Below are 72,089 nucleotides of genomic sequence, written 5' to 3'. Positions count from 1 at the left end.
CGTAAAATGTATGGCAACACAGCTGGTTTTTACATTGTAACTATGATTATGCCTAGTTATCGATCCTATGATGCAATAATGATATACTGAACATATAGCTATATTGAAAAAGAATACACTTGTCTTAGCAATCTAATTTAAATTTGTTCTCCGCACTTGCTCCTTATTTCGGTCGGTTGTTTATATGTCGCGCGTTGGTAGATTGTAGGATTAGCAGTTTAAAATCATTAGTAACACGAAAGATCGCGACACATTAATGCATTTTAACAAACACAATTTTGAATTTTATTTTAAACACGTGTCAATTTTCTCAAAGTATGTAATATAGTTTACTATTAATTATGACAGATATGCAACTATTATTGTAGGTCATCTATGCTGGCACATAAAGTAATCTGTGAATTTCTTTTTAGGTTACTTGTGGTTATATAGCTCTGCAAGAATTTATACTCCCTTGACTTTCAAAATTTGGTTTTGAATGTTGCTGATGAAGGTAAATCCTGAAAAGCGCTTCTGACGCACTAAATTTATAAAGTGTTATTTTTTCGTATTTTAAGAGATATTCAATAAAATCGTTTATCGTGAACCTGTGAACATTTCAATCAATTTTTTTGGGCAAATAATTATGATTGTGTCGGAAAATATCATACCAGTATTATACTAGTAAAGTCCTAGGGGACAAATCTGTTTAAAATTCAAAAATTTAAAATAACAACCAATCAGATAATTGTGCGAGTATGTACATTTACATCCAAATATCAGAATTTATATTTCAACTTTCACAGACGTCATCATCATTTGGTTGACCTTTATGGATAACTGTGTCACATATGACAACGAATATGTTCCATTTGTGGGATCCACAATTCCTTTCCTTGTTTATGTGACTTATCAGATCTGGGCTTTTTATAACTAACAAGATGGTTCCACAAGGAACTACTTGAAAGAAGAACTTCAGGTTACTGGTGGATGCAGATGTGGACTTGGCCAAGATTTGGGTTAAGCGGAAGCTGTGATTTTATATGAATAGATCAAAACTGTTAGGTCATGCATTCAAAAGCTACTATGAACTATGACCACATGGGTTTCTATCCCTTCAAAGAAGTCGCAGATTATGTATAATCTATTATCTCTGCATGACAAATAAACAAAGTTGTTCCAGCAGCACGCAAATCAGTAAACAATATTGTTTTATATCAAAATCTGGATAAAGCTAATACTAACAATGAACTCTGCCCTTTCCTGGATCTTCAACGGGAAGCTTAATACCAAAATTTATGATAAAAGAGATGATTTTTCATTTCCTATTGTTAATTATCCATTTTTAGATGGTGACGTTCCCTTGTCACCATCTTATGGTGTTTATATATCTCAACTTGTTCGATTCGCTCGTGTATGTAACAACGTATTTGATTTCAACGAAAGAAATCTCTGTATTACTGAAAAATTATTACACCAGGGTTTTCGATATCACAAACTAGTCAAAACATTTACTAAATTTTATCATCGGTACAAGGACATCATTCGTAAATATAAATCAACATGCAGACATCTTATATGTTCAGGTATTTCACATCCAATATTTTATAGTAATATTCTTTACAAAGCACAAAAATGTCGGCATTCACCTAATAAGCTAACCAAACCTTTAAACAATCTTATTCGGAAGGGATATAGTTACGATACTGTTGTCAGATCATTAAGGATTGCATATTTTGGTATTAATATTGATTCACTCATAGGGTCTTTGCATCGGAAATAAACACATTTATTCTAAAACCAGTTGTTGGCATGATACGGGTTATGTTCTTCTCATATATTTTATGATGGTATGATACTAAACCCCTAACGGGAGGGATTGTACCTGATTTTCATATGATGAAGACATAATCTTTCAATCAGTTTAATTGAGGTCTGGAGCTGGCATGTCAGTAACTGCTAGTAGTCCTTTGTTAATTTATGTATCATTGTCATTTTGCTTAGTTTCTTTTGTTACTTATTCTGACACCGGCCTCGGATTTCTTTTAATCTGAGTTTTACTGTTCGTATTGCTGTGTGTTTCTTTATTCTACATTGGCTAGAGGTGTAGGGGAGGGTTGAGATCTCACAAAACATGTTTAACCCCGTCGCATTTTTACGCCTGTCCCAAGTCAGGAGCCTCTGGCCTTTGTTAGTCTTGTATGTTTTTTTTTATTTTAGTTCCTTTATATGTTTTGGAGTTTAGTGTGACGTCCATTTTCACTGAACCAGTACACAATTTTATTAAGGGGCCAGCTGAGGATCACTTCCGGGTGCGTGATTTTCTCGCTGCGTTGAAGACCCATTGGTGGCCTTCGGCTGTTATCTGCTCTTTGGTCGGGTTGTTGTCTCTTTGACATATTCCCCATCTCCATTCTCAATTTTAACTAACGAAAGAATTTAAAATTCACACTTACAGCAAATCTTGGTACTCAATGTATACACTATAATCATTCACGAACATTACATATCTAATACTGTACATTTAGTTAGAAAACTAAATTATATGATTAATCTCCCCTTTAAGCAATTTTTTTTAATCAATCAGAATCCCCACTACCTTAAATGGGTTAAATATAGATTCCACCACTGCAACAAGTGCGTTACGATATTTCTCCACTCGAGACAGTTAAATTTTAATATTTAAATCGCGAGGCTTGCCGAGCTTTTTAAATAACTAAAATTTAACTGTTGAGAGTGGAGAAATATCGTAATGCACGAGTTATAGTGGTGGAATCTGTTTCTCTAATGATTTTTATCCTTCCTTTTCAAAGATTTGCAGAAAGTTGTGTTCTTTATATGTGATGTCATCAGACATGGTCGCCTTTTTTAATGACTTCACAATGGGAAATTCGGAGGAAACCAAGACAAATTTGACGTCATCATGAAATTTTGACCAATCATTTGAACAGATATTTCACTAGTGAGGAGAAATATTTTTCTCACACCGATCAATTGTGGTAGAAAAGTTTCAAGAACACTAAAAATGTTTTTTTAATATTGTCAAAATACTCCCTCGCTCCGTATAAGCTTCCTTTTAAAGGAACACAAAGGATTAATCCAAGTTTTATTTATTATGTAGAAGTATAGGTAATGTCTAATATGTCAAATTAAAAAGAAAGTATATAAACTCTCTATTTACACATCAAATCAAATAGTCTATATAATTATAATTTTCTTCATTTACTTTGACCCAAAAACTGTTTGTTTCAGAACGTTATATTTAACCACTCATTGCCTCAGGTATTTTTAAGCGATTTATATACAGTTTGTAACACAGTTACCTAGTATGTGCATCAACGCGGTTCGTCACACTTCATTGTCCAGAAATGGATAAGCAAAGTTCCTGTAGCCAATGATTAGTCTGGTCATGCTCAGTTTGCAATGGAATACTACCTGCCAGTTTATATCTTTGGTATACTGTACCACTCTCTTGTTAATAGGTTCGAAATGAACTACATGGATTTTAACTTAGAAAGGAATCCAATGTGTAATATCCTCGTCAGATAAACGACATAACTGATATAACGATGACGGAGACTTATTAAATTTAGCACTGTCAGAGTTGGGCATACAGGTTCCTAATTAGGTTCTGGCTTTGGTAAAGGATTTGTGGACTTCAACTTTTGTTTTATCATGTATATTCAAAACTAGTGTAATTTCTCTCAATGATAAGGTGTTTGGTTTTCTTGTATTTTAAAGTTATTTTGAATTTTACTTTATTCACTATGGTATTGTACCAGTATTTTTTTAGTTTCGTTGTTACTAGAATTTCCGGGATATTTTTGTAGGTGTATTCTCTCGTAGATTTTGAATTGGAGGCAGCCTGTATTTAGCCAAAAAACTTCTCTTATTGGTTAAAATAAACTGTTCTAAATGTCGTAATTAACAGACCGTCTTTTATTGATATCTTGTACTTTCTTATTTTTGCAAGCTAACAACTTATTGAGAAAAGATATCTGCTTTCTATGTAGTTTAGCTTCATTTGGTAGTCCGCCAATCATACGATATATGGTAGCTATAGTTGTTTGTTGAGATAAAGATTAAATATGTCTTAGAATTTTCCTATGAAATGTTTTAAGTTGTGAGGTGTTTGTTTTATTTAAGAGAATGACTTCAAGTCGATACAAATGTCATGGCAGAACAAAGGTATTATAGATTACTGTTACTGGATCTCATCGATTGGTCCCATGCACCCGGATTCTCATCAATACAACGTTTTTTCTTGTATACATTGATGGGAACCAGGGTGCATGGAATACAAAATTTAGCAAAGTAACACAAAAACGATTTTGGGGTTTTGAATGACAGGATTAACATTACATGTTAAAACACAGATGCATTACTAGTACTATTTTATTCGATTAAAATATTCAATCCGTTTAATAGTATCGTCAGTTTGATCATGTTTTGTCGTAAGAACTGTTTTCATTAAGTCTATGATTACGCTATTATGGTGGTTAACAGAAGAGTGTGTCTGATGAAATAAAATACAAAATGTTGCAATTATATCAGAATCTGTAAAAACAAAACCTCAAAAATATAACCCTTATAATTTTGTACGCTAGACGCACGCTTCGTCTACAAAAAGACTTATTAGTGACGCTCAGATAAAAAAAGTTAAAAGACCCAATAAAATACGAAGTTGAAGAGGATTAAGAGAATATATTCCTGGGATAGAAAATCCTAAGTATTTCTTACAATTCAAAGTTTTGCAAACAGTTTATTTATAAATATGACCATATCAATGATATTTCATGTAAACACAGACGTGCTGGCTAATAGACTAATCTGGTATTCTTTGCTTGAGTTGGCTTCAATCGCAGTTAATTTTCTTCGTTCTGTATGTCGTTTTGAGTATTATGGCTTACAATTTAGTATCTTATCTTTTAAATTAATTCAATCAACAAAACACACGTTGTTAAAAACGTAAAATATTCATTTCATGTTAATAAATTAAAGAAATGGCTCAACAAAAATTACCGCTACTGGAAATACAAAAAAAAAATATGTCCAATAATTATAGTTTAGTTCATCTGGAATAATTATTCACACATGGAATGATCATAATTTTGTAAAAAGTTCATCGGCTGGTTAAGTGGAATAAATAACATGAGGGATTTTGACAAGGTTCCAATTTCATTATATCTGTAAATAAATTGGTTACATATTGGATAGCATTGGTGATTTTAGTTTGAATATGATAGTGGTAATTGATCATCAAGTTTACTGGGCAGTGCACTGCTTCACTCTTCATTGTTCGTACAGCATAGATTATCGTGACGATAAATGGGAAAGTCAAAAATCAAATTAGGGAAATTACCGAAGTTTCTGAAAACAACTTCGATATCAATCATTTAGGGAATTAAATACTTTGACAAAATGTAGTATCACCAGTATCGTGCCAGAATAAGCTAACATGATGTATAAAAGATATAAGATTTAGTGTACAATTGCGTTTATAAGTTACATTAAACCATGGAGTAACAGGGGCACAGCCATTGACATTAAGATAACATTTTAAAATTGTTTTTCTATATCTTTAAACAGAACTCATGAAGAAACCTGTCATGTGATAATAAAATATCTATAAGATCATTTGAAATTTAATATTCAAACTAAATTGCAAATAAGGACAAATAAATCAGAAAAAATCATTGAAATGTTTACGTTTCTGTTGATTTTATTAAAGTAAATAATAATTATTTAGTTGAGCTGTTTTTAATACAAATACTTAGGTATACAGTCAAAATAAGATACAAGATATTGAAACACTGATAACATGTACAATTACTGTTCGATTTTTTAGTCAGTTGTGTTGGTATGTCTGTGATGTATGTTTACACAGTTTTGGCTGCTGGATCCAAATTATTGTCACATTAACCTATTACGTCTGTTTGGGTTGCTCACCCAATTCTGTCAAAGAACGGAACTATGAAAAACTATCATACATGTACAAGTGGGGATTTAGCTAGATATAAAACCTGGTGTAACACACCATTTTTGTTTCGAAAAATACCTATATTATACCAAGTCAAGAATATGACAGTTGTTTTTCACTTGTTCCGTTGATTGATAGGGTTTGATTTTGTCAGTTTTTGTGGACTTCCCCGTTTTGAATTTGCCTTGGAGTTCGGTATTTTAGTTATATTTTTTACTATGTTTGTTGTAGTTTTCCAGGTTTTAATGTATGCGAATGTAATTCCATCGGCCGACAAGTATTACTCATGCAAACTCATGTTTTGGCCTTTTATAGCTGACTTTGCGGTATTGGTTTTGCTCATTGTTGAAGGCCGTACGGTGACCTATAGTTGCTTAAATCCACTTATAAATTTGAAATCTGCTGGATATTTGTTTCATTGGCAATCATACATCATTGTTAACTTAATTAAATAAAAGTAGTTGCAGCAAATCAAACAAATAATGCTATGAACAGTTTCACCAAATATACTATTATTTGTTTTCGTGTTCAATATAGATGAAACATATAATCTTGGAAAATATTATCAACATGGCAGGAACGCTCCGATCTTCAAGATTCTCCTTTGCATTATTTTTATATATGTCTTAAACATATTTGATAAAGGTTTATTTTTTATCAGAAATATTTTTCGTGCATTCAAAATAGTGCCATAAATTTATATTTATTTATCAACAAGTACATGTACATGTAGAACCGTTCATAGAAATATATATTTCCTGTTATTACTGTGGCTTGAATATTAGTGTTTCTCTACATCTATTGCAGTTCATTCAAAATTCTAACCCAATTGCAGTTTGTTTCATCAAATCAAACTGTTTATTTGTACAGTTTGATTTGATGAATCAAATTGCAATTGGGTCAGAATTTTGAATGAACTGCATGCGCGCGCAATAGGTGGAGAGAACCATTAATAATCAAGTCACCTCTGTTTCGTTGTTCCTCATCTCCAGTGCAACAGAGTACACAATAAAAGGAGATATTATTTTGTTCTAGCACATGTCTTCGTAAACTATATTTTGACGAAAACTCTTTGCTACACTGTACTATAAGATATCAGCCGTCGTTAAAACAAAAGTGTGCATTAGGGTGAAGGTTGGCGCCAGATAAAACGTTCAAACCCGCGGCATATGTTTGCAGCTGTTCTAAGTCAGGAACCTGATGTTCAGTGGTTGTCGTTTGTTGATGTGGTTCATAAGTTTTTTCTCGTTTCTCGTTTTTTATACAGATTAGACAGTTAGTTTTCCTATTTGAATGGTTTTACACTAGTCATTTTGGGGCCCTTTATAGCTTGCTGTTCGATGTGAGCCAATGCTCCGTGTTGAAGGCCGTACTTTGACCTATAATGGTTTACTTTTACAAATTGTGGCTTGGATGGAGAGTTGTCTCATTTGCACTCATACCACATCTTTTTATATCTATATACTAGTATTAAGTTAATTTATACAAATCAAAATGACATGCTACACGACACCGGTTCTTAATGATTAACTTTTTGGATATTCGCCCGTCAAAGTCATCATAGGATAGTTCTAGCTCATAAGAACATGATTTACAAGAAATGGTCCATTGGTAGGCGACGCTACTTACCTCAACCAAAAAACGTTAAATCCAGTTGAAATCTCTCCTTTGCCAGTAGTGGGGGGGGGGGGGTGTAGTTTCATAGGTTCATGTCAGCTGTAACACTCGTTTGTGTGTTTGTGTTTATAACGTGAAGGAAACCCAGTTTATATTTATAAGTAGTTATTACTGATATGACACAAAGTACAAAAGTGGCCCGTGAAGCAAAGATGAGCCCCAACCGTGCTGAGGGCCACGAACTAGGAAAGGATAGTAAAAACCAAAAACTTATCTACTAGAATAACGCATATACTTTCATTCAGAAATATAAGCATGCCTCTAATGATTAGAATTACTTTGTTTAAGTACATTTAGTAGTCCATTGCTATCCTAGACGTCCTTGTCACCTAATGTACAGTAGCTTAAATCGATGCTTTAAATTACCCGAGTACCACTTAAAAAAATTTCACGTTACATATACATTATTGTGTACTTAAATGTAATCCAAACGGAGACGTCGACCCTTATTTCTATATTGTATAATAAAGATAATTTTTAAGTCCAGATTTATTACAAATACATATCTACTAACAATATATTATATGTAAGCGATCAAGTGACCAGAGCCTTTTGTATCTCATTTCACATTTTATGTGATGACTGGTAATATGTATTATAAGTAGTCGTAAAGAATTCAGATGCATTGTTGGTTATATACGCAATTTAGGGTTCTTAAAAAATTAAATCATGAATATGAAAATAAGAAGATGTAGTATGATAGCTAACGTAACCATTATTCACCAGAGTCCTTATGATGTGCATGGTAGCAACTATAGATCATCGTACGGCCTTTAATCAGCTATAAACGGCTCCGACATGACGAAATGTGAAGCAATTCAAACGAGAAAACCAACGGCCTCATTTATGACAAAACAATAAACGGAAAACAAATATGACAGACTACAACCAATGACAACCACTGAATTACAGGCCCCTGACTTGGGACAGGCAAACAAAGAACGTCATTGAAAGTGGCAAAACATTGTCGATTATGTTATTATAGAATTTACTTTGCAAAAACATTAACAACCGCTTTAATCGACAATGCTCCATAACTACATTGTAGTTCCAGCTTGTACCAGTCATTAACACCAATTGTTATATCAGCAACACCAATGGCCAAAGTAATACATTTCTATGACATTATTTCATGTTGGGTGAATTCGTGTGATTTTAATGAATCTTGATCAAACGCTTAAAATAGGATTAATGAATGTAAAAATCGATTGTAGATTTCGGTCATTTGTAGGTATAATATCACTCTTTTAAACTTGTGTAACATTAGCATTAAGTTTCCAAAACCGTTCATTTATTTGTATATTGATATCTTATTCATAAACAAGAATGGTCGTTTACGTTTCTTCACGTTTTTAAATAAATGTCGATGTTTGCTCTTCTCTTTGTGTACAACAGGAAAGGGTAACGAACAGATGTTTTATTTAGGAATTTAGTTCCATGGAACCGGAATGTCATATAGCAATATCAACTGACTTTTTTCCTTTTTTGAAATTTTGTAGAGTTAGTGGTTCTAAAAGTTTGTAGCATATTCGGGCGACAAAATCATTATTTCTATTTCTTTTTCTATTTTCAATTAAAATCTAATCAAGAATTTACCTTTAATGCTCGGTTATCTGGCTATACTGAAAATCTAAATGACACGGATGAGAGTTTATCCCTCAAAAAAACATATTTATAGCACTATAAAAATAAGATGATAACTTTTCACCACTAGTCATCATTATTGCCAAGTCGTAACAGAACCCTTTGTTCAGTTCAACGCAAAATGTGAGCTTGAAATAAAGCTTATCAATTGGCTTTGTTTCCAAATTGTATTTGGCTGTATTTGCTTCTTCATAACGGAGAAGAGTTCACTCTAAATTCACCCTCAACTTTAATCTAATAGGGACAGGGTATGAAGCAAACGAAAAAAAGAAGAAGAAAAAAGAAAAGAAAACTGATTTTAACAATTTGTTATATTTCTTGATTACGGGTTTTATTTAAAAGTGATGGAAGATGTAGAACAGCCATCAACAGTATTCCAACAGAATAAGACTGATATGATTTTCGGAAATTAACTGGGACTTCATTCGATATAAAAGTTATATGGAATAGAAGGTCTGTACTCTGTATCCTTCAGGAATATCTTGCATATCATTTCTTTTTTTTTTCAAATTCGAATGAATTAATCCAATATTCAGATTTACTTTAACACAACACATGTATGTGCAGTCCACGAAAGTTCCTTCATATTGTTTGTAAAGGGTCTTGTATACAGGGGGAAATGAACCGTTTACATAAAGTTTAAATTCAGAAAATACAAGTCATGGAAATTCAAGACGAATTTTAGTTTCACAAAGCACTGTAACAATATCACAACATAAATCAATGTTCGTTGTGTTCATTTTTTAAACAAAATATATTTGTGAATAGTATAACAAATAGTATACAACATAACAACAAAAGGAGTAGGTCCGGTAAGGGCCGATTTTGGCCTCAAATTTCAGGTTCATCTGATGAAAGATTTTGGTCACTTTTTAAACACTTAAGTGTCTACTTTTGTCGATTCAATTAGTTTATGTGACAGATTTGAACTGATTTTATCATTAAAGACGCTCAGATTCAAGCTTAAATATGAAAAATCTATCAAATATGCCATAATATGTCACTTTTCAGATGGTTTTTGCCAAAAATGAAAGTGGCCGCATCCGTGTTCACTCTCAACCTTTATATATGTTATGTATTATCATCAAATATAACTTGCATTTAAATATCAAGAATGAACACAAATGAGGCCACTTCCATTTAAGACGGAAACCGTCTAAAATTTAACTCAAATGCTAAAATTGTGAAGATTTCAGTAATTTAGCATGACTTAATGATGCTAGTACCCGATATATATGCATTGTATTGTCAAAAACTGCCCATATTTATGTAGCAGACGTATTCTAGTTTCCAATAAATAGCTAAAAGTTTACATTTTAACAATTTTGTAAAACTGCTATATTTTGGGGCCAAAAAGGGGTCTTACTGGACCTACTCCTTTAACAATAAAGAAATCACATTTAAAGAATGAAAACCTCATTGATACGTGTACATATACAAGACATATACAGTGGAATTCTTCACAGAAGAAAAAAAGCCTTGCAGACACTCTTGAAGTCAAAAGTATTCGTTCATTGTCCGTACTAGTACTAACTTGCTTGCCTCGAGTTCGTAGTTGAAAAAGAGCACTGGTCGGGCAGTTTGTCCAGATACGGTGCCAACTTGTGTGCTAACACTTGTCAAATATAACTCAATCTAATACAAAAAAGGGTACTATATTGATATGAAAATAACACGTTATTGGCCTGAATATATGTATTACATGTATGTATCCGGGTTGACGTTTAACTCCTTTCAATCAATCATTGCACTCAACATACCCATCCTCATGCTTTGTTGTTCACAATAATCATATTACATGTAAATATATCAATTATATGTCTTTCGTGTTGAATGCGATGGATATTGCCCTCTGACCAAACAAATTGTGTGTTTAAGTCCCGGTAGAAACTTAAATCTAAATAAAAGGATGTATTGGATATACGTCAATGAAACAACAACCCGGCGCCACCTAAAAGCTAAAAAGACATCGTATTTTAAAGGTTAACATAGTTACGGTCTTCCTTGTATGTGACAGATGCCTATAAAGCCTGTCTAGTTCTTAATAGCCCAATATTTAAAAAAATATGATTTTGTTTTACAGAGATCATAAAAAATCTGCTTTCAATACCAAATGTTTAACCCCGCCACACTCTATATATGTCTGTCCAAAGTTAGGAGTCGTTAATTGCTGTGTGTCATATTTGTTTTTTCATTTATTGGTTTGTCATAAATCAAGCTGTTTGTTTTTTATGAATTGTTTCCCATTTTGTCAGTCATTTTGGGGCCTTTTATATAACTATATAGTATGGGTTTTTCTCACTGTTGTAGGCCGTACGGTGACCTAGGTGTCTAATTGGAAATCATACAACATCTATATATATACCTATTTTATATGCACATGTGGAGAAGTAAAACCTTTTCGAATTACCCTGTTTGTTCGTTAACAACATTGGAATTTGAATTTCTACATCTTAATTTTGTTAAATATGATTGTGTCTGTATATACTTTTTACGTTTTCTTTTTACGTTTTGTCATGAATTTAATATTTTACCTTAACTGTTAATCCTATACTAAAAGATAAAAACGCCGATCCCATAGTCTTATAATTAGAAGGTTGCTGCTTCTTCACTAATTATGTGTCATTTAAGAGCAAATACTGACCGACTCGGAGTCAGAATAATGTGTCCGAGTAGGATGACATGTCGTCATGTGGATAGTTACCCTGTGAACTAGCGTGTCTGTTTAGTACAATGTAAGGTTCATACAGTCATGCTCTCATGCTGAATCAATACATAATATACGTGTATGAAAAAGAGGTGGAAGATATTAAGAGTACATTCAAAACTCGCAAGTCGAGGAAAAACTGACAACGCACTGGCAAAAAAACAAACACTACATAGAAAACTAAAGTTTGAACAATACGAATCCTACAAAAAACCGAGGTGAACTCAGATTCTCCGAAAGGGCAAGCAGTTCCTGTTCCACACGTGGCACCCATGATGTAGCTCATGTAAGTACAAACCTGGTGATAAGTCTCATCGGTGATGTCATAATTGAGGAAACGCGGACGGGATTGTGGTTAAGACAATTGGAACATACCTAATTAAGGGAGTAGGGTATTTGAAAAAAAAAAGTAACTGATATAAAATCATAATCTCCCACAATTTCCTATGAAATAACAAATAAATCAAAGAAATAACGTTAATAAAAGTAAATGGATTTTTAGCAACTAGAACTTAACATAATACATGCAGTATTACTCTAACAGCTAATGTCGGAGCTACGTTTTCATATATTTGTCTATCAATTATTGTAAACACCACGCATGGTTTTGAAAGAACTACTATCATTCTTTGCCTGACAGCACTATGTATTATAGCAGCTACAAACAAAACAGAAGTATATTTGATTGTATCACGTTTGCATTTTTCTACGCTCATTCTTTTACATTCACATTCGACATTTTAACTTTTAATTATGACACACCATAAAATGTATATACTTACGTAAAGAATAGGCGCCATACCAAAATTAATATATACACTGTTATTAATTTTCTTCGCTCATTCTTTTACATTCACAGTCGAAATTTTTACTTTTTAATACACCATATATATTTAAGCAAAGAACAGGCGCCATACCCAAATAAATATATAAACTGTCATTAACATTATTGGCATTTCCACACAAGGAAAAAGATGAATTCAGTACATAAATCAAACGCTGATCTTCATAGAATTTACGAAACAATGCGACATGAAAATCACTCTATGTTTAAAGAAGCAGTTACAATACAGTTGTACTTCTACTTCTACTAAGCATTGCCATGTGTGGGCTGGAACTACTCTCTCTCTGTCAAAATTTAATTTCATATTTTGAGTATTATTTGAGTTGTTTCTATATTTTACTTGTCCGGAATTTTTAAAAATACTTCGAATCATCTTTCTATACTTTGAATGTAATAACGTGTAGATAATCGGGTTAAATAATGAAGACATTTAAGCAAATAGTCCAGATAAAGCAGACGATAGCGGCGTAATGCATGACGTATCGCTAAACTGACCAATCAAAGCAATGATAGCATAAGGCGTCCAAGAAATACAAAATACCACAACAAGAATCATCGCAGCTTTTGTAGCACGCCATTCGACTTTTTGCCTTTCTTTACTTGATGAAATCCGTAAGCACACCGCTTTAGAATTTGATTTCGAGTGTGAAATCTCGCGTTGACGGGAAAATACCACTGTCACAATTTTCAGATATGATACAGATATTATTATCAACTGCAATACAAAACAAAACACAATTTAACATATCACATAAGTTCTGTTGTTCATAGTTTTTGTGAAGTAATCAAATGTACACGATGTCCTTGATCCCTCCATAAATATATAAACTGTCATTAACATTATTGGCATTTCCACACAAGGAAAAAGATGAATTCAGTACATAAATCAAACGCTGATCTTCATAGAATTTACGAAACAATGCGACATGAAAATCACTCTATGTTTAAAGAAGCAGTTACAATACAGTTGTACTTCTACTTCTACTAAGCATTGCCATGTGTGGGCTGGAACTACTCTCTCTGTCAAAATTTAATTTCATATTTTGAGTATTATTTGAGTTGTTTCTATATTTTTCTTCTCCGGAATTTTTAAAAATACTTCGAATCATCTTTCTATACTTTGAATGTAATAACGTGTAGATAATCGGGTTAAATAATGAAGACATTTAAGCAAATAGTCCAGATAAAGCAGACGATAGCGGCGTAATGCATGACGTATCGCTAAACTGACCAATCAAAGCAATGATAGCATAAGGCGTCCAAGAAATACAAAATACCACAACAAGAATCATCGCAGCTTTTGTAGCACGCCATTCGACTTTTTGCCTTTCTTTACTTGATGAAATCCGTAAGCACACCGCTTTAGAATTTGATTTCGAGTGTGAAATCTCGCGTTGACGGGAAAATACCACTGTCACAATTTTCAGATATGATACAGATATTATTATCAACTGCAATACAAAACAAAACACAATTTAACATATCACATAAGTTCTGTTGTTCATAGTTTTTGTGAAGTAATCAAATGTACACGATGTCCTTGATCCCTCCATAAATATATAAACTGTCATTAACATTATTGGCATTTCCACACAAGTTGAAAAAAATGAATTCAGTACATAAATCAAACGCTGATCTTCATAGAATTTACGAATCAATGCGACATGAAAATCACTCTATGTTTAAAGAAGCAGTTACAATACAGTTGTACTTCTACTTCTACTAAGCATTGCCATGTGTGGGCTGGAACTACTCTCTCTGTCAAAATTTAATTTCATATTTTGAGTATTATTTGAGTTGTTTCTATATTTTACTTCTCCCGAATTTTTAAAAATACTTCGAATCATCTTTCTATACTTTGAATGTAATAACGTGTAGATAATCGGGTTAAATAATGAAGACATTTTAGCAAATAGTCCAGGAAAAGCAGACGATAGCGGCGTAATGAATGACGTATCGCTAAACTGACCAATCAAAGCAATGATAGCATAAGGCGTCCAAGAAATACAAAATACCACAACAAGAATCATCGCAGCTTTTGTAGCACGCCATTCGACTTTTAGCCTTTCTTTACTTGATGAAATCCGTAAGCACACCGCTTTAGAATTTGATTTCGAGTGCGAAATCTCGCGTTGACGGGAAAATACCACTGTCACAATTTTCAGATATGATACAGATATTATTATCAACTGCAATACAAAACAAAACACAATTAAACATATCACATAAGTTCTGTTGTTCATAGTTTTTGTGAAGTAATCAAATGTACACGATGTCCTTGATCCCTCCATCATGTGTCCTCCCCAACCCAAATACGGTAGAACAGACCATCCAATTGAATATATCCATACAGTGACACATAATAAAACAACTCCGGGATTCGATAGTCTGTTGTTATAAGTTAGATGACATGTAATAACTACACAACGCTCAATGGCAAGTACAGTAAGTGTATTTATACACACGAAACCGGAAAGTCCACCAAAGAAAGCAAAAAGGTGACAACCTGAAAAGAAATAATTGACTTTGTGTGAGTATTACTGTTTTATTTTGGTGTTTTATTAAAGATGAAAAGAAAACTATTATGAAATATCGGTATAATATTCAATACATATGGAAACTTTCTCTTTGGCTTTATAAACTTATTAATGATGGTTATACGTATACTGTTGTTGTTCAAATATTGATTCTAGTATGCTTTTGAAGGGAAATCAATTTGTTAATTTTTATTTGAAGCAATACTTAAATGTTTCATCATTTAAATTCTGTACATTTTGTTCTGGGCATTAGACAACTCTTCCTGTAGTATTTATGACATTGATGATGACCCAGTATGAATTCTACTATGAAGTACAGTAACCGATATTAGAGGGAAGCAATGCATAACCTCAAATGCGAGCATTCTTTGATTGGTATGTTATTGTTTTATTTCGTTTTTTTTGTTTATATTGATGGTTTTGTTTTTTTATTATCTATTTTATTTCAAGTGTTACTTCTGTACATTTCTGTGCCTTTTTGTTAGGCCACTGATTTTTAAAAAGAGGGGGTTTGGGATTTCAAAAGCTAGTTGACCGCGCCACATATTCATTAGTCTGTTCAAAATGAGGAACCCCGTCAGTGTTTGTCTTATATTATTAAGTATAAGAAATAGGACTTTTCGAAATAAAATGATTGAAAGAATTTAATAGGGCTTTTATTTGTTGACATTGGCCATTAAGAGTACCTGAGGTCACCACCGATGTTTAAGGGTTTCGTGTTGCTTAGTTTTCTGTGTAGTATTGTGTTATTGTTTGTTACTGTTGTTTGTATTTTCGTCGTTTTCTTTTTGGCATAGTGTTTTAATGGTTTTTTGATCGTCCCCTAGTTACCTCTCTCCTTATAACTAGCTTTCAGTTACTACCTGCAAGTACTGTTAGATCGATATTTTGTGTCTCTATTGTAAGTGTTTTGTGTTGTTATGCTTAGTATCTATCTGATGAGTCGAGCCCTTCCCAACTATATCTTCTATTCCTGTAATGCTACTTGACCGTCTCAGATAAGTGGTTGAACGCTAATAAACATGTGTGACACCGCCAAATTCTTTATGTTCATGTCTCAAGCCACGTTCTTGTAATCAAGTTTGGTCCGTAGCCAGAACGTCTCTGAGGCGTGTTATTTTGAAGGCACGAGGCTGTGACTTTAATAATCTTTGATAGTTTTTTGCTTGTTAAAGGGGATTTTGACCGAGTCTTCCGTCTTCGCCCACGGCTACGGGCATGCTAGTGGTTATTGTTGGTTGTCTGTCATAAAAGAGGGACGAAAGATACCAGATGGACAGTCAAACTCATAGATCGAAAACAAACTGACAACGCCATGGCCAACAATAAAAAGACAAACAGACAAATAATAGTACAGATGACACAACATAGAAAACCAAAGAATAAGCAACACGAACCCCACCAAAAACTGGGGGTGATCTCAGGTGCTCCGGAAGGGTAAGCAGATCCTGCTCCACATGTGGCACCCGTCGTGTTGCTTATGTTATTACAAATCCGGTAAATAGTCTAATTCGGTAAGTCGAGTCACATTCGTGAAAAGGGAGGGTATTGTAGTTACGACATAAGGAACATATCCGATATCATCTGTGAAACGGTTATTCCATAACGGTCAACCAACTCGTGATGGCGTCCGTAAAATTTACGAAGGGATGACTTCAACTTCACCATTTGGAACTCTTGGTTTAATAGCTTCCTTGTGAGCAGCAATCTTCTATCAAGGAAATCATGATAGGAAACACAAGCCCGGGAATATCGTATCAATTGGAAGATATATACTCCGTATGCAGGCGCTGCTGGAATGTTGCTACATAGAAATGGAAAGTTCACAATTGGGAAGCTGAAATCATCTCTTTTGTCGTAAAGTTTTGTTTTCAACCGACCCTCATTGTCAATTTCTAGATGTAAGTCAAGATATGAGGCAGACTTAACTGTATCTGTAGTATCTTTTATCTCTAGTTCGATGGGATAGATTCGTTCAACATAGTCACCAAATTTTGTATTATTTAGTGAGAGAACATCATCTATATAGCGGAACGTAGAGTTAAAGAATATTGCTAACTTCTTATATTTCTTCCTAAGAAGTTCCTGTATGAAGTCAGCCTCATAATAATAAAAAAACAAGTCGGCAAGAAGAGGGGCACAATTGGTTCCCATTGGAATTCCGACAGTCTGTTGAAAAATGCGTCCTCCAAACGTAACAAATATGTTGTCAATCAAGAAATCAAGCATCTTGATAATGTCAGTTTCAGAGAAATTTTTGTTTGAATCAGAGTGATTCTTTACAAAGAAGGATTTATCCCTCCCCAAGACAAGATACTTGTATCTACGTTCGCCATTCTTTTTAATGAAACAAAGTAATACCAACTCTTCCAATTTGTCTTTTAGTTTGGAATGGGGAATACTTGTGTAAAGTGTAGAAAAGTCAAATGTTTTAATACTATTGCAAGATGAGAGAGTCTTAGATTGTATGTACTCTAAAAGATCTTTGGAAATTTTTAGTATCCACATCTGATTCACGCCACCTCTAGAATAGGCAGTTTCACAATAACTTTGGAGCCCGGCTTTAATTGCTGATAAAATAGATGTTAATAATTTAGAAAGAGGTTTCGTGGAGCAATTGGAAGACCCAGCAATATACCGTTGTTTGTAAGGACACTTATGTAGTTTAGGTATCCAATACAGTAATGGAAGATCCAGTTCTTCATCTTTGGTTGAAATTCCAAAGGAACATAGAACAGACCTATGATTATCCAGGATTACCTCTTTGGTAAGTGTCGTGAGGGTATATGTTGAGTTTCCAAGTGAATTGTCAATGCCTAATTCATTTATCAAGCAGTCTATGTAATGATATTTACACACACAAACGATGTTGTTTGGGGCTTTATCTGCGGGCGGGGACAACAACATATTTGTCATGGAGGTAGGACAAGTGTTTTGCAACATTTGGGTCTTTAAAAATTGACGTAGCGTGGGTATTGATATGCCCATTTAGTTTCTTAATTCGGATTTGTATCAACGACCTCACAGCCTTAATCCATTCGGAAAGAGTATCGGCGTCTTCTTTCTCGCGTTTAGCCCAGTGCCTGGCATAATCCTCGATTGAATCCATAGGTATTTTGAAGTTGTATTTCCAATTGATGGATTTAGGCTCACGATATTTCGGACCTTTGGATAACAAATTTCGCAGGGAAGTGTTATTAACAATGTTGAGGTCTCCGGTAATAACGTGGCCAGCCGGATTATATGTGAATTGGGAACAAGCACAGGTGCAATCAGGAGGTTTAGACTTGAAGTCGTCAATGTTGAGATCCTACAAAACGTGTTTGTAATTGAAAATTTTAGTTGCAATTGGTTTGGTATAGGTATAAGAAATTATTGGTACAGACTGATCTTTAAAATAAGGTGGTATTTTCGACTGAACTAATTTATGATGAAGGATATTGCCTAAGTTGACGCCATCGAGACCTTTGTTGGCAAAAGAAAGGTTAAGAAAAGATCTTTTATTTTTTCATCTTTTCCAATTCGAACTGTTTTTTAACCCGTTGGTTTTCTCTTAGCAATCATTTCACATTTTGTCCTCCAGTGATCTTTTTTATAGTTTAATATACGTTCAGTTTTAGATTTGTTGACTGTTTCCCACACTTTTTCTTAAGATAAAGAATCATGACGTCTCTTTATATGTGACCTTGTGAGAGGATTTATTTTAAATTTCTTGATTCTAAATTCCTTGTAAATGATTATTTGTTTCATTGTTTCAAAAGGATATTCGAAGTGAAAAATAAAGCTTCTGGTTCCTGTTTGTGATTGAAAAATATAGTTTGTTTTAACTAGTGTCGGGAAAAATACATGCCCCCTACACACACACACACACAAACACTAATGATAAATGGTCGATGCCAAAGTATTTCATCAAACCTCTGTGATTAAACTACGTATGTGTATATTGATATTTCCGGAAACCTACAGATCTACTTTTTATTTTTGTTTTCTCTTACCTATTACTCCGCCTATCCATTGTGCATGGAAACTTGAAATCACTAACAATGGAACATTTGCAACTATAAGTAATGTATCACCTACTGCTAAATTCAGAACAAAAAGGTTTGCAGATCGTCGTAAACTTTTATACCTGGAATAAAAAAGAAGTATATCTATTTACAAACAAAAAACCAAATGTTTGCCAAGAAACAAAATCCATGCTTTAATACAAATGAGTCCAAGACAATTAATTACATCATAATGAGTCTAAGTAATGCGTGATAAGATAATAACATGTTTTCTCTCGTACTTGTTATGGATCATCATTGAAATTAGGCAACATTGAATTTTATGTTTTCAGATGTCTTCGGTACATTTACTCATCTAATAACAACGGTTATGTATCCACAAAAACAGTCAAATAGATTGATTGATAAAAAACAATGAGTGTTGGATCGTTTACTGTTATCTATATGAAAATAAGGATATGTGGTATGATTGTAAATGAGACAACTGTCGGCCAAAGTTCAAAGGAAAGTAGCAATTATAGGCAACCGTACGGCCTTCAACAATGACAAAACCCCATACCGTATAGTCAGCTGTAAAAGGTCCCGAAATGGGGAAAAAAGTGTCCAGCCTTGCAGTCCATAAACAGAGTGAAAGGGGAAATAACAGTATTGTATATTTTATCTGAGTCGTATCATTACTTACAAAAGGGGATAAGATACCAAAAATGGGTATTCAAAAATCGTAAGTTGAACAAAAACATAAAACACCGAGTGGCAAATAAATAAAAAACGAAACGAGAAACAACTGTCCACAAAACACTACACAGAAAACTAGATTTTAAGCCACTCGAACCCCAACAAACACAATGGGGATGACCTCAGGTGCTCCGGGGAGGTCATCATCTCCTGCTCTACGATTTTAACCCACCGTGTTGTTCATGGCAAGTTAACGTTCAGTGATGAGTCGCATTTAGTGATGACACAATCGAGGAAAGAGGATGGGATGGTGGCAACGAAAAGCTTTTTTGTTTTGTTATTCATTCTTAATTAATATTCTAAATTTCATAATTTCATTATCATTCTTATTAATAAGGTTGTGAAATTATATTTCAAAAGCAAAATTTATTATACAATCTATTAATTTTTCACTGTTATACGTTGCCATTGTAAATATATAAACATTTATATGATCATGGGATATTTTCTTTAGATACTAATGCAATATTTTCGATATTGATCAATAACTTTCTACAGTACATCAAAAGAAGAATAAGTACAAAATATTTTCCTTATTATTCCGATATTAAAGCACGATTATTGAAATTGCGTAATAGTTTTGTTTTATCAAATTCAAGACTTTTCCAGATGTTAACAACGTCGTAAATTTCTCAGAATATCCTTTGCCATCGATAGAAAAAGATAAATGCAATAGAAGAAAATATTTGTATCGTATCGCTCATCGATTAGACTGATAATTATAGCAATTGCATTTACACTGAAAACGAGTATTTAAAAAAATGAATGTAAAGATAAGAAGATTTGGTATGATTGCCAATGAGACAACTCTCTACCAGAGATCAAATGACGTAGACTTCAAGGTTAACAACTGTAAGTCACTATAGATGCTTGTTTACTGAGATACTTGAATTATTCCCCAACGGATATTACAAATGGATTGTTTGCATTATTGTTCTGTTTTTCATATCTTAAATGGGGAAGAAGAATATCACATCAAAGTAATTTTAAAAAACATTCAACAAAAAGATGGAAAAAAAATTGACACATCACATTAAAGGTGTAGAGTTCTCGTTATATTAGTACGATAAAGTAATAAAAATACAAAATGTATGTTTCCAACAGAAATTAATGTTAACAGACAATACGCCCTGAGGTTTTTGACCTTTTTAAATCAACAGTATCAACCACTAATTAATGAATTGTGTGATAACAATCTTCCACATTTTCTGCCAGATTTATTTCTATGGACTCAAAGAATTCTTATGTTTATGCAACTCTGTAACTATGTAAATCGCATGAGGATGATTACCCTGTAATCAGTCAAAGACCTATACATGTACTTTATTGTTAAAAGACAACACCAAACCTTTAACCTCCATCAAGATAAGTATATTTATAATTTATTCTTAATACAATAAGGTAGACGACCTGACATATACGATATTTACATTTTGAAGAGCAATCCATATTGATGGACAGTATCAGTTTTCAATTTGTTTATCCCTTTTGTTGCAACAGTATAAAACTTTCATCTATATTCAATAATCCAGGGATGGTTTTGTTTACAAACTTTCCTTATTGTTCACCATTGCATATTATGGACAGACACTTATCTTTCTTTTTTTGAATTATCCAAGGACACTTTATCAATGAATATAGATTATTTATAATTCTATGCAAGTATTCCCCCATGAAAGTAAATTACAAAGCCATTAAAAAAACTTTGTCGATGTTAATTCAATATGCCCATACTTTTTATATCCAGTTAAAACTATCTGTTTCTTCCATTCTATCGCTAGGAGAATTTCGCACACAGAAGTGCATACAAAATGAATTTGTAAATTTTAAGAAACGCGTGTATCCCTGTTAAATAAAATTTTCTCAAACGCGAGAACAACCTATACCATCTTAAGCATGTCTCTTTTCCTGACAAATCGTCAAATTTGTTCCTTTAGTATGATTATATATGTAATTTTTAAATGTTTTTAATTGTGTTAATGGTACATTTTTATTCAAATGTGATTTAACATGAGGGTGTGGATGGGGTTAACAGAATAGAAAATAATGAGGTGCTGAAATATAAAGAAAAGAGTAATGGGCAAAAGGTATAGAGAATGGAGAAAAATGGCATAAAAAATTAAAGAATACAGAAATAAAGGACCCCATCCAGACCCTTACGTTCACGTATTGTGTGGTTTTAATCATATTTCTGTATAAAGATATAACGTGCTACAATAAGAACTAAAGGAAATTTAGGGTATACGCCAATGAGACAGCAACTTAACGAGAGAACAACCAAGACATCTAGAGGGCAACATACATAGTCTTCATCACTTAGACTGGTGTCTGTACGATATGCCGATCTCTAAATTGTCCCGAGTATATGAATATTATGAAAAAATTAACCAGAAACAAACAAAGAACTGCCTTTAAAATTAAATTCTCTAGCGATTTTTTTTTATAGATATCATGGTAAACGACAACAACTAACGAGGTCATTATTTGGGACAGGCACATGTTAATGTTGTGGGGTTAAACTTTAAAAAAGACTTAAATTCTCCCTTTTTCAATCTAGATCAGTAGATTAACAAAACGTACATAAAAGAATGTATAAATAAAGGCAAATACTGAAACAGCACTAATCTCTAAAATAACGGTATAATAGGTAACACAAAAACAAAAGAAATAACAAACTATATCTTATCAAAGTATGCTTCCAGTTACTGAAAGCCAGATCAAAGTACTTAAACCTGCTGATAAGAAATCATGCCGTCCTACACTTAATACAGGATCGTGTACTTAAAAGATTTCATTTAGCAACAACATGGACAGTACAGTACAATGAAAAAAAATAAAATAAATAAAATAAATCAGTAATGCTACTAATTAGCGAATTGATATCACAAAAAATACAAGACGCAGTGATTCAACATCAACCAGTATAATTATAATCTTTACTAAAAAGTATATTAAGCCAAGGAGACAGATTTGAAGGACAAACTCCTAAGTTTGTTAGCTTTATAAACAATGTTACCGTAAAAAGCTAATAGGTAATACTAAAGCTAATAAAAATACGATAAGAGACACTCTTAAAAAAAGAAAAAAACATAAGGTATGAGTATCAGAATAAAAAAAAAATAAACATTACATAGACGTAGATATTCAAGCCTTAAAAGTGATTTGATATTGATTACAGAAAAGAAGCCATTATAAAGTGGCAAATTAATTTCTTTCTTCACACTGTTTTCCAAGTAATATATAAACAAACACAAATAACTCATACTCAGAAAAACTTTCATTCATTGTTGTTGCTATATCATGTCATTTTTTTAAATTAAAGGTTTTTTTCTCTTTCGATTTACATGTTTATAAGAGAATTTTAATAATATGGAGACTCTACCTGGAAATGCAGCAATGCGTCATTTGTGAAATGACCTTCACTCAATAAGTTGGTTAATTGGCTATAGACCTGATTAAGAGTTTGATGTCTTTTTAATACATATCGTAACACTAATTTGATCTATGATAAAGTGTTAAAGCCTATGAGTAATTGCAGGTTATTCATTGATGTTGATCCCTGACTTGCAATGTTCTAAGCCATACAAAACTGCATGGAAAAAAAGTGAGAAAAGTCATTGTGACCATATTTCGACCTATTTTGCAGAACTGAACCATTGTATCAATTGTTTAATTTTCTTGTCTTGTATACGCACGAAGATGTTGCCAGTTGGCATGAATTACACACCAATCAATCAATCAATCAATCAATCATCAATTATAGTGAATCAATCAATCAATTAATTGATTGAAAAATCAAACAATCAATCAGTAAAATAATCTGCGAGAATTCAAAGAAAAGATCGTTTTCAAACTTCTACAATTTTCAATAAGCGTGGGTGTGAAATAACGGCAATTTTCGAGTCGAAAAATAAAATAGCTCTATTCGATTCTACATGTTCTTCTATGTTTAAGTTTTTGAGCCTAGACTTAAAGATAATGTGGGTGGACGATTATCTGGTATTATCTGGAATTAGAAAGAAGAATAGAACCGTATCTGGGTAATTTAATACTGGTATAGGATGAGTGTGCTTTGTTAAGTTCAAAGTCATTATCATTACGTAAATTATTACAATAATTGTCTTAGTAGACAGTCCATGGTTAATTATATAAACATCTCTTATGGAGAGGAAAAATGAGTTGATCGCATTTCAATATCAATATCAATGACATGATCTTTCGATTTGTCAGTCTGTACTTTTTTCTTAAGAGCAAGAACGTTTTAATTCTTAATCAAGAAATTAGAGACAGAATCTAAAATATGAACACATATATTTGTCATACCAATGTTTGGCGAAAATCAATAGGATGTTTCTGATAAATTTTAACAAACAGTTTGGTTATCATTTTATTTCTTAATACATTTTAGGGTTGAGATTCAGACGCTTTTTTATATGCAGTTTCTGGAATGAATAAGAGTAATGCAGAATGCATACGAATGAGAAAAAAGAGAATCAATTAAAATAGTTGAAGTAAGTTATGAAAGACGGAGAAAATGTACATATTTTTATGGAAGGTGAATCAAAGGAATTACATATAGAATAATGGTTTTGATGTATATCTGTTTATCCCCTGACACCACTGCAAACTTCTTTTGCATAATAACATCTTATTTTATCATATAAACCGTGATGATTAATTGATATAAAATATCTGATTTTGCTACATTTATCAAACATTGGTACATTTTCACGGAATACATCTCATTCATAAGATACATTCAGCACTTTCTGGAAAGGGGGGGGGGGGGGGGGGGTGTTCGTAGAAAGGGAGAAGGATAAATGAGTGACTGTTAGAAACCCCAGATGATTCTTACTAATTCATAATCAGCAAAATCATGGCTAAAACTGATAAATTGTATGAAAATGTTATTTGGTGGAGAGACACGATCAAATACCGCAATGGTGCAAACATATTACAGATCCGGCTACGTTATTGATATGACTTGTGGTCAAACATTGACGAATACAAGTTTTTTATAGCATAACACAGTAAACATGGATGAACTTCACTACAAGTGTATTAATTAAAAGCTATTTTTGATAAAACAATCGATAGTGATATGTTTTTCAACCTTGCATATAATCCTCTATTATCAATTTTTATAAGCAAGATATAATCTACAAATCAGCAACAAATGTCTTTGTTGTTTTATCCCAATCTAAAGTCATAAAACCATAATTATACAGTTCTTTATGTTCAAAGCTGGATAAAATTCCATATGCATATCTAATTATAGTTCAGCAAAGAATCAAATGTTTTATCTGACGTATGATGTGGAAAAACACATATTCGTATTGTTGTGAAATACTTGAATCAGATGAAGTCCCTTTAACGTCTATTGTACAAGTACAAATTGTTAACTTAGGGAAACTGGCAGAGATAGATATTAAATATATTCCTAACAAATTCTTAGGTGGTCAAATATATCTAACGGAGGAGGTGTGATAAGCAACATTGTTATCCCCTCGGATTCAGAAATAGAGAAAAAAGATTCATAAATCCATCATACAAAATCCATCAATGTTCATGAGAGTTAAGTCTGTAAGAAATAAGTATTTATATTTTGTAAAACACATTTATCCTGTTAACATTTTGCATTTTAAAAGACTAAACTGCAAAAGCTGTCGAAACCGCATCATTTTTTCTCAACAATTTTAAACATGGTCAACCGCCTTTGCAACACAAAATAATTAAGCTGCAAGATATATCATACAAATATATTGAGGACAATTGTTGTAATAGATGGTTTTGTTTTTGTTTCTTTCCTTTTTTTTTGAGGGGGGGGGGGGATTAAGCTGTATCTCGTATTTTAACAACCATTTAAGGAAAAATACACTTTGAATTCAAGCTACCGAAATGTGAAAAATCCTGCATCATTTATTATAGACGTTGCACTGCAGCACTCTTTTTAAACCCTAATCATATTTATATGAAAACTAACAACAAGTATGTTGATCAATATCTAAGATGTAAGAAGGTAAGAAGGGATGGTTTTCTTTTCAAGATGATGACGATGGATGGCTGTTCCATGTCAAGCGCGGCAAATTAAATCCATATTCACGACAAGAACATGTCAATGTTATATGAATAATAACCCTAGTCCGAAACACTGAGCCGGATTTTTAACGTGTTAGTTCACAAAGCAACGGTCCTGGGAAGACATGACACCCTACCCAGGCACATTATTCTGACTCTGAGCCGACCAGTCGTTGCCCTTACTCCTTTAATGCCGCTTTCTTGGTGAAAAAGCAGCAAATACCTATTGAAAAGTCTTCGGTTTGGCTCAGCTGCTGTTCATGCCCAAGAATTTCTGCTGGTTTTTTATATCAAGATTTAGTACTTTATTTAGCATTCCGTAACTGTTAACATTGTTTTATGCGGTATAATATAGTATTGTTTTACTTATTGCATTTTGTTCTGGTTTGAATTTTTTTCATTAGTTGTCATGCCACGCCTACGATAATAGGAAAACAAAATGTTTTCCGGTCTGTGTGTTTATCCGTTCGTATATCCATCCGTCTGTCCGTCCGTCTGTCCGTCCGTCTGTCCGTCCCGTTTCAGGTTAAAGTGTTGCTTTAATATACTATGTTAAAGTTTTGGTTTAAGATAGTTTATTAATAAGTTGTGATCACATCAACTTTGAAAATAGTGCACATGTTCATTGTGATGCGAACCTTTCAAAATATAAGCCATAATACAGTTTTTGAAAAAAAAATTCATAGTTTACCGATAAGGTTTCAGATATGTTAACTTTTCGTTGTAATTAATTACAATGAATCTAGGATCACATCAACTTGCAATTAAGTGCGCAAGTTCATCATGATGTGACATGTCTACAAAGCCAGAATAGGGTTTGACAAAGACTTCGCGGTTCACGGAACATGGTATGGTAATAGTTCGGGCGGAGCATGTTATTTTTATGGATACACATTAACTGCGCTGATCGGGACAACAGAAGGAGGAATGAGTATTAATAAAACTAGTTTAAACCCTGTGCTTGTATATGTGGCTGTCCGAAGTTAGGAATTTTGTCAGTAACCAACACAATCCTTTAATGTTTATGTGTATAGGAAAGTCTAAGTAAAATAATTGTCAGATGAACGGTATTTGTAAAAAGTATGCAAAAAAAAAAATGCCATACGAAGGCTGTTAGATGGCTATGCCGTTGCACGTATATCCCCGCCGACTTTTAGATGAACATGTCGTTGCACTTATGTTGTCGTTGTCTCATTAACGGTTTACATGTGATTTATCATGATGTGTATAGATCATTCATGTTAACATCTATCTGGTATATAAAACAAAATCACAATATATGTTATCGACTAAAGGGCTGTCATAGCTAATTGACATCAACAATAGTATGGATCTTCCCTAAACATTAAACAGAAGCATCTATCATTCGATTTTCTTTCCTTGTAAATATGATATAGAGAGAAAGTTCTATCATGAACTTTGTTCAAGTAAATCGTTAACATTGCTGTGTCCAGTGTAATGAGTAAATTTCAAGTATGATAAATATAGATTCTACCACTGCATCGAGTGTGATACGATATTTATCCACTCGAGACAGTTAAATTTTCAAATTTAAAACGTGAGGCTCGCCGAGTGTTTTAAATATTTAGAATTTAACTGTCGAGAGTGGATAAATATCGTATTACACGAGATTTGGTGGTGGAATCTGTTTCTCTAATGATTTTCAAACAATACGCAGGCAAATTTATTCCTTCTTTTCGAATGATCTGCAAAAAGATGCGTTCTTTCTATGTGACGTCATCAGGCATGGTCGCCTTTTTTCATGCCGTCACAATAGGAAATTTAGAGGAAAGCAAGAAAATTCGACGTCATAATCGGATTTCAACCAATGAAGAACTGAGATCAAACAAACCACACGTTGATTAAATTTTTTTTATACAATGGGTGCAGAAAGGGATAAATTGACGAAGAATTAGAGAATAGTATTTATAAGTAAAAAGAGAAAACACAGTAGGTTAGGAAGGGCGACACCATAACTCATTTTGCAAACCTGTGAACTTTATACTTAAAAAGTTCTACTATTAACCGAATTTACGACTTTATATATATGTTTAAAGCATAAATCTCTGAATCACTTTACCTTAGATGTAACAACGAATCCTCAAAATTGCTGTAGTTTGTTCTCTTCAACTTGAATAATTTATTCATTATGTTACATCATTTTGATTTGTCCAGTATATACAATGAGTAAAATTCGAGTATGACAATAGTATAATAGTAATAGTAAAAAGAGAAAAAATAAAACGTACTTCCGGAAGGTCGACATCATAACTTATTTTGCAAACCTTTGAACTTTATACTAAAAGTTTATGTACTACAATTTTACTACAATTGACTGATTTTACACCTATATTTGTTTTAAAAACCTAAATATCTGCGTCTCTTTTATCAATGGATTGGTGTAACAAAGAATCCTCAACTTTGATGTTATTTATCCTCTTCATCTTTCATTATAATTTATTCATTTTATAACAGCATTTTGATTTATATATTTCATCTGCTGTATTTAATTCATTTTATGATACTGAATAGTTAATCAATCTCGTGACACGATATTTGACGTTATCACGTATTTGACTATTTATAATTATTTGATCGTGGTATTTGATTATGAAAGAACTAACAATCTCAGTTTCTATACCTAAAGATTAGCTTGATTTAGTGCATGACAAGATTATAATCCTAGAGACTTGTTGTTCAGATAAAGCGAGAACAATCAGACTTTATTATCTGTTGGTCGATAAAAATTAATACCATATTGACAGATTTTTCTTTTCTTTCATAAAACTAGAGAAGCCAATTGAGGAACTTGTGTCGGTCACCAACTATATGAGTTAAGGTTTGTTGTGTGGCACAGCCAATCTCATATTCTTCTCAACAATCACAAATTTTGACGATTAAGTACGGGTGAGTGTGCTATTCGATGACACAAAATTCCTTCACGCACTGAATGAAAAGGAACAGCGTTTTTATTGCGGTTCCTCATCTTAAAATCATAATAAAGCTTCAATGCGAAAAACTCACACCTTTCTGCAGGTTCGAGAAGGCATATTTTAATTAATAATTTGCGCATATTTAAATATTTACTAGAACAGTCGTTTGAGATATTCTGCCGTACACTTCCATGATAGGAGTCTGGACCCACACTGGAATATGCTTGCATAGATTGAGATCCATCATGCCAAAAATAAAGATCAAAGCGATAGAGTTAGTGCACAAAAGAGGAATAAACTACCATATGAAGTCACTTAGGCTATTCAAAAGAGGGATTAGAGCTGTTCAGAAAGCATGTTTTGAAAGGAAGTAGTTGTCACAGCCTGCATATAGTGTTAATTGTATATTGAAGACAGTTTTAATTGTAAATAGCTTTGAGGAAACATTTCTCTGGACCAAACATATACATTCATTATTAAACTATGTTACTCATTTCGAAGAACAAGAAGAAAAAGAAGAAGAAGAAGAATAGCTATGACATCGGTTTCATAATGCCGGTGTTTACCAATTAATCGTTCAGATATTACTTGTATAAAGGGAGATGTTGGATATATATACCAATGAAACAGCAACCGCCAATAAAAACATAAAATTTGCCGTGAGGTGAACATATGGTTTTGAATAAAAGACACCTGTTATTACCTCATATCAAGCTCCAAATCACCAGAGTCGAAACACGTTGTAAATGACTTCACATAAGACTTTCAGATACAGCTAATAAACACCATGCAGTCAACATATAACCGTAATGAAAACTAAACAGAGCTACCAAATTTGACTGAAGTATGGCACAATAAGCCATTATTGGGTTTGAAGTATGAGGATCTTATGTTAGATTTTGCATTTGTTATAAAATCAATCTTGAGGAAGTGGAGTGGACAGGTTCTTCATTTGACGAAAATGAAAACGATTTTCTGATTTCACTGGGTTATTTGAGTATTCCTATAGCATAGAGCGATGGATTATGACAGTTGGATTGGGTTTGAACCCTTGCTGGAAGAGAGTACTAGTTATGAAAATAAGCATTCTCTTGTACGCTTTAAATTGCAAAAACGTTTCTTCAGTAGGTTAAATAAACTTCCAATTTATTCTGTATTTCAATAACTGACATCATTGTCGACTGTAAATGAAGGAGATTCTGAATTGATCTTTGTTATGGATGTTTAATAAATTGGGCATTTTTTTCACATTAATATAATTTTTATTATAACAAGAAGATTTGGTATGATGTCAATGAGACAACGATCGACCAGAGTTAAAATGATTGAAATACAAGCAATTATGGGTCACTGGACGATCTTCAAACATTAGAGAAACCCATGCCGTATTATCAGCTATAAAAGGCACTGACATGGACAATGTGAAATAATTCAAACGAGAAAACCAACGGCCTAATGTATATAAATACAATTTACGAAAAAGAAATATGGCAAACATGAATCAGCAACATCCACTAAATAACAAACTCCTGACTTGGGACAGGCGGCACTTAAAATGTTGCGGTGTTAAACATGTTTGTAAGCGCTCAACCCTCCCGTAACATGGGTCATTGGTGTAACAGCTTAACGTAAGAAAATAAGCTTATTTGTACGTTTTTTTGTTACATAAAGGTTTTAAATAATTATATCTTTTTATCTCCATCCTCGCACATTGAGATATTCAGAAATAAATGCAATAAATTGGTTGTAGTATTGGTGGTTTTACGCCTACAGTACTAGTTTTCAATGTTAACAACAGAATCAACACGGAATATTCCAGTGTGCCGTAATGGAGCATTAATAAAGTTATGTAAAACAGTTTTGTATTGTATAACAGAGTAAGAAGACCTTACTTACATGTAATAAGCGTAATGTGATAAAAATGCTGAGTACATTAACAATCTATAACAATAATCAATTACAGATAGCCAAGGCTCCGTGTTGAAGGCCGTACTTTGGCCTATAATGGTTTACTTTTACAAATTGTGACTTGGATGGAGCTAGAGTTGTCTCATTGGCACTCATACCACATCTTCTTATATCTATATACAATGCGTTCAGTTATGAAAATACAGAATAAACCAACAGAGGAAACCTTTTCACAATTGGAAGCGTACCAATACAAGAGAATGACTGTTTTTATGTTGCGTACCAATACAAGAGAATGACTGTTTTTATGTTATTACTACTCTCTTCTAGCAATGGCTCAAATACCAGAGCTAAATCAGAAAATGGTTTTATACTTGGTCAAAGGAAGAATCTGTACCTCAATGCTCTTCAACTTCGTACTTTATTTGGCCTTTTTAACTTTTTTAATTCGAGCGTCACTGATGAGTCTTTTGTAAACGAAACGAGCGTCTGATGTATACAATTTTAATCGTGGTAACTGTGATGAGTTTATCCTAATATAATGATATTTATAAATTATATTCCGAATTATCTACAATATACTTGACAAAACTAAACCGCGCATTTGTCAACCCGCGTGCAGATTTTTTTTCTTTAGTTATGCTTATTCAAACTAAAGGTGTTTAAAAAAAACCAAATGGAACATTTATGTTAGGAAAACATGTCATGCGTACAATGTTGAATATTTGTGTAATATTACAGAATATATTGATAGTACCTCAGTTGTTAATATTATTTTATCCTGTAATCGACCTTTCTACTATACTAATACAGGTGTACAGATAACACGAAGCAATATACGTATACTAGACGTATATAGTCTCCAAGTATCCTGCTTCATTTGCGAGCGAACGGTTATGTCAAATTACTGTTTACGTCACAGTTCAATTTTGGGTCCTCATTGCGGTCCGCGTTTAAGTCATGTCGATTTCTTTCAAAAACAAATTCAACGATTGGGATGGAAAAAAAAAATGTACAAAATTAATTGCAGGATAAAGACAATAACTGTTTAGTGCCTTTAAATATCAGCTGTATTTGTACTCGGCTCGAAACAGGAGTAATAGCTCGCTGAAGCTGGCATTACACCTGTTTCTTAGCCTCGTACAAATGCAGCTGATATTTAAAGACAATAAACAGTTAGTTATTGTCTATATATCTAGAATGTTTAGTGAATATGTTGATCAGTGGCAATAAAATTTAAAATGGAAATTCAAACTCATAAGTCGAAAATAACCTGACAACGCCATGACTAAAAAAGAAAAAGACAGACAGACAAACAACAATACATAAAACACAACAAAGAACCCCACCAACAAATTTTGAAAATATAATTTATTTAAGACAAATTTTGAAACTGAAACATTGCAACGTTTTATTGTCATTTATTCAAAGGATTTCTTTTGCTAAATTTTGATATGGAGTGGCACAATCAAGATTCTAAACAGGGAGAATTTAGAAATTTACTTTTACAAGATCGAGTCTTTGATAATTGTAAAAATATTTTAGACGATGAACCCCATGTGATTTTAAAGTTTCCATTATGTGACGATTTCAGGCAAAATTTATATGATGAAACAAAGAGTATTATACCGTATTTAACGTAAAAGTCTCTTATAATTCTGTACAGAATAGAATATCTATATTATAACGGTGTAAATTTTCCAATTAAATCGACGGTAATGCTTACTTTCCGATGCGCCTAACGTTTGGTTTCAGATTTTTAATGACATAAAAGCACGAGTCATGGGATCAGTATGAATGACGCTTCATTCGGTTGGTATCATTATGTGGTGTTCTCTGTTGTTTATCAAAGAACACTAGAACTATTTTAGTGGTCAGCACTTCTGTGTTGACATGAACTAGCATTGATATATGGTCATAATTATGAATTAACTGTTTATAAAACTATGAATTTTCCAAATTCTAAGAATTTTATACCCCAGGAATAGATTACTTAGCTTTATTTGGCACTACCTCTTGGAGTTTTTGGTCCTCAATGCTCTTCAATTTCATACTTTATTCGGTCTCTTTAACTTTTCTGATTCGAGCGTCACTGATGAGTCTTTTGTAGACGAAACCCGCGTCTGGCTTGCAAAATCTTAATCCTGGTATATATGATTTGTTTATTTACTTTATAAAAATGTAATGCATCTCATTATGAAAGTTTTAAATCAGGTCGTCAACGGGTCCAACAAACGCAACACTAGGAATGCAATTCTTTTGTATGAAACTGTTTAAACATTTTGAATTTATCCAGAAACTGAATCTTCGATTGACTTTTCTTTCATGATTATTACTGTTCATTATTTCCCAATTCATGCCATCAAACCATAACTGTTCGTTGAAAAAAAATCATACGGAACCCTGTGTTTCAGATAGTTCAGTTGCAGTTTAATGAGGGAACATGAACAACGGCACCTGGTCAGATCCGCAACAGGTCAAATCAACAGAAATTATACTTTAAATATAGCCTCTACACTTAGTATTCCAATGTATCACACTTTAGATTTATAGTTAATAGTCGTTTAGGCACAAATTATATACACGTTTTAAATTACAATCCAATTAACATTCAACATCAGTCGCAAATAGATCAAGCTGTATTTGGCATGTTAACAGTTATCATATATTGCCAAACAAGTACTGTTGCCTTCGTTAAACATGGTCGAATTTAATAATTAAGTTATCTTAAAAAAATCCCGATATTAGGTTAAAAATTGCAGCCGAAAGCTCGTACAGTAAAGTTAAAAAATGAAATGCTAATTTTATGATGCATTTTGGGGCGGGATGGCAAAAATAGCCAGATATTTTTACTTCGTATTTTCGGGGATACATTTTTAAGAGATATTTTTGTGGTTTATAAAAAAATCTAAAGCTGTTATTTTTTTCCCTTTTGTACAGTAAATAAAAATAAGGATCTTTGGAAGGGGGGATGAGTGTCCTTCAAATTAAAGGCATGTCTAGTCGAGTTATTTCCACTTCAATCCCATAATAAAGAAAATATTTGCTGGAGTGTATATCCATGAAAATATAAAGCTTCACTATCAGATTTCTGTTTCTTTCAATATTTCTGTATTATTAGATCCGGAGGTTACCTCTGGCTCTGAAATTTTATATAAAAATCTCGCGTTAATTTGGGAAAGAATGGATTGAAGCCTCCTTTTTCTACGAAACGTCCTGTAACCTCCTTTTAATTATCCTGTATCAACCAAATATTAATTTAGATTTAATAACTAAAATATTTACCGTATTACCCCCACGACCCGCGTTCTGAGGGCACTGGCCTATTGTTGCCACATGGTTGTAAAATGATGGATATTTCACAAACAACTTTTTTTTTAAAATTTTCCGGATTTTTTTTTTTTTTTTTTTTTCTATCTGTGTTTCGAAATATTATTTTTTGTTGCAAGTTGCAATTTCAGATCATTTGTTTTTATAATCCTCCTGAGCTTTCTTCCGTTCCGTCGCCTTACTTCCAATGTTAGTACCGATTATATGCATTTGTGTTATATCTATTGGTACTCCTAGAAATTAATAATTTCAGTATGGCACGAGGGATTGCTATGGTTCACATATGTTTACATTTTGGATGCTCGTGGCAATATTGTAATAACCTTTCCTGGTGTTTTTCTTAAAATAAGAGAGAGAAAATATTGTACTATTAACAACTCTTTATCTTGCAACGAAACCTCATTAAAGGATCGAAAGCTGTGATCTTGAAAATTTATACGAAAACAAATCAAGTGACCTTCACATTAAGCTTGAAACGAGAAAAAAAAAGACGACGCATTTCGAAATAACTAATGTATCATTCGAAGTAACCATTAACTATGAAACTGGAAACCTGGTTTTATGCTTTTTTCCCCGTCAATTAGATGTTCATTAAGGAAAATTGCTCTTTTATTGACTTTTTTTGAAAACTGAAGCAAGCTTCCTTTCAATCACTTTGTATTTCCTTTTGCAAAAAGTATGCGTTTCCAGAATTATACACTTAATGTAATGCTGTATAATACATTATTGAGGGATGAGACTTTACAAAATGTTGTGTTGTAATTATAATGCCATTTATATATCAAATGTAATCGCAATATAAAACACAGATATATATTTACTGTTTACAACACTTTCAATTTCTAGAAATACTAGTGATTTTCTACCCAGGAATAGATTCACTTAGTTGTAATTGGAAAAAAACTTTCACAATGTTGGGTTCTCAATGTTCATCAACTTCGTAATTTATTTCGCCGTATTCACTTTTTTATTTGAGCGTCACTGATGAGTCTTCTGTAGATGAAACGCGCGTCTGATGTACAAAATATTAATCCTGGTATCTATGATAAGTTTATATACAGAAAACAAACGACATCAAAATAGATACAGCATGGGGAGTTGACAAAGTTTGTGTAAAAAAGAAAAAATTTTAGGCACGTTTTGAAATGAAACTTTCATTGCGTTTGTCCATCAAAATAGATACAATTAAGAAAATGAAAAAATAATTTGATACTAAAAAAATATTATTCAGTTTGAACGAGCACGATCTTTACTTAATATGACATTTTTGTTTTATATTTGGAAAATTGAATATATACATGAAGCACCATTTTGTTTTTCAAAACTGATGTTATTAATCATTCTTTTATAATCATATCGTCGATTTTATCGCACATGATAAAGAAATCAGAATTATTATTTAAAAGATAAAAGGCATGATTTCAAATAGATTTAGAAGGGTAAATATTTAATAAAAAAAAAAAAAATAGTATGCATGAATGAATCTGAATTTTGTAGATGGCACCACAACTTTAAAAAAAAAATGTTTATTTTTTCATTTTTATTTGGCCATTTTCTTTTTGACTTCTGTTCATTTCATAACGTTAAACACACCTGTCACATTGTTAAGGCGAATCGACACGTAATCAGGGTCACTTGATGCCAGTTACATGTTAATCTCTCTTTTGTCATGGAAATTTTTCGGTTGTAGTGTGAAATGAAAGAAAGTATAATAGCATGAATTTACTGCCCACATTACCAGCCACTGATATTTACCTCTCTACCAAAGATCAAAAGGAGTACGCCGCTAATGAATGGCGGTTATAAAACTACAAGGTCACGAAAATTACCGCTACATTAGAAATGTCATAAAAATCATAAACCACATTGTAAAATATGTGTTTAAAAATGTCTTTACATATTTGCCAATTGCAACAAAATCTTCTTAAATTCATTTATATCTCATTAGTAAATGCCAATTTGTCTTAAACAGTTATTTTGATCTTAACATCATCTGACAAATCTGAACAATAAATTGTTCAGTCATTTTCAGTGTTTCAGTCAATTCCAAGACTTATCCACTGCGGTAAATTCAGTACTGTTAAGACAATTCGCTTGCAGTCAACTCAGTACTGTTAGGTAGCTTTTCAGACTATTCTGTATAATATTGATGTGTACAGGTAAATAACAACTATTGAACAGTCTGATCATAGTTTAAACATATTTTAATTTACTGCGAGCAAATTGTTTGAACAGTACTGAATTTACCACAGTGGATAAGCCTGAAAATTTACTAAAAGACTGAAAATTAATTTTATGCAAAGATAGCTTATGTACATTAATAAAAGTCTTCTGTGCACATCGTACAAAATGTATGTTAGTTGAATTATATTCACGTTACATTAGTCATGGACAGAACGTGAAAATAATTATAAAATTAAAAGTTGAGAAGTTTAAAGGCAAGTCTCCTACATTCATATGATTATCATTTTTTTTTTGTTACCAGTGATGTTAACGGCGTAATGTATGCTATTGTATTTCAATTGTGCGTCTTTAAAGAGAGTTTGTCGTAAAACCTTGAATCGAATCATAATTTAACAGAATCTGAATGAAAATTTGACCTCAAAATGCAATACCACTTCATCATTTTCCCCCTAACAAAATAATGAGATGTAAGTAGCTATTGAAAAGACGATTCGTTATAAAGAATACACCATTCAAAATTTTAAAGAGAAGCTTATATAAATATATCTCTGATTCAAGCAATTTTTTATGATTAAAGGGGCTTTAGCTACGATCTAGACAAAACTTTGAAATACGATTTTTTGTTTGTTTCAAGTATAAATAAAAGCGGAATTTTGAAATAATATTTCGTTATAAGCAGTCAGTTTGGCCCAAATTTGTCAAAATGAGATCGAAAATATCGGTGATGTATCATTGACTAGCTTTGCAATAATTTAACATCATTGAATCCGTATTCATGTGACCCTCAATTTGACCTTTCAGCTAGAGATGGGTGACGCATGTACTAGGCGTGTTTAGCTATGAAAAGGAATAGAATGTCAACATTAAAAGTGAAACAAGGGTGAACCATTTGCTTGACTGATTCGATCAACAAAAAAGCATTCTTGTACAGATAATTCGATGATAAACATATTTTTAAAACCTAAAATATGAAATCAAACAGACCTAGAAAAATCCAATTGCACGTGCTTACTATCAAATTATATCCATATTTATTCCTATATCGGGTTTTTGACGGTCGGCAGACTTCGGAGGTCATCTCGATGGTTTATTAGATGGCGTCTAAACTTAAATACACACGAAATGCTGATATATATTATCGAGTCCATGCATTGTTTATTGTTTATTAAAGACTTTTTGTTATTTGGGTATACGTTTTAGTATGTTATAAATCAATTATGAGAATATGAGTAAAATCGGTTAACATAAATTTGACAGCTCATGCCCTTTAAGCTGTTTTCACGGACGGTTGATATATGAGCGAAACATTCCAGTGGACCGACTTTATAGCTCATTTTAGCGAAAGATTAATCCAACAATCATTTATTTTCGAAAGTTAAATTGAAACGTATTTACTTTACTTTTAATTTGAGGAATGATCTATTTAAGGCATACTTTTAAAGTTTTGATTATATGTGATGTTTATTTTAGTGTTGAAATGAATAAACAAACCAAAGAAAATATGGAACGTATAGGTTATCGGATCGACAGAGTATTGAACGGTCAAGGAATAGCATGCAACATGATTAAGATTTAAAGCTACCAATATAGAATGTTAACAGCAAATGATCATTCTTGAAACAAATATAAAACCAATTAAATGAATAATCTTATTGTGGAAGATATTCATGCTTTTCGAACTCCATTTTTGTTTTATGAAATACGACATTTCATTATTGTGCTGTTTTGACATTACAACTGTTCATAATCACAACAATCTATTGTATGTAATAGATAAGTAAAAATTGAAAAATTTCTGTCGCTAATACGAGCAATGAAAATTTTAGCGAACGTCATAATCTAATTGACGCTTGTATTTCCCATATTTTCACCTCAAATGTCCTATCGATTCGCAAAAATGTCCCCTGTCAGTTGTCACTAACGTCGGTTATTTTCGAAAGTTAAATTGAAACGTATTTACTTTACTTTATATTCGAAAGTTAAATTGAAACGTATTTACTTTACTTTATATTTCCCATAGAAACCTAGTACCTTCTGCTAGCTATTATTCGTGTGTTTCTTTGTCCTATATGTTCTCCCATTTATTTGTATTGTGGTCCTGTCATGTGATGTTGTCGTTTTGGTGTTGTGTTTGACGTTGCCATTAAAGCGGGAGGTTTGGCATGCCACAAAACCAGGTTCAACCCACCATTTTTTCTTAAAATGTCCTGTACCAAGTCAGGAAAATGGCCATTGTTATATTATAGTTCGTTTCTGTGTGTGTTACATTTTAATGTTGTGTTTTTGTTGTGTCGTTGTTCTCCTCTTATATTTGATGCGTTTCCCTCAGTTTTAGTTTGTAACCCGGATTTGTTTTTATCTCTATCGATTTATCAGTTTCGAACAGCGGTATACTACTGTTGCCTTTATTTATTACAAAAAATTAAATCAGACATTTTTTACTTCGTTTCAATTTTCTCAATTCACACAACAACTTTCATTATTTATAAGTCATGAAGTGCATCGAAAGTCTAAACGAGATTTTAAGCATTGGCTACAAAGCAGATTGTACAGAATTGCTTACAGACTTTTCAAAATATACAAGTAATAGTGCTTACCTCACAAACAGACAAATGACTATTAAATTTCCTATTAAACCTCCTGTTCCTATTATCAAAGCTACAAATCCAATCAGTATGTGTACTCCATATGGTACTTCTGGTTCGTTTTTCCACATATCGTGTAAAAGAGGAAACTGATATTGAAGTACATGTAAAAAGTTTTCAGCTGTCATAGTATCATAGCTGTCATTTTCACCATTCTTAAATGATATATTATGAGTACATTTATAATTTTTTAACGTTAAGTTTAATTTATCAAAACTTGCCAAAGGAGCAATGAAAGTTGTATCCATAATCACCTAACTAAAAATCTCTGGAATGCTCTCTCATACCAAAATAAATAGTCTACGGATGTCCTTAGAATATGAACTTTCAGGTAAAAATCGATGATCCAATGAAGCAACATGTTACAAGTTGACAGTCTTTATGTCTATATGTTTAATGTCATATTACGTTTAACACATATATAACTACAACAACACTAGATATTGGCTGTAAATAGATTATTGACAAAAATCAATTAGTAGACAAGATAACGAAGAAATCGTATGATAGTTGTTTACTGAAATGCGGATTTATATAAGCTTCTAACAACCTCAGCATGAAAAGTATAAACTATATCTTTTGGAATCTACAAATGCTGAGAAAACGGTAAAAGAAAATAAGTTGTTGATTGGTAATGTTTATGGCACAGTCAAATATGTCAGATTATATAAACTATCTTTTCTTACCATTTTATTCTACATTAAAATGTATTTGTTTTCAATTTCCATTCATAACACCCGGTAACATTTTTTAAAATAAAAAATATATATTTGTTTTTTGTAAATAATAATGTATATATAAACACCTACTTTTCTCAACTAAGAGGCATTCAAGCGGGATATGAAGTTAAAATATGTAAAACTACCCTATTGTACATGCACACTTATATAATGCCACAAATATGCATTTCAAAGCCTATTTCAAATAAAAATAGACGTGCGAAATGCATTATACGCCAATGAGACAGCAACTGAACGTCACAACAAGCCAAAGGACATATAGAAGACAACATACGGACATACGGTCTTCAATCATAAAATTAACAATGAGACAAGCACTCAATGGTTCCGAGTTGAGAAAAGTTGCAAGTGAATACATTTAGCATAACTTATCGTAGATCTGATATCAACCAATAATTTCCCAAAATGACAAACAAACATTGAGGTATAACTAAAGACAACCGCTGATGATGTTACAAGTAAATTATTCTTTCAAAAACGTTAAAAGTGACCTGGAAAGAAAGACGTGAAGCTATAAAAGATTGAAACTTGTAATAATGCCATACAGTTGTTTAAAAATGATATAGTGAAAACGCAAATTGCGTAAATTGTGAAGAGAAAAACGTAAATTTTGGGGGACATTATAAATACCGTTCACTGTGATCGTAAATGAAAACGCTACAAGACCATTAAGACTGGAAACGAGAAAATCTGTGCTGAAACTAGTTCCAAGAAGATAGGAAAAGAAATACCAACATAAGTGGTAAACTTAAATAGATGGAAACCTATGATTTGGTTGAGACTTGAAGTTATTAATAATTTGTAACCAAACACAATTACATATGTGCCTTATGCAATTGTATCTACTAATTATCTCAAAGATGTATAAAATTATCAATAGAAGTAATATTTTGATATTATTTTTAAAACAACCTTTAAATTTTATACTCCTCTCAATCTTGCTTTATTCTCAATATGGTGTAATAAAACAATGTGAACATTCATAAAAACTTCATTTAGTCCATGCTTTTATTAAAATCTAAACTAACCCTATTGAGTATTTTAAAAATAAAAATAAGATTTTATCCTTATGTAATTGAAACAATAAACCTTGTTTAAGTAACCCCCTGACTAGTCATACTCCTATGACTTACAGTGTGCTCTTTATACAAAAACAGAGGTATGAAAAAGAAAGACTCAAATCGACACTACAGAAGCTTTACGATCACCATCACGAATCGTAATTTTCTAAAAAAAAGTTAAGAGTCATCAGTAGTTTACTGATGTTGAAAACTCTTAATCCCATTAAGAATATACATTTAAAGTGAAAATATCTGAGGGAATCGAATGTCTGCATCATCATTTACGTGAAACCGTTTTTTTTCCAATCTATTCAAATGCTTAATTTGATAAAAAAATACAGATAATATTGTGAAACTTATCTCATATAATAAGGAAATTTTGGACAGTAAATTGTATTAAAAGTGTATATACGGCACTCAATAAAATACAATCTTAACCTTATGGTTGTCGACGTGAAATAACTTTACGCACTTAAAAGGTATGCTATAAAGGATAATTTTGGAAATATGATTAATAAGAGTGTGAATATGTGCGAAACTGCAAAATATAGGCACGAAAGAAGTGTTTAAATGATTCAGTTGGGTTGTACAGGATGCTGTTTCTGTAAAGATGCTTATTAATGTGTTTTAAAATACAATGAATTTTAAAGACTGGTGCAAAATTATTGAAAAAGAAGATGTGGTATGATTGTCAATGTAACAAATATCCAGTAGAGACAAAATGACGTAAATAGAGGCAACAATGGGTCACCGTTTGCGGTCGCGATCAAACTAGCATGATTCTAGTCTTGTATTTTTTCTTTTTCATTTCTAGTATTGAGCGATTTTTCAAAAAATTAGAATTGGTGATACATGTTTGTTTTTTTGTATTTCTTTTAGGATATGAACATAAACTATTTTAATCAGCAGCTCTATGATGGTTGATATTTTCTAGTGGATTCATGATTTCCCGAATATGACTGTTTTGCCGATTGTGAATTCGCATTGTTATACGACGTGTCTCGATGTATTTAGTTATGATGTTTCTTTTGTAAGTCCTGTTAGATATTGTGTTATGTCTTATCGTTTGTGGTTTGAATTCTGTATTTTCGGTACATTTCACATATGTCTTATTTGTCAGTATAGTCGAGTTACTCGTGGTTTGTCTGCAGTGTTTTTGTTTTATGTTGTTTGTTTTCAAGTGTGTTTACTGTTTGGACTTACATGATCTTGCCTTATATTACAGTTATTTTATTTTTATTTTCTATATATATGTAAAAGTTAAGAATATAAATAAGCTATTTCATTTGTATGATTTTAAGTTTAAAGCAACTATATGCACTTGATTGTTTTGTTTATACACAGTTTTGATTTAGAAGAAAAAAAAGGTTAGAAAATACAAATAATAACACCATTACAAACACAATTCCATTTTAATATTCTAGTCATGGTTAGAAAATACATAAAATAACACAATTACATACTCAATCACAATTTTATATTCTTGTATGTGTCTATAATAAAAAAATCTATTTAATTCTTAGAATTTACCTGTGTTAATATAAACGTCACAAAAATGACGTCACTTTTTGTGGCGTTGAATAATTCGTGTGACGCGCAGGTTATACTTCGTGTGTGGTGTCCTGGTGTACTGTCGTAAATTCATGGGAGGTGTCCGTTGTTATTCTGCGGTTTACATGATGTAATGTACTTTTATATTATTTGTTTATGTATTTCTCTGTCCTGAGTGTTCTTACGTTTATTTGTAATGTATTCTTGTCACGTAATCTTTTCATTTTAGCGGGAATTTTAACGTTGCAAATGCAATATAAACGGGAGGTTTGGCTAGCCATAAACCAGATTCAACCCACCATTTTGTCTCAAAACGTGCTGTACCAAGTCAGAAAAATGGCAGTTGTTATCAAATAGTCCATTTCTATGTATGTTGGCGTTTGTTTTTGTTGCAGTTCAGTGTTTCTGTTGTTCCGTTGTTTTCCTCTTATATTTGATGTGTTTCCCTCGGTTTTAGCTCGAAACCCGGATTTGTTTTCGTTTAATCGATTTATGACTATTGAACAACGGTATACTACTGTTGACTTTATTTATAGTTTTTAATTGAAACTATGTATTTGAGATATTAGCTTTTTCAGCAATAACTTTTCTTTTCATGAATCGGCTATAACGAATTTATCTGTTCTAACTGTTTGTCTGATTATAAGATGGTTCATCGACTGGTAAGTCGTATATCACTTCTCGATGTTTCCAGTTTGCTCTTTTGTACTTGAGCTGTACTGTATTTTTGTATTAATTAGTGTAGATTTGATCCTTTCTATTTAAGTATAGTCTGTTTGTCTTATTTTTTAAGTCTTCTAATCTTGTCATTTATCCAAGGTTATATATGTTCACATAAAAGCCTTTTTGATATAGTATTTCTTTTACGGTTTCAATGGGTTGTGTTGCTAAATTATTTCCAGACATTGTTGACATTATATTATGGGTAAATTCTAAAAATATTTTGAATATGTTTCTTAACCGAGTTAGATGTCATCTTAGATCACCCTTTTGTACTAGAAGACTTTGAGGATTCCCAATTTGTCTTTTTATACTTTCAATTTTTTAGGATTTCCGGTTGCTTTCCCTAATCCCTCGTAAGTTATATTTCTACTTCTGCAAAAACAATTCCATGGTCAGTAAGGTCATAAGATTAAAATGTTGTTACCCTATTTATGCTAGTCGGGTTGTTGACTAGGGCTATGTCAATTTTTTTTTCATGTTATAATGGTGACAATTTGGTGTAAGTTTTGTTGATTATTTTTATAAGGAATTGGTGTTGAAATTGATCTGTTTATCCTTTTTCTTAGTAGTAAAATACCCTCTTCGCCATCATATGGTGTTTATATATTAATTGAAATGTTACGCGCATGCATGTTTACATTATACGGACTTTATTAACATCTAACGAACAAACTGCTTTTATCTAAAGTTTCAATAGAAGTTGCGTTATCTGTAAATTTACTAATTTTGTCTTTATACTATTGCGACATGTTAAATGACTCTGGATTTGTATGACGATTAATGCAGGTATAGCAGGATGCGCTTATACTGTCTACGTTCCCGATCTCGCCCCATTCGCGATTTCATCAGTTTTTACATCTTGGTCTGTACATTCAAAACAAATTCGCGAAATTTAAACCTCGCTTAACTACAGTTGCGTATCATTTACCAGTTTTAACAGAAGTGTTTTTTTCCAATATATTCATCCTAAATAGTAGTAACCATGCACCAACAATTATTAGTTTTTTTAATGATTTTCATTTCGGTTAAATGATTTTAGGAGTTGTTCTTATGATAATAAAACTAACTTAGATACCAGGATTAAAACATTTTACGCCAGACGTGCGTTCTATGTACAAAAGAATTTTGTTTACTTAATTGGTTTGTATATTCAAAATGGATTTAAGACACATGAACATCGGGAAACTGTTGTTGCTTCTTATCTAGTAACTCATGTTTATTAATACTTTTTTATTGATCGATAAAATATATTCGAAGTATTTAGACCTATATTTGGATCTACTTTGTTTTATATGTGTTTTCCATTAGTTGATGGTTTATTGGTTATGCTGTAGTTCACTGACAGCCTATATGACAAAACTGCTTTTGCGAGTTTAGAATCACCTAAGCATTTTGTAATGAAATGAAGAACATTGAAATACCATATTGAACACAATCCCAAAATACATTACAATAAATTTATGATTTGATATGCATCGGCAATCTATATGAAACCAAGTTTCGCATTTCCATAGTAGAAAGCTTAATGTTTTAATGTAATTGCTTGTTTTCCTTGCGCAAAGGGCTATCTTAGTGTCATATGGTGATTGGTTTTGCTTCTATGTGAAAGCATTTCCTTACAAGAATTTCGAACATATATTTGTGATTTGAGCGTGCAACACCGCATGCCAAAATTGAATTCTAAAGATTATTTTAATTTCATTTGTATTGTGCATACATGCATGTTATGAAACCACGAATACTTATCCTTTTCTTCACTAACGTTTAAATAAAATATATGTCTGAATAAAATAATGTATGTCCAGTATGTTTGGTATCCACATCTTTACAAACGGGCTTATTTAGGTGTATTTGAAATGTGAAAGTTAGGGTTCTCTATTTCAATAAAAGTTGATTTTATGGTTTAATTTTACCATTATTCTTTAATATTTTCTCTAATGTCGTTAAAACACGTCTGTTATTTTGCTATGCTTCGACGAGGAAGCAAGCTAAGAAAGATTTGAAATCTTATAAGATTGGTTTTTTTTTCTAAATTAAAAAAAAGATTATAGCGTATATTTAAATCTATTAAATTTCAAATTAGTCAGTATGTTGATATATGTAACTACGACCTTTAAAATTTTAAAACTGCATATATACCTTGATTTTTGCTATAAATAAAGTTTAAAAAAAAATGATAAAAATACGTATAAAACTTGCCATGTGCCAAATGTGATTTTGAAATGAAGAATCGCTATAAAACCACCGTACTTCAGCTTTTGTTAAATTTTTGTAGTTATTTTTGTCGTTGATTTATGCACCTCAAAGCAAAAACTTTGTAAAAGATTTATATACATTTAGAACACAACAAAAACTTAAGAGTAAAACAGTACTAAATTAGATACTTATTTACTAATTTCAAACTAAAAACGTGTTAAGAAATTTATCTATCTTTATACAATTTCGACTGAGAAGTGCAAAATGTAGAATGAGAATCAGTGCCCATGATATCATAATAGAAAAGAGTCAGATATGAAACTTCCTACATAGAATGAAGCCAGAGGCTTTGTAAAAATGTGCTTTTATATTGTTTGAAGATCAAAGATGAACAACATTTTATTATTAGTTGTCCAGTATACAATGATTATGGAGAGATATGTCAGATCTCTCAAATGGGCAAACTGTGTTTGGTTAATTACTGTACTAATAAAAACTGTTTCTAATGAAACATTTTGGGGATTATGTTATTAAATGTTTAGATGTAAGACGAAATGTGAATAAATATACTTAATAATGATGATTATTTTAACTTTATTGATGTGGTCCTGTCTGGGATAAGATTTACATCATTATCAGCAAGAGATAATTCAAAAGTAATATATGTCGGTTTATAATTATATGAACTTATAATATTGCATTTCAATGTGGAAATGTTTTACAAAAAAGATAGTGTTAATTTATTTTTTCTATTTGATTGTCATGCTGTCAAATTTTAACAAGTAATATATAATTATATTCACGTCGCCAGAGTCCTCGGGTAGGGGGTCAACTCTTTCAACCTAAGAATGGATTTGTGGCAGATTTTTCTCCCCACCTTTGCTATTTTTTGTCATTTATTCAATTGATATGATTTTTTGTTGATGTAATTTAGTAATAACTATGTATTATAATTTCATATTAATTATGGACTTTTATGTCAAATGTTTTATTTGCAAAATGTACTTTTTGGATTTTATGATTTTGAATAAATGACTTTTTTTTGTCTATTTAGTTTTTATATCATATAGCAAAACAAGCTCAGACTCTGGCCTTTGTATACATGAGTATGTTTATGGTATCTGTCTGTCTGTTTTAAACAATATTTGACTTTTTTTTCAGTGCAAGCATGATGAATACACACTTCTTTTTTGATAATTTTCAGCAATCTTAAATAATTTTAATATTGAAGGATGTGATTTTTTTTGGTCATTTATAATGCTTTCATATAAAATGTTACACTTTAATGGAAAATTGAATAATTCATACTGTAGTCGTTTTTTCTGTTTTTGTATTAATTTATTATTTCTGTAAATTAGTGTAGATAAAATGTTGGTTTATTCAAATTGATTCTACCAAAAGGTAAAACTGCTTTATTCGTATTTGAAAGAACTTTTCGGCATTTTCGGGTTTTCATGCTATTTAACATTGTATTTTGATTTTGCCCTGCAACTGGTTTAATTCGTGCGCCACTGGTGAGGATTATATAGACGAAGCGCGTGTCTGGCGTCCAAATTTATAAGCTAAGTACCATTGACTATTTTTTTTCATATACATGTATAAACACACGAATAAGAAAAGCACCAAGATTGCATTGTGTCATAGGCTTAATAGAGTCAAGTATAACGGAAGAATCAATGGGTCGAAAATGTGTAATTTTTCTGAAAAGCATTGGATAGTTACTATTGTACCATTTGCAATCATACCACATCACCTTACTTTTATATTTATTGTCAAAGTTGAGGAATACTTATTCAAAATAGTGTTGATTTTAACAACAAGCTTCGTAACCGTGGAGAGGAAGTGGAGTTACAAGTCAGGAGCCTGTAGTTCAGTGGTTGTCGTTGGTTCATGTCTGTCATATGTGTTTTTCGTTAATTATTTTGTAGACATTAATCCTTTATTTTCTCGTTTGAATTGTTTCACATTTTTCATGTCAGGGACTTTTATAGCCTACTATACGATGTGGGTTTTTCTCATTATTTTAGACCGTATGGTTGCCTATGTTTGCTTACATTTACTTCATTTGAACTCTGGGGGATAGTTGTCTCATTGGCAATCATACTACATCTCCTTTTTTATGACTTTACGCAATATAAACATGTATATAAATATATATATATACAAGTCTAAATTGAAAACAACGTTCAAACCTATGATTGCGTTGGATAAAAACCGCAATTTTTATACGTGTGCATGCAAAACAAATTTTTTGTTAGAGGGGTCTAAATACAGCACAAACAACATTTTCCAAAAAACCAAAAAAGTGAAAAAGTATATTTTAACAAAATGCATTTGACTAACAGGTCGAACAACAAATGTTCTTAAACCCTGCTGACTGCCATTGGCGATTGCCAAATAAACGGATCACCGATATAATAAATGGATCTTAATTTTTAATTCAATACTTAACAGAAAACAATAAACTTGCGGAGAAGATGATATACCGCAAACAAAAGGTGCAAAGGTTTTTGTACACCATATCCGGATTTCGACAAATAATGTCTCTTTAGTGATGTTAGGAATCGAAAAGGTATTTGGAAAGCCCAACAATTTACCTCAATTTAGGATAGACTCTTGAATTTTGAGGAGTCAAAATAGTATGAACGGATCATATATAGTGATGTTAGGAATCGAAAAGGTATTTGGAAAGCCCAACAATTTACCTCAATTTAGGATAGACTCTTGAATTTTGAGGAGTCAAAATAGGATGAACGGATCATATAAACCCTAAGGCAAATATAATACAAGCCCAAACGAAAAAATATAAACAAGTCTAAATTGAAAACAACGTTCAAACCTATGATTGCGTTGGATAAAAACCGCAATTTTTATACGTGTGCATGCAAAACAATTTCTTGTTAGAGGGGTCTAAATACAGCACAAACAACAGTTTCCAAAAGACCAAAAAAGTGAAAAAGTATATTTTAACAAAACACATTTGACTAACAGGTCGAACAACAAATGTTCTTAAACCCTGCTGACTGCCACTGGCGATTGCCAAATAAACGGATCACCGATGTAATAAATGGATCTTAATTTTAAATTCAATACTAAACAGAAAACAATAAACTTGCGGAGAAGATGATATACCGCAAACAAAAGGTGCAAAGGTTTTTGTACACCATATCCGGATTTCGACAAATAATGTCTCTTCAGTGATGTTAGGAATCGAAAAGGTATTTGGAAAGCCCAACAATTTACCTCAATTTAGGATAGACTCTTGAATTTTGAGGAGTCAAAATAGGATGAACGGATCATATAAACCCTAAGGCAAATATAATACAAGCCCTAATTAAAAAATATAAACAAGTCTAAATTGAAAACAACGTTCAAACCTAAAAATTATAATTTGTACAAACTTATATCTTGTACACAACATATATATATATGAACAAATAAATAAATCTACATTTCCTTGAACTGCTGTTATTTTTTTATGAAGTACTTGAGACAATTACGTCATATCTCACTTATGCTCGATAGAAAGAGGATTTATCAAACATATTAGTTAACCATACATTTGGTATTCGACGTCTGCTTGGTGACTGAAACACGGACTAATGAAGAAACATGGATGGTCAACAGAAAGTAATTTTGAAATACGTCCGGTTTACAACATAACCACGTGGTTTATGGCGGTTGTAAATAACTCATCTATTCAGTGAAAATATGCTTGTTGTCGAGATATTGGGATTTTTACTGGAAAAATTAGTAAAACACTGGTTTATACAAATTTAGTTTAGTCTTAAGGCCTTTTTAGGTGGGTTGTTCTAATTATTGATTTGACAGTAAATGACAATATGATAGCATACCGCACTAATATCCTAGATAATGAAAGTTGTCTGAATCATAGATATTGTAACAACAGAAGCCTTAAATATCAATGGCATTTAATATAACAAGACTATCCATTACAGTTCGTTAAAAGTATACTTACAGGTTTGTAGTCTTTTCTTGTTTATTTGTACATGCAGGAGATTAAATCTTCATTTGACTTATATTTGTTAAACTTGATATGTCTGGTATTTAAAGTAACTGTTCTGGTAATCGTCAAAAAAAGGAGTTCGACAATAGTGCAATTTAGATGTCTGGATATTTCAGTACCGTAAGTTCGAAATAAGCAAACGGACATATATACAACTGTCATATAAGGGAGAGGTTAAGCTAGCTATAAAATCTGGTTTAACCCACCATTTTCTTAGGGAAATGTCCGTACCAAGTCAAGAATATCCCTGTTGTTTTCCGTTCGTTCCGTTGGTTGATATAGTCTAGAGTTTGATTTTATCAGCTTTTATAGAGTTCCCACGTTTTAAATTTCACTTTCGAAAATTTTGTTAGTTTTTGTTTATTAAAAGTAAACGCACAACTGTTTTTTTTTCACAAACGTGAATTTGTAGATTTTCTAAAAATGTTTACGAAGAATAAGTATTTATCGAAAATATCATTTCAAATTTTATGTCAAAAATATTTCGACTGACATTCATGATAGAAATTTATCAAAACATTACGTAATGTTCCGCTTAAACTCCCGTTTCTTACAACCATGTTTTAACTACGTCAAACTGGTTTTATAAAGGCCGGTCACATTTTAATTCGTAACAAACGTTTCCTTACAACTTACCTCCGAATTTATATATAAAATATATGCTGAGAATGTACTTTTATTCGTGGGAATCAATTTTAGTGGTTGCATGTTCGTGGGTTCTTAAATTCGTAGATTTTAGTTATTTGAAAGAAAAAAAGTTTTGTGAAGAATGTGAAGCATTCTGAAATTAAAACTCGTGAAAATAACATATTCTTGGACATTGCAAAATAAGGTATTTATTTTCACCTACTTGTTCGTCTTTCACTACTGACAACATTCATCAAACTTTTAATAATATAATGGCTTTCTGAAATAAACCGATTCATCTTTTATTAGAGTGTTCTAGATTGAAGGAAACCCGGACCGTCTATAAAGTCAACTCGGACCGTCTATAAGGACAACTCGGAATAAGTATAAAATTAGACTTTCACGAAATAAATGATTAAATCTGGAACATTATATAGTAGTATAATATTATAGTCCCAGATTAAATGAAAAAGACTGTTCGAAGGGAAGTACATGCAGGCGATTTAATCTTTATTTGACGTGAGTTGGTATCCCACGAATAAACGTACATTTACAGTCTCTTACTAAAATGTTATGTTTTATTAAATTTAGATTTTGTTAATCATTTCTATTTTTATTTATGACGCTTTAAGGAATTTTCTTGTTGTCCATATTATTGATTGGTCAGTCAATGATACATTTCACGTATAATAACTGAGTAGTGGTTTAACGTACGACACTAATCCACTAGATAATGAAAGTTGTCTGACGGAGGTATATTGTAACAACAGAACTCTAATGATCAATGGCTTTTAATTTTACAAGAATTTTGTATCCATACCAATCCGTTAAAAGTATACAGTCATGTACTTTGCAGTCTCTTTTTGTTTATTTGTACATGCATGCGATTTAATCTTTATTTGACGTATATGTTTTAAACTGAATATGTCTGGTAAAATAAAGCTTAGTGTTCAAATAGTTCTATGACATTCGTCCACATAAATCGTTTGATACAGTGCAATGTAGATGCCGTTGATATATCAGAACTGTAATTAATATAAGTTCGAATCCAGTGATAGAATACTATAATTTTGAAAAGGAACTGTTTACAAAGGAAAAATTTATTTTACCTTGATCCATACATTTTAGGGACTTGGTTTATTTGAATTTGAAAATTTAATAGCAGTTAAATTGAATATGTTTGAGCACTTGTATATGTTTTAGAGTGTTTATCAAAATGGGTACCTGTAAGTGCACGTTCGGGTTTTAGTAAATATAGGCAAAATTAGTTTACCGATGCTAAATTCTCATAAATCGATACGTTGGGCTGTGATACTATAAGAAGAGAGAGGCGAAAGATACTAAAGGGACATTCAAACTCATAACTAGAAATAAAAACTAACAACGCCATGGCTAAAAAAGAAAAATATCAGCAGACAAACAGCAGTACACAAAACATAACATTGAAAGCTAAAGACTGATCAAAAGCAAACCCCACCAAAAACTGAGGGTGATCGCAGGTAAGCGGATCCTGTTCCACAGGTGGCACCCGTCGTGTTGGTCATGTTAGTACAAACCCGGTAAAATGTCTAATTCGGTAGGTCACATTCGGGGAAAAGGGGATTGGATTGTAGTTACGACAATTGGAACATATCCGCTATCATCTGTGAAACGGATATTCCATAACGGTCAACCAACTCGTGATGGCGTCCGTAAAATTAACGAAGGGATGATTTCAACTTCACCACTTGGAACTCTTGTTTTTAAACGACCCTCATTATAAATTTCTAGATGTGGGTCAAGATATGAGGCGGACTTAACTGTATTTGTTGTATCCTTATCTCAAGTTCGATGGGATAGATGCGTTCAACATAGTCACCAAATTTTGAATTATTTAGTGAGAGAACATCATCTATAAAGCGGAAAGTAAAGTTAAAGAATACTGCTAATTTCTTTTCTTTCTTCCTAAGAAGTTCAGGTATGATGTCAGCCTCATATGAATAAAGAAACAAGTAAAATAGATACATTTCAGTAAAGACTGGAAGACTTTTAAAATGGCCATGGTGTGTAGTGAATTTGGGGGGAAATTGGCCATACCTCTTACCCTGTGAAACAATGAAATATAGGATACCTATTTAATGTTACTTGCAGAAAATGGTACAAAGGAAACCTTTTCCAATCTATGCATTTTAGAGATGAAAAAAAGTTATGTCTATTATTGGAATTACTGAAATCTCGAACATTTTTTTATTATGTTTTCTACAAATAGTACTTTACAAAGGCCTATCTATTCCAATTTACGCGGCTAACGTGTGTTTCCTTTTTTTTTTTTACGAACAGGATATTTTACAAATGAATGAATAGTGTACCCAAAAACACATGCATTCAAGATAAGTATTTGATTTTGTTCCTTCTATAACGATTAATATTTTGATAAACATGCTGGAAATAACTTTCAGAAGTAATTTCAGAAGTACGTAAATATATACTTGTCAAAATCAGGTTTGGAACATAACCAATACCGATTAATGAGTATTATGAATAGTTGAAACGAAACAAAAAAGATTAAAAATAGAATGAACTTGAATGACTATATAGAACTGCGTAAAAATTAAATGAACTTGAACGATTATACAAAACTGCGTAATTTCAAATTAGAAAAAAAAATCGATGATTATTCATACACAAGAGAGACCATTATATGACAGTGAAACTACTAATCACATCATAGAGAAGCGAAAGGAGATATTTAAATCTTGATGGACTCCATCGCCCCAAGATGCAATCTATAACGAGGATTAAGTAAAATCATGTCTACTACAAAATATGTCTTTTTACGAAATTGGCAAATTGGAGGACCTTACAGTACTGAGAACATTGTGTATTCATCTGCGGTTTTCACGTTGTGAAAATATCAGACTAGCTACTTATCAAGGACCAATTTGTCAGCTGTGATTTTATGCAATAACGAACGCGTTTCGAAAATACAGCATACTTCTGTTATCTGCACACAATTACCTTCATTTTATGTTTTATTATTTTGATTGATCAGATTTATACAAAAAATGCTGAGTTTTCCAAAGTCGTGTGAAGATACACGATCGGAGGTATGAAGTCAACAATTTATGACGTCCTCGATTTTAGAAAACATACCACTTTCAGACAAATTATTATCAAGGCTTGCCTCAGAACAAAATTTTTATTCCTAAGATAAAAAAAGGTTGATTAATTTGTAAAATAAATGTCTTTGCTCCTATTGAATAAAGTGTTACTTGTTGATTTTAAGTGAGATAAATTCATGATCAGTTCAGATTTAGTGAGATTAAGAAGAGCTTCGGAATTTTGGACGGACGGGCGATATGCTTGGTTCAATTGACATTCCACCTTCTTTTCGTACCAGGCGGATAGCTTGCCGAGTGGTTTAAGTAGTTCAACTGCTCTATCACTATCCTGTCAACACTGAGGTTGTGAGTTCGAGTCCCACACGTGATAGGTGAGTTCGACTCCAATCTTAATTGACTGGTGTTTCAGTTTTCCTACCGAAGGTCGGTGGTTCTCTCCGGGCACTTCGGCTTGCTCCACCAACAAAAACTAGCCGCCACAAAATAGCCAACAGTGCTGAAAGTGGCGTTTAGCACCAACCAATCAATAATGTCAAGTTGCTTGGAAGAAAAAACATTTTAAAAGTTAGTCTATTTGGACAGTTCGAAGTCAAACCGTGAAAATAGTACATTTTTTTCGACTTTTTGCGTTTTTAGGTAACCAATGTGAACTTTCTTTGTCAGATTTATCTGATTGATATTACTCCATGGCTTTGTTCCTCAATTCAAAGTTGTTACGTGATCATCAGTTTTCAAAGAATTCCGCTCAAACCGGTGCTAGGGGCCGTCTTATACTTGTAGGGAGGTGAGAGTTTTTTTGATCCGTGTTAAAGCCTCACTGTGACTTTGAGATGCAGAATAGCAATAAAAGCGCTTTTCCTTTGCTTTTTGTTATTTTTGCTGTGCATATAATGAGATTGTGTCATGGACAGATACCCAATATTCCTTTTTTTCTATAATATATACATGAAGTGTGAATCTTCATAAGGCAAGAAAAAGATCTTACCACTACCGTATTGTTGGCTGCTTTGTCGTTTGATTCAAACACAGAACGCACTGTTCTAGAAATGGGCGTAGTATTAACCATTTGAATAAACCTTTTAATCCCTTTGTAAATTTTACGGACACCATCACGAGTTGCTTGACCGTTATGGAATATCTGTTTCACAGATGACGACTGATATGTAGTATGATACTATATATATATTGAAGATGATTATGAATCCAATTTAGTTTTTGTATTACGGCAAACTATGTCAACACCCTGTGATAGTTTCTTAATTTGTTTTCTTGATCCACTTTTTTACTAGTCAATCAGATGTTCAATTTAAGCGTCTTTGCCTTACATTGTACTGGTGATAATTTTTTTAAACTATTTTGATTGTCTTTCACTTTTTATAACTTTTTGTGTGGAAGGGGCACTTTTCATTCTTTGATCTTTCGTCAATAAAGGTATATTTTAATAAATAGTGTTGTAAGCTTCTGTCTTCCTTAGGTATGGTAAAAATAGTCTCAGTAATAACCGTGTTTTGCGGTCTTCGTAGTTCTTAAATTTCAATGAATTTTTCCCGTTATATTCCATTATCAATTCATGTGGTTGGATATTGACTTTCTGGTATTATTTCTTTTATCTCTTGAAGTCTTTTATCTCTTAATTCAGAATTAAAGACAATTTTAGAAATTGTGCTATAGAAATTGAAACAAATATTTACTCCAAACCCACTTAATTTTAATTTATTTTAATCCTGGTATCTATGATGTGTTAATTACTATCAACTACACCTTTTTTGTTGACGTCTTTTGATTTTTTTAAGAGTTGTTCTGTATGTCTGTGAATATAAATAAGAAGACGTGGTATGAGTGCCAATGAGACAACTCTCCATCCAAGTCACAATGTATAAAAATTTAACAATTATAGGTCAAAGTGCAGCCTTTTATGTTTACACAATTTTGGCTGCTGAATCCCAATTATTGTCACATTACCCTATTATGTCTGTTTAGGTTGCTTATCCAATTTTGTCAATATAACGGAACTATAAATAACTGTCATACAAGTGGGAGTTTTAGCTAGCTATAAAACCAGGGTAAACCTACAATTTTCTCGGCAAATGCTTGTACCAAGTCAGGAATACGGTAGTTGTTTTTCACTTGTTTCATTGATTGATATCGTATGATTTTGTCATTTTTATGGACTTTTTGAATTTGGCTTGGAGTTTGGTATTTTTGTTGTACCTTTTTTCCCTCTAGTACTGATTCTAAACAATAATTTTTTTTTAATTCCTGTCAGCCGAAACAAACAAGGACGAACTTTTTATTAAATTTGGGTAGAATTATTAGTACAATTGTCTCTAATTTTCAAGTAACAAATAAAAGACGTCAATAGTTAAAAAACAAATGCTCACCAGTGAATAGTTAGACAAAGACGATATGGCTCTCTCTCTCTGTCGAAAAATGTGTGCGCTCTAACTGAGTGTGCAATTTGCGTTGATCTTTCAAAAGACGCAGCATATGAATTTAAATCGTGATAATTAAATGTATTCAAAATGAAAAACTCATTTGCATGCGCACCAGATAATATGATGTAAGCAATTGCGGATGCAAAGAAAGCTACATTGGCCAATCAGGATAAACATTACGAAAATATTAACAATTCACCGTAATTACATCAAACATCCAGAAATTAGGATGATAAACGTCAATGAACTCTGTGATTTAAGTCCAGCAAATGAACTTCCGAAATACTATGTATTCCCATATTTCCAATTTGACGACCAAGCTACTTAAGAAATACGGTTCAATAAAGAAAACATGTTCATTAACAAATCGTTGTGTGAGTGTTATAATGATGTAACTGTCATTTTTCTAAATGTTGGGAAATTGAATATAAAGTTTAAAAGCGCAACATCATAACTAATTTACTGCAATATATTAAGTTATGTAGGAATCGAATACATGGACTTAAAGTTAAACTCTTTGTTCAATTGTTTTGTTGGTATTGTTTTTTTAATAAAAAGCACCTTGAATAAATAAAGCACTCCCTGGAGATGGAACATTACAATTCAAATTTTAGAAATCATTTTCTATCTTTCTATTTGAGATAAACCATGCAATTTTGAATATCCTCTGAACTTCCTGTGTCCAACTAAATAAATAAGCTATTGTAGGTCAATAAAAAGTGTGAAGATAGATTAAGGCGATAGAAGTTTCTCGATATTTAAATACAGTAAGTAAATCGATTAGGAAAAGACAAGTCAAGGTAACGAAACCTGAGTGAACATATCTTATTTAATATATTTTTTCACTCAATTACATGCAATCACACATAGTCTGGCGAACACAATGTGTACTGGTATCTATGATACATTTATTTTCAATCACCCGGTCGATACCACTACTGGTGGATGTTTCCTCTCCGATGCTATTACCAGCCCCGTAGACAGCACTTCTGTGTTGACATAAATTATCACTGATATGGTCATAATTATAAGTTAACTGTTTACAAAACAAGAGAATGTGTCGAAATCTAAGGATTACCCCAGGAATAGATTACCTTAATATATAAATTCGCTGAATTTGACAAACCTTTAGGAATTTTTGGTCTTCAATGCTTTTCAACTTCGTACTTTATTTGGCCCTTTTAACTTTCTTGATTTGAGTGTTACTTATTGGTCTTTTGAGCCATGAAACGCGTGTCTGGCGTACACAAATTTAAATTTAACTCTGGTATCTATGATGAGCCTATTTACATATATATAAAATGTTGTTAAAAAAAACCAATTTCAATAAGTACTGCACAAACAGAAGGACTTGAAATAATTTAAACCTTTATGACAACACTAAGCTTCAAGTATTTGGAACTTTAATTCGTAGATGTTTGAAATGGAATAAAGTGAGAAGATACAAAGAGATCAATCGAAAAACGTCTAGATACCACCATGGCAAAAAAGAAGACAGCAAATAAACAACAGTCTACTACGGAGAAATTAAAAGATTGAGCAAAAGGAACCTAAACAACATTAGGTGCAACTTATGTGTAAGTAGTTCCTGTTCTGTTAGGTAATCCTTCGTATTGTTTGTAACCTGTAATGACATAAACGGTACCATTTTTCTGCACCAAATGCGCATTTCGACAATCAATGTCTCATCAGTGATACTCGAGGCCAAAATATTTGAAAATCCAAAGCTTATTAAAAAGATGAAGAGCTACAAGTCAAAAAGGACAAACAAGTATTGTCAAAGACGGGCAAGGAATCAGAGCTTTGCATTAGGGAGATATATTTCTTAATTTAAAATAATTTCCGTATTTTTATGCCAGACCAAAGTACAGGCTACTGGGCTGGTGATACCTTCGGGGACTATCAGTCCACCAGCATAGGCATCAACCCAGTGGTAGTAATAACATAAACGGTACCATTTTTTTCTGCAGCAGTAAAATTCAGTTACGAGTCTCATTCGGTGTCAAAAATGGCGAAGGGTTGATTCTGGTTACAACAAACGAATCATCCGTGTTCACCTGTAGCAAAAATATAGCATAAAGGTTTTTAAAACGTCCAAAGAGATAAATTCGAATAATCGCATTTTGTCAAAATACATGGAAAATTGCAACTTATCCATAAATAAACATTTTGAAATTATGTTGAATGTTAAAAAAAGTAAAAACATATAGTTCGAAGTAACACTTTAATGTTTCTTTTGCGTTTTTCACTGATATTTTGTATAGTTTGTTATTAGTATAGCACTTTTCTAACAAGTACTTTTTTCCTGTTCTGTTTATGATGTTGCTGTATGAAGCGTTTAAGAAGTTCAGTCACCGATATTAGAATGTAGATGGCATGATTTCATATTAGAAGTATAAATAAAATTCACTTTGAGTTGTCTTATAGTAACTAAGATAGTTGATTGATATGGTATCATTTTGTTTGTTTGTGTTTTGTTATCTATCATAGCGTTATTTTAGAGTTAAGTGCTTTTTCTGTACTGATCTGTTTTGAATGTTATGTACCATCTGTTGATCAATAGGAATGAGATCTAAACAATAACTAGTTTAACCCAGCCACATATTCATCTGCCTGTCGTGTGTTAAGAACCTTCTAAGTGATTGTCTTATGTTATATCTTAAAAAAATGTTGTTAGAATTTGGTGTTCTTGGCAAATCTTTGATAGTTTCTGTATAATTTATGCACAACTTCTGTACATTCAGGACGATTTAGAGCTTTATATGCTTTTATTGAAGGTTGTGCGTTCACCTCTAAATGTCTTTGGTTATTTGCGTCGTATGGTTGTGATCTCGTCCTTTGACCAATACCCAAATCTCCTTTATTTTATTGATGATATGTTGCAAAAACATTATCCTGAAGATAACATAATGCAAATTTATGGAATTCGTTTTGCCAAGTGACATGTTCAAGATGTTGATTAATAATTTAATACTTACCAAATAAATCCCATTCATATTGATGACGTATTAAGAATTTAGCGCTAGCTTATCTAATTGATTTACAGAACATTATTTTACATTGTACAACATGAATAACTGCTGTTATTAGCCTTTGTGGTTAAAAGGAAGTAAATACTTACAATAGAACAATTTGGGAATCCTCGTTTTTATAATTGAAATCTTAAAAATTTATATATTGATCCCGTAGCTTTTTTCATTTACATGCTGCATTCTTTGAGGGAATTGAAAAATACTCGAAAAATGATGAAAAAAGAACTGGTCAGCATAGTTGTACCCATAGAGCTATTGAGTAAGCACTTCATAAATAATCTCTGGAAAATTTCGTTTCTTTATTAATTGAAGTTTTATCGTTATTACAATTTCCTTTTCTAATAAATAGGTCAGCAGAAGAAATATGTATTTCTATTATTATTGTTCTTTAAACTATGTAATGGATCTTTTATGTGTATTGACTCGTGCTGAAACACGATTTAACAATTTCCACGTTATAAAGATAAGGAGATGTGGTATGATTGCCAATGAGACAACTATCCACCATACCGTATAGTCGGCTATAAAAGACCTGACATGAAAAATATGAAAACATTCAACTGAGAAAACAAACGGCATTATTTATAACAAAACAATTTACGAAAAACAAATATAACAGACATGAACACGACAACCGCTGAACTACAGGCTCCCGACTTCGGAGCTGGTATTTAAAGAATTGTGATGGGGTTAAACATGTTTGAAAGCGCCAACCCTTCCCTAAACTTGGAAAGCGACGTTTTATATGTACATTAATTTGTTAAATACTAATTTTTGTACTGAAGAGACAGTATGCATAACTTAGAAATGTACGTGCCCCATTGGAAAAAATAGTTTGTCACGACAGGGTAAATTGGTGTGTTTGTTTCTCTTAATTTTGATTTTACTCGTTTAAATTAATTTATTTAGCTGTTATAGGTTGAACTTCAGTAAATATAGACAATGCAATTTCCCATAGGAACTCCTTTTACGGCTAAAACTATGCCGTTTTTACTATGAAGTTTCATAAAAAATTATATCCTAGAATGGAAACTTCATATGCACTACTATTTTTTCCGAAGGTCAAAATATAGGTCTGTGCGGCATACTTTCAACATTTATATGCCTCGAACTTCTAAGAGTTTCAACTTATACTACAATTCTGTACTACCCATCTCGTCACTTTGGGTCTTCTTCAAAATTCAATTTGACTGCTATCCATGTGTATTTATACTGGTTACATTCCTTAGTTATGTCTCTACGAGATGAAACGTAGAGATCATATCCGGGAACAAATAGATAAACAAATCAAAATATCTATGAATAGTATATATCTCCCCATAAGAGGCGGGGTTTGTGAAACAGCTGTATTTACAAAGTGCAACCTATACTAACATTTATTCAAAAAAAAACTCTTGAAAATCACTTTTTCTCACGACAATACTTATTTATCAGAATCATAGCCTAAAAGAAATCTCTGTGTGTACTCTAACTTTTCTTTTACAGTACATTTAAAACCCCCACTGCTGTTTCAATTTTTAAAGAATTTGAAAATTCTGAAATGAAATGCCTATAACCTGTATGAAACTAGTTTGATAACAAATTGTAAGCATTTCAGAAGACTTTCATTAATATATTAATAGTTAATCATTCCAATATTTTTGATTATATGAAGTATCCAATCCTCCCTCTGTCTCCAGTTCACATCTTACTATATGCTCATTTATCAATAAAAGTTCAGAATTTCTGCCTCAAATAGTCAGTTTAAAAATCTTGTCACAATAATATCATCTCTTACCATAACTCTAACACAATTTGGCTAATATATGAACTAGAAGTGTTCAAACAAAGCCATATTTGAAAAAGTTGTTTGTATGAAGTTACCAGTTTGATATATAAATTCATTAAAAATTAATAGAATTGACTGCTAAAATTTGTTTTATGCATACCTTCAATGCAAGGTTATTGTTTTCTATAAAAAAAAACCATTATAATGATAAAATCATAGCCTTTACAACCTTTACAGGTTAAATTATCAGTTTCATGACCCAGGGGGTAGGGAATTTTCTCAGTGTTTTGGCACTGGTGCCTCAAATTTGCAAATAAATTCTGCTGTTTCTGTGAATATGTAATAGTTAGTTTATTTTAAGGATAGAACACACTATTGTTAGTTTTATATATGTATTTTTGTATCTCTAGCTGGTTTTGTATGCCGCGGTCACAAGAAAGCACATTCAGGTGTTACGGCTTACTTATGGGTTTTCGACAGGGCCAAAAACAACCCAACAACAATGTTGACCAAGGGTCTATGAGTTTCAATGACTGCTGAGTCATTATATTCGCGACCAAGGATTTTCTCAATCTTCATGAAATAATTATAAAACTTTATGTTTGAGTTAATATCATTAAAATCTCTGTAGATAAACCGGATTTGGTGAAATTCTACATGTTCTCTTTTACACCTAATATATTCCGAGTTTTGTGAAAATAGTTGCAACAAGAAAATATTATATGAAACACTCAATACAACTCAAAAATATGTTTATCTACCTGCGCCTTTTTGTGTTATTGTATTTTCTGTTTACTGTGTATATAAAATTTTAAACATACAGTAAGAAGCAAAACGTGCTTTTGTATTTCCTAAATTAATTTCCTTGATTAGTTTTAGTATAATGCTAATGGTTTTGACAATCAAGAGGCCAAGCGAATTCATTATACTTCTCCTAATGCTTGTATTATCAAGTATCTGCAGACTTGTTGTTGCTTATCTACAGCGTTCATAGGGATCAGTGTGGAAATCGTTTTCAAAAAATAATTCGTAGTTAATAAAATCTACCAACCTGTCATCATTTTCACAAAAAATATCATAAGTAGGATATACACAATTCACTCGTAATATGTTTGCGTAAAGTCATATACAATATCAAACTCCCATCTGAGACGAATTTTCCTCAAAACTATAAGGATTGTATCGAGAAAATTTGAAAAGACAACAAAGAGGCCATCAAAATTGAAAGATCAAAGAAAAGTAGAGAGGTGACCTAGCGATAATAGATTCCCCTCCTGCAGCAACTGGAAGATCATGATTTTGTTTAGTGGTCCAAAGAATTCCATCAAAATCTGAATCATTTTCAAAAAAATGTTCTCACATATTATCACAAAAAGTAAAACAAAGAACAAAATATATATCCATAATGATTTTTAGGAATTGAATGGTCACTTAAAACCATTTTGATGCAAAGAAAGGCTTAGTTGTATTTAGTTTGAACTCAAACAAAGAAACAGACATGCATTCATCATATATTCCATGTCACTCATAACAGCTTTCAAAGGTAGAAAAATCTAAATTTATCATTAGTCTGAAAGAACATGAGTTATATATTACTAATAGTTATTACCTTTAAACTAGCTGTCAGTAACTGCGCATACTCTTAGATCGGAACGTTCTGTCATTTGTCTTTATGTTAGTTACTTAAGTTCTTCGTGTCCATTTGATAAGTGAAGCCATTTCAACTGATTCGGTGTATTCTTGTGTTGTGCCACTGTATCAGGTAAGGAGTAGGGTAATAATTAATCCCGCCACATTCTATTTGTATGAAAATAAGGAGATGTGGTATGATTGCCAATGAGACAACTATCCGCAAAAGTTCGAATAAAGTGGATGTAAGCAACTTTAGGCAGCCGTACGGTCTTCAGCAATGTAAAAACCCATACGGTAAAGTCGACTATAAAACACCCCGACATGAAAATATGAAACAATTCAAATGAGAAATCTAACGGCCTTATTTATGACAAAACAATTTACGAAAAACAAATATGTCAGACATGAACAAACGACAACCGCTGAACTACAGGCTCCTGACTTTGGACAGGCACATAAAGAATGTGGCGGGGTTAAACATGTTTGGGAGCTCTCAACCCTCCTGTTCAAAGCTTGCAATTCAGTGGTTGTCAATGGTTACTGTCTGTCATATTAGGTTTTCGTTTCTTTGTTTTGCCGTATTTCAGGGCGTTGGTTTTTTCGTTTGAATTGTTCCATATTTTGTCATGTAATGGTTTTTTATACTAAGTAGCTTACCATACGGTATGGGTTTTCATTGTTGAATGCCGTAGAGTGATCTATAATTGCTTAAATCCGCTTCAGTTGAACTCTGTTTGATTTTTGTCTCATTAACAATATTACCACAACTGATTATTTTATACTATGTGATTGTTAAAGATAAGCACGAAAGGGCAGTACCATATAAGACTTCACATAATAGGTCATCAAAATAATACAAGACGCGGGTTGGGAATGAGAAAATGAAAGAAAACGAAAAGAGTGATTCAACAGTTTTATAAATAATCACTTGCTTTACATGCATCACATGTAACATATTTACAAAGTAACATACACTAGCGTGTGTCAAAACCATGTAAAAAGGTATATCTAGTAATTATGTAAGATTGAAATTATTATTGAAAGATATTTTGTCGCGTACTTGATTACGAATCAGTTGATCATTATGAACCATACATATGTATGTCCATTTTACAGCATTGAATGGCAAAAATAGCTGTTACTGACTATAAAAGCAGCTGCAAATAATTATTTTCTTGTTGATTCGTTAGCCTTATATATTCCTACAGCTGAACAAATAGTTCAAGGATAAAATCTCTCCACACATTCACTTAATCAGACCTATTGACGTTTCTTTTTACTGCTTAATTAAACCGATCATAAGTTGGACTAAGAGACCTGCAATTACTTATTTTATGGAATAAAAGATAAATATGTTTCTCTTATAGTTGTGGCCTGTTATCTCTTTCTTGCATGAAGAGATATATCTCGTATCACATTGCACGGAGTGTGAAACGGAAAAGTGATCCGAAAAATGCGTTAATTTGATTGGCTTATCCAGCATCATGAGACGATATAACGACATTTCCATTGGCTATTCGTTAGGTCATTGGTCACTTTCAAAGGTTAAGACTATGCACATTTCGTCCATGGCAACGGACATATGCAATGTCTTCAATAACTTACAAAACACACACACGTATCACCTGAAAATCTTCTTTTTGACAAATTTTGGTACATTCTGAAGCGTACAAAAAGTTTTAAAATGTCTGATGTTAAAGTTTGACGCCAGAAAAAAACATGTGACGTCACTCATGGTATGTGCAAAAGACTAGATCAACGATTCACAGAATTTTTAATTTAACACAAAAATGAGTGTCGACCAGAAGAGAAATAGGTTTAACAACTCGTGAGAGTTGGATTTCGCTTGATATCAACTCTTGTTATTTTATTTAGATAGTAATAATAAACTCGCCGAAAGCTTGTTTATTATTATATTGAAATTAAATAACTCGAGTTGATATCAAACGATATCCAATTCGTATTCGTTATGAAACCTATAAATTTCTAATATAAATCATTAGTTATTAAATATGTTATTGAATCCTTAACCTAATGGAAAAGATCAATAACCTATTAAATCAAGACCTTTCAAAATATATCCCGGACGGGAAAATGCTATTTTCTATTTTGAAATTAAATCTGTAAAAAAAAATATACGCCAAACCAGTGATGGAATAATATTTAAAGGGCTCAAGAGAAATATGGTACGAAATAGGATACTTTTATTTAGTCTATATGGTGTGAAATGGCTATGTATGGAACAAAACGGTCTGTGTAAATGGTACGACATTACTAGCTTCGTTTTCCTATTCCCCAGAATAACCGAGTTTTCATATTATATTAAGTTCGTTTGTTTACTTTGGAATTTACATTTTCAACGTGTGTAAAATGACCGCAAGTCTTCGTTTAATTTCGCATAATTAGATGTATGACAAAGAAGCACATACTTCCCGTAAATAAACGCAACAGTAGTATAACGCTGTTCAAAAGTCATAAATCGATTGAGAGAAAACAAATCCGGGTTACAAACTAAAACCGAGGGGAAAACATCAACTATAAGAGGAAAACAACGGAACAACAGAAACACTGAAGTGCAACAAAAACAAGACCGCAAACATACATAGAAACGAACTATTTAATAACAACTGCCATATTCCTGACTTGGTACAGGACATTTTAAGAAAAAAAAATGGTGGGTTGAACCTGATTTTATGGCTAGCCAAACCTACCGCTTACATGGCAATGTTAAAAAGACGCTTCTTTTATTCATACTTACCTAATTGCACAGCTTTACTTATTGAGTTATAAATTATTAAGAGATTCCACAACAGTGAACAGTTTTCTGTCATGCAACATGATTGCATTCTATTGTTATGTGAGCTCAGTATACGTAATTTCTGCCTGTTGTTAGAACTAATTCTAAGTTGTCCTGAAATTTATTTTCGTTTGTGATAATAATAAGTAATTGAATGTGGATTTATTTTAGTATCTATTAATCATTCTATTTTCTCATTTTTCTATAAACAATCATAGTTGAAATGTTTTAAATCCATATGCACGTAAAGACCCCCTGACGGGAGAATTGTTATGCAATAGGTTATATAAAACGATAAAATGGCATAAATTGTGTTTAAGTACGGAAATAGAACTATGAGCAATGAACTTCTCATCATTTTTTTCTAGCTTGGCAATAATTACTGATCAAATAGATAAGCTATAAACAACCAGCACAATGTTATCTGCCAAAATTATATTATAAAATTGCACATAGTGAAACAATTTCTAGATTTGCTGGTGTGATATAAAAAAAACACTATTTAAAAAATATACAAATGTGTGTGCGTGAAAGATTCAACTAATAACGAATTGTAGGAAAATATATTGAAAATGGAAAAAAAAAACAGATAGACAGCTCTCATTGAAAAAACATTTTTTCTTTTATCAGAAAACTAGATAATAGATTCCCCTCCCGCAGCAACTGGGAGATCATGATTTTGTTTAGTTGTCCAAAGAATTCCATCAAAATGTCAATCGATTTCGAAAAAAATGTTCTCCATCTATTATCCGGAAACCGCAAAATTTTGAGTATTTCCTACAATTAAGTATCATAAGGGGCTCTCTTTATCCTCTGGAAACTTAAAGTGCGACGGACGTAGGAGAGGATTCAATATAAAAAAAACTATAAACAATTGTCATACAAGTGGGAAAGTTAGCTAGCAATAAAACCAGGTTTAACCCACCATTTTCTTCGGAAAATGTCTGTACCAAGTAAGGAATATGGCTGTTGTTTTTCACTTGTTCCGTTGATTGATAGCGTTTGAATTTCAGTTTTTATGGAATTCCCCTTATTGAATTTGTCTTGGAGCTCTGTGTATTTGTTATATATTTTTCCCTATATACCACGACTCTGTCAAGCGGGGATATAAGAACAAAAGTAAAACAAAGAACAAAATATATATTCTTATAGATTTTTAGGAATTGTATGGTCACGATGCAAAACAGGCATTAGTCGTATTTAGTTTGAACTCAAACAAAGAAACAGACATGCATTCATCATATATTCCATGTCACTCCTAACAGGTTTCAAAGGTAGAAAAATCTAAATTTATCATCTGTGTGGAAGAACATGAGTTATTTATTACTAGTAGTTACAAGCTTTCAACTATCTGTCAGTAACTGCGCTTACTCTTAGATCGGAACGTTCTGTCATTTGTCTTTATGTAAGTTGCTTAAGTGCTTCGTGTCCATATGATGAGTGAAGCAATAACAACTGACTCAGTGTATTTTTATGTTGTGCCTCTGTATCAGGTAAGGAGTAGGGTAATGATTAATCCCGCCACATTCTATTTGTATAAAAATAAGGAGATGTGGTATGATTGCCATTGAGACAACTATCCACCAAAGTTCGAATAAAGTAGATGTTAGCAACTTTAGGCAACCGTACGGCCTTCAACAATGAAAAACCCCATTCCGTATATAGTCGGCAATATAAAAGGCACCGACATGAAAAATATGAAACAATTCAATTGAGAAAAGTAACGATCTTATTTATGACAAAACAATTTACGAAAAACAAATATTAACAATCTTACCACAACTGATTATTTTATACTATGTGATTGTTAAAGATAAGCACAAAAGGGCAGTACCATATAAGACTTCACATAATAGGTCATCAAAATGATACAAGACGCGGGGTGGGAATGAGAAAATGAAAGAAAACGAAAACAGTGATTCAACAGTTTTTTTAAATAATCCCTTGCTTCACATGCATCACACGTTACATATTTGCAAAGTAACATACACTAGCGTGTATCGAAACCATGAAAAAGGTAAATTTAGTAATTATGTATGATTGAAATTATCATTGAAAGATATTTTGTAGCGTCCTGGATTACGAATCAGTTGTTCATTATGAACCATACATATGTATAAAATTGCGAATGGAAATGGGGAATGTGTCAAAGAGACAACAACCCAACCAAAGAGTAGAAAACAGCCGAAGGCAACCAATGGGTCTTCAACACAGCGAGAAAATCCCGCACCCGGAGGCGGGCTTCAGCTGGCCCCTAAACAAATATGTGTACTAGTTCAATGAAAATGTATGTCCATTTTACAGCATTGCATGGCAAAAATAAGTGTTACTGGCTATAAAAGCAGCTACAAATAATTATTTTCTGGTTGATTCATTAGTCTTATATATTTCTACAGCTGAAAAAAAAATTAAGGATAAATTCTGTCCACACATTCACTTAATCAGACCTATTGACGTTTCTTTGTACTGCTTAATTAAACCGATCATAAGTTGGACTAAGAGACCTGCAAAACTTATGCTATGAAATAATAAATATGTATTACTAATATAAATCAGTTATTAAATGTTATTGAATCCCTAACCTCATGGAAGACATCAAACCAAGGCATTTCAAAATTTATCCCGGACGGTCAAAATGCTATTTTCTATTTTGAAATTAAATCTGTAAAAAATACGCCAAACCAGTGGTGGAATAAATATCTAAAGAACTCACGAGGCATATGGTACGAAATAGGATACTTGTATTTAGTATTTAGTCTATATGGTATGAAATGGCTATGTATGGAACAAAATGGTCTTTGTAAATGGTAGTTAATTACTACTTCGTTTTATTATTTCCTAGGATAACCAAGTTTTCATATTATATTAAGTTCGTTTGTTAACTTTGGAATTTGGTAATCTTTTCCTGGGGTAGAAAATCCTTAGTATTTCGAAAAATCCGAATTTTTGTTAATAGTTAATTTTATGATTATGACCATATCAATGATATTTCATGCCAACACAGAAGTGCTGACTACTGAGCTGGTAAAAATGAGCAAAAGGTCTTTGATTTTTATTATTGGATAAAATATCACAAAATCAGAACAGTAAGTCTCGTCCTTTTCGTGATGAATTTAATCCTTTTTTCCAAAATGATGAAATACTTTCTTCGTAAAATCTTCGGTTTTAAAAACAAAATATCACTTCAGGAATTATGTTTATTGACGAGAGTGACTTATTCCCGAATATGATTGTTTTGTCGAGTGTGAATTTGCATTGCTATACGACGTGTCTCGGTATTAATACATCCAACATTCATGTATTTAGTTATGATGTTTCTGTTGTGTGTTTGGTTAGATATTGTGTTATGTCTTATCGTTTGTGGTTTGAATTCTGTATTTTCGGTACATTTCACATATGTCTTATTCGTCAGTATAGTCGAGATAATTCCCATTTTCCATGGATAAAGTAATTTGTTAGTCCAAATAATTATGACGGGGTCACAGCATTTATTTAAAACAGCCTTTCAATACCGTCATAATCATGAGAATGTTTGAACTAGTATTGTGAAAATAATTTATGAATTTCAAGATTATCTATTCGTCACAAAAATACGTCACTGTCTGTTTTGTCCTGTGCTGTCGCTAATGGAAGGTGTTCGTTGTTATTCTGCGGTTTACATGTTGTAACGACTGTTATATTATTTATTTGTGCGTTTTTATGTGCTGAGTGTTCTTGCGTTTGTCTGTGCTGTATTCCTGTCACATAGTGTTGTTATTTTAGCGATATTTTTTAACATTGCCATATAAGCGGGAGGTTTGGCTAGCCATAAAACCAGGTTCAACCCACCATTGTTTCTTAAAATGTCCTGTACCAAGTCAGGAATATGGCAGTTGATATCAAATAGTTCGGTTCAATGTTTAATTAAATTTGTTGGCGTTTGTTTTTGTTGCACTTCAGTGGTTCTGTTGTTCCGTTGTTATCCTCATATAGTTGATGTGTTTCCCTTGGTTTTAGTTTGAAACCCGGATTTGTTTTCTCTCAATCGATTTATGACTTTTGAACATCGGTATACTACTGTTGGCTTTATTTATGATATATAAGATTTGATAATATTTAACAGTAACGTTAATAAAGCTCAACGCACTAATGAAAATGTACCTTGGTATTAGACTGAATCCATTTATAATGGCCATTTGTAAGTGTCTGATATTAACTAAAATAGTTTTGTTAATTTACCAAACAAACCATAATTTACATTTGCTTTGGATAGGCTTATCATTCACCAACAGTCTACTTATATGTTAACATTATATCCAAAATTCGACGCAGTGTGTGTATTAATTCGAGACAACTGTAGTTTACCGACATTCAAATATTATAAATCCGACTTAAGAAGATTCAAATCAAGATAAAACAAACTCCGGAATCGCACTAATCAAAAAGGAGCGAAAGCAAATGCCTCGACAGTGTAAGCATAACTGTTATGCAGACATAACCCGCCATGTGAAGCTAGACTTAGTAAAATGTCACAATAGGAAATAGGACTCAATCGGAAATAGTAACTGACCAGACTACTTTATCAATATCTAAAGATTTAAGATCGCGTAACAGTGACTGTAAAACCTATGTAGTGCTGGTTTCAGTCGTTCTTCCTCATAAATCTTTTTGACCAGTTTTTGTGTAATGTGCACAACCTGTTTAAGCAGTCCGTATAGTGTGCAAATGCACGAACGTAACTTTTTAATTGAGATATGCAAATACCATACAATGGGACAGAGGTTATGAAATTGTTAAGAAATACGAAGATGACAATTGGAAAGTTGAAATTATCACATTGGTCATAGATTTCTAGTTTGAATTCGTCAGTCAGTCTGGTAATTTTTTAAAAGGCTTTTAGGAACAGTACTTCCCTGTACATTCATAGTATCTAACTTCATTGGTGATAATAACAAAAAGGTATCAAAATAAAAGGTGAAAAGGTAATTTGTTTTCTTCAGTTTTCAAACAGATTTTCGGGATCTTTTGTACTAATTTGCTGATGATAATTTATTTTAGTAATGAGCCAATATTTATTTTTAACACACGACCCAGTCCTTACTTAATCATCTCGACTGAGATTCCGTGAAAACTAGATATCGATTTGAAAGCTGTCGATGCAGCAACCATTTTATGCAAATTATGTGTCTGTTTTAATTCGGTCCGAGTGTTTATTCGCTTAACAATCACTCATACACTTTTGACAAAATTATAAAAACCGATAAGTTAATTTTCGTAAATTATTAATGAATTCAGAGTTTATGACAGTGAACTTTGAAATCCTTATTTTTCCTTACTTTTTGAAATGAATCGTGAATGACAATTAAAAAAAAAAAAAACAAAAAAAAAACATATAATAATATCTTATTCTGCATTTTAAATTGATAGGCTCTTTTGATATTGCCTAATTTAATTAGTTTATGTGTTATTCAGGCGACAATTAAAACAGTTTTCTTTGCCTTGTGTTTTTTTGTTGTTGTTCGTGTTTAGATTTCTGTGTAGTGTTTGTAGATTATTTGTCCTTTCTTGTTTATTTTCTTTTTACTATGGTGCTGTCTGTTTTTTACACTTGTGTTTTACTGCTCCCTTGGCATTTTCTCATCTCCTTTCCGCCGCATCAAGTACGTTCAAAACTTTTTCTCTTATAAGCATTTTTCAACAGCGTTCACATGGAACAGTATTGAATCAAAATCAAAAGTATATCATAACAAGAGCCTGAATCGCTCACCTGTATTTCAGAGGAGAATATTTTTAAATGTTAGCAAACTTGATGAACAAATTGTGAAAAATTGTCTTTAAAGGGCAATAACTCCTTGAGGGGTCAATTGACAATTATGGTCATATTAACTTTTTTGTAGATCTTACTTTGCTGAACATTATTGCTGCTTACAGTTTATATAAATCTATAATAATATTCAAAATAATAACAAAAAACTGCAACATTTTGTTAAAACTACCAATTCGGTGGCAGCAACCCAACAATGGGTTGTTCGATTCGTCTGAAATTTCAGGGCCGATAGAAATTGACCAATTAAACAATTTTACCCCATGTCACAATTGCTCTAAAAGATTTAGTTTTTGAGATATAAGCCAAAAACTGCATTTGACCTCAATGTTCTATTTTTAGCCATGGCGGCCATGTTTGTCGATGGATCAAATCTTCGGATACAATTTATAAACTAGATACCCTAAGGAACATTTAGTTAAAGATTGAAGGTATTTTGCCCAGTAGTTTCAGAGAAGAAGATTTTTGAAATAGTTTACGACGACAGACGACGACAGACGACAACAGACGACGACGACAGACGACGGACGACGACGGACGCCAAGTGATGGCATTAGCTCACATGGGACCCTTCGTGCTCCGGTGAGCTAAAAATGAAAGACAACTTTTATTCCCAATTCCTACGTTTTTAATGTCCGGTGTTATCGCATAAAAAGAAACATACACCAAACAAAATTATGTACGATATCAACATACCGTCTGTACCAAAAGTAAAAATATACTATAGGGCAAACACTATTCAAACATCGAGGAAAATCTAACATCATTATGGAAAAAATAGACGAAAAGACAAAAACTGTCAACAAACTACTACTCGGAACACTAAAGCTTGATAAACACGAAATATTACTAGTAAAAGGATTTGAACTCTATAGAAATTTAGAAAAGTCCATGGTAAAAAACATTACCTTATTCGTTCGACGTAAAAAAAATTGCTTTATTTTGATTAATGAAATTCATGGCAACCATTAGCAAAGTTTGATTACGTTTGACCAATTGCGGTTCTCTTCCTAAAGTTGAAAAATCATTGTATTATGTCAACCTTTATGTCAACAATTTAAGAAAAGGAAAACATCTAGAAATTGACAATGAAGGTCAGTTGAAAACAAAACTTTACGACAAAAGAGATGATTTCAGCTTCCCAATTGTGAACTTTCCATTTCTATGTAGCAACATTCCAGTAGCGCCTGCATACGGAGTATATATCTCCCAATTGATACGATATTCCCGGGCTTGTATTTCCTATCATAATTTCCTTGATAGAGAATTGCTGCTCACAAGGAAGCTATTAAACCATGAGTTCCAAATGGTGAAGTTGAAATCATCCCTTCGTAAATTTTACGGACGCCATCACCAGTTGGTTGACCGTTATGGAATAATCGTTTCACGGATGATATCGGATATGTTC

The 72,089-nt window shown here is 32.3% G+C and overlaps 1 protein-coding gene across 1 annotated transcript; it reads right to left on the bottom strand.

The window, feature by feature from the left end:
• Positions 1-14,461: 14,461 nt before the first annotated feature.
• On the bottom strand, positions 14,462-39,372 carry LOC127708959 (rhodopsin, GQ-coupled-like). Its single transcript, XM_052214175.1, has 3 exons — positions 39,141-39,372; positions 19,364-19,497; positions 14,462-15,337 (listed from the first exon to the last, which is right to left on the bottom strand). The coding sequence occupies exons 1-3, from the start codon at positions 39,314-39,316 to the stop codon at positions 14,526-14,528; spliced, it is 1,122 nt and encodes a 373-aa protein (XP_052070135.1). The 5' UTR covers positions 39,317-39,372; the 3' UTR covers positions 14,462-14,525.
• Between the last annotated feature and the right edge of the window lie 32,717 nt (positions 39,373-72,089).

Source organism: Mytilus californianus, unplaced genomic scaffold (genome assembly GCF_021869535.1).
Source record: "Mytilus californianus isolate M0D057914Y unplaced genomic scaffold, xbMytCali1.0.p SCAF_7, whole genome shotgun sequence".
Taxonomy (NCBI): domain Eukaryota; kingdom Metazoa; phylum Mollusca; class Bivalvia; order Mytilida; family Mytilidae; genus Mytilus; species Mytilus californianus.
Note: the sequence above shows the minus strand (reverse complement) of the source record. Positions and strands in the feature narration are given on the sequence as shown.

What these genes read in the sequence shown, in the direction of transcription:
- LOC127708959 (XM_052214175.1), bottom strand. Translation starts at nt 39,316, where the DNA reads ATGACAGCTGAAAACTTTTTACATGTACTTCAATATCAGTTTCCTCTT. An exon ending in GTCATTTGTCTGTTTGTGAG is followed by an intron (nt 19,498 to 39,140) that starts GTAAGCACTATT and finishes TTTTTATTCCAG; the next exon opens with GTATAAAAGTTTACGACGAT. An exon ending in ATGGATAGGCGGAGTAATAG is followed by an intron (nt 15,338 to 19,363) that starts GTAAGAGAAAAC and finishes ATTTCTTTTCAG; the next exon opens with GTTGTCACCTTTTTGCTTTC.